Genomic DNA, 71,170 nt, shown 5'->3' on the forward strand with positions numbered 1-71,170 from the left:
GGCTCACAGTCTAGAAGGGGGAGACAGACAACAAAACAAAACATATTGACAAAATAAAATAAATAGATATGTACAAGTAAAATAGAGTAATAAATCCGTACAAACATATATACATATATACAGGTGGTGTGGGGAAGGGAAGGAGGTAAGGCTGGGGGGATGAGGAAGCGGAGAGGAATCAATCAATCATATTTATTGAGCGCTTACTGTGTACAGAGCACTGTACTAAGCGCTTGGGAAGTACAAGTTGGCAACACATAGAGATGGTCCCTACCCAACAGTGGGCTCACAGTCTAGAAGGGGGAGACAGGGAACAAAACAAAATATATTAACAAAATAAAATAGAATAGATATGTACAAGTAAAATAGAGTAATAAATCCGTACAAACATATATACATATATACAGGTGGTGTGGGGAAGGGAAGGAGGTAAGGCGGGGGGAATGGAGAGGGGGACAAGGGGGAGGCTCAGTCTGGGAAGGCCTCCTGGAGCAGGTGAGCTCTCAGTAGGTAGCTTAACAAATACCATCATTATTATCATTATTTTTTAACAAAGAAGTCAAGTCCCAGGTGCTTGTTCCCGCTCAGGGAGGCCAACCGGGCCCAAGGTACGGGGGCACCGGAGAGCGGGGCTCCATTCAAGGGGCCGGGCCCTCCTGGGCCGTGACTGCTGCCGGCCACAAAGCCCACCTCTGGGCCGGGGGGAAAACAGCCGGCGAAAGAGTGGAGGGAATCGGAACCCAGCTCCTTGTCTGGGGCCAAAGCCAGACTCTCCAACCCGGGAAGGAGAGGGGGTGAAGGAGGCGGGGGGGTCGCGGGCCTCAGCCCCGCGCTAAGCACCACACCGCACCGCTCCTGTTGTCCTTCAGAACGTTTATTTCTCGGAAGGAAAATAGTTTCAGACAGTCAGACGCTAGTAGGTGAAATTAACTCCTTTCCACTTTACGAGCATAGGTCGTTCTTCTTTATTACCTCTCTCATACCATCTGATATAAACAAGTCTAGAAAGCAAATAGAGTCACTTTCTACAATAAATAGAGCGCTGTGTGTGTGTGTGTGTGTGTGTGCTTCACGGCAGGCGCGACGGTGGAGCCGCCGGAGCCCACCTCCTTCTCCCACCTCTCCCCTCCGCCTTCTCCGTGGGTCATTTGGGGAAAACCATCGGACAGACCCAGGCGGAGTGTCCCTCCCTCCCGCCCCCGTCCCCCTTTGAACCCAGCTCTTTAAACACAGGTTAGGCAGAGGCCACGCGGTCCCCGGCTAAAGCTGCCCCCCGAGCAGCGGGGCAGCTCTGTCCGCTAAACGGCGTCGTGTGCGTACAAAACACCCAGACCCACAATGGAGGACGTCAAGACGGGACAAGAGACCTGAATAATTTAAAACGGTATTTTACAACTATGTACAGCACGTCTGTCCTTCCCTAGCCCCGTGCCCAACCTTTTTTTTTTACTTTTCTATTTTTAAATACAAAATCCCCAAACGTCCTTATGCTACAGGTTTGTTTTCTCCTTAAACTCTGGCTCACGTCCTGCTCGGTGGTTTGTTTTTTGTTTCGTTTTTGCTGGGTTTTTTTTAAAAGTCAACGAAGTAAAAATGGCAGTAGTTTTCCCAGGGCGCGGGGGGGGGGGAAAAGAAAATTCTCCCCTTCATCGTCCCCGTGAAAGGTTTAAAGCAATTAAAAAGAAAGGGAGAGTTAAAAAGCGTCGTGGTGATCGTCAGGCGCTCTGCGGCTTTGGTGCAAAGGGGCCCTGCGGCTGGAGGGACGGAATCGAGGGATGGACGGACGGCTGCCGGCGGGGATGGGATACGGGGTCACTCCAGGGGCAAAGAGGGAGCGATCCTGGGATGGTTTTCCCACCTCTGGCACCAGTAGGTCCGAGCTGGTTAGGCTGGGCATGGTGGGGGTGAGGAGGAGGAGGAGCCCCGGGCTCGCTCCCCCCGAAGTCAGCAGGGTGGGACGTGGGAGAAGAACGGGAGCCAAACCCTCTGGACCCTCTGCCAGTGGCAACTGGGATGGGGTCGTCCGCTGGCCACCCACACCCAGGGGGCCCGTCCGAATCCCCATCCAGGCATCGGGTCCAAAGCAACGACACGAGGCTGCAAGACCCTGACTGTTAGCGGGTACGAAGGAGGAGGAGGAGGAAGAGGAGGAAGGGGCGGTGTACCCACCAAGGCTACAGCAGAGGCCTCCACCCCTTCTGCACCACCCCAGGTTTACAGCAAATGGGGGGCGGGGGGGGGCAGCGATGGTGGTTTCTATAAATTTGGCACAAGAGCGAGAGAGATGGAGCACGGAAGGGGCAGAGAGGGGAGAGGGCAGCTGCCCACGTGCCCCAGCTGGGCAAGGAGGAGGCAGGGAGGGCTGCCTATGGGCCCCTAGGAGCCCTGGCAGGTGGCCGGCGGTCAGGCGTTGGGGTGGGGAGGGGCCCCCTACCCCGACCGAGGTCCAGCCCCCCCGCCCCCGGACCCTCCGCTCTCCCCGGCTCCTCCCCGACCCACTCTGGGAGAGACGCCGGGCGGCTTTTGGCACCTTGGGGGCTGGCGGCGGGTTGTGGGGGGGTCCGCTCCTGGCGGGGCGTCCCGCTGGCTCTACGGTCGGGCAGGGGAAGGGGCTACAGGTAGTTGGAGGTGACGAAAGGGTGGTCCCCGCGGACCCGGCTCAGGTGGATCATGGCGCGGTCGTAGGCCACCTGCACGGACTTGCGGATGCTGGTCTTGCGGCCCTCCATCATCTTCAGCTTGTCCGCCGTGTCGTCCACGCCCAGCGGGAGCACCTTGTCTCGGGGCAGCCACTGCCTGCAAGCCGAGGGAGGAAGGAAGGAGCGGCCCCCCGACCACGGGCTGGGGTGGCCGCCGCGGCTTCCGGCTCCCCGGGACGCGGGCTGGGCCCAGCGCTTTTCGGCCCCCTCTAGACCGCGAGCTCGCCGTCTACCTGCTGTTGTACTGTACTCTCCCAGGCGCTTAGTACGATGCTCTGCACCCAGTAAGCGCTCAGTAAATACGAGTGATTGAGCCCACTCCTCCCACTGGCATCCAGGGAGGCCTCAAGGGTGGGGAACGCCATCAGCGAGACGGAAGGCCGGAAAATGCCGGGATGCCAGGCCCTTGCCGCCCAACGGCAAGCTGATGGTTTCTCCCCACCCGGAGAAACCGGAGCCTCGCAAACCCCGAATTGGGTCTTTCTGACCCCCCAGCAAGCTGCAGCCTGCCTATCGCGCCAGCCGCTCCCGCCCCGCTCCCACTCTAAAGGGACCGGCTCCGTGGAGAAAGGCCGGGCCCCGACCCGCCCACTCACCACGTCCTCTTGTTGTCGAAGAACAGGACGAGGAAGAGCTTCTCTCCCGCCTCGGCCTGCCTCTGCTCGCCCAGCTTCAGCACGTCCAGGGGGGGCACGGGGATGGGGACGCCGTTGTGCAGGAGGCCTTCACGGGGCATCTTGGGGTCAATGATCTGAGGGGGAACGAGGCCGTCTCAGACGTGCACGGATGTGTGTGGGCACATGTGCCCCGATGTGGGGGGGAAGAGCGGAGGGGTCACGCTGACCCCAACGAGAAGCCAACGGGTGGCCCTTTCCCTGGGTTTGAACACGGCCACCCCAATCAATCAATCAATCGTATTTATTGAGCGCTTCCTGTGTGCAGAGCACTGGACTAGGCGCTTGGGAAGTACAAGTTGGCAACATATACAGTGGGCTCAGTCTAAAAGGGGGAGACAGAGAACAAAACCAAACATACTAACAAAATAAAATAAATAGAATGGATATGTACAAGTAAAATAGGGTAATAAATATGTACAGACATATATACATATGTACAGGTGCTGTGGGGAAGGGAAGGAGGTAAGATGAGGGGGATGGAGAGGGGGACGAGGGGGAGAGGAAGGAAGGGGCTCAGTCTGGGAAGGCCTCCTGGAGGAGGTGAGCTCTCAGTAGGGCCTTGAACCCCGCCGAGGACCCCATTAGTCCACCAGGACTTGAGACCATTTTGGGGAAATATTCAGCCTATTGGGCCAGAAGAGCCCTGACCAGCCCCTTCTTCACAGCTTCTCGCTCTAGTTTCTGAGCACTAGCAAAGCCTCTGCCTCCCCCAGGAAAGGCACAGAACCAAAGACCCAGGGTGTGTCCCCTCCAGGGAACCTCCGTCATTTCTCTCCCTGCATCCCCGCCTCCCCCCCCGGCCCTGATTAGAAGATCCTCCACAGGCAGGAATCACCCGGTACAGACAGACTCAAACCAGGGCCGGGCCGGGCGAGGCCGTGCTCCCCACTCCCCGGGGAAGGAGCGGACACTCACCAGGGCAGGGTAGGAGGGGTAGCCGCGGCACTTGGCCCACACCAGCTCCAGAGGTTCTAGTTCGGCGAGGTCCTCAAAAGGCATCAGGAGGCTTCTACCTGAGGGGGGACACGGAGTCGGCAGATTTGACACGAGGCCGAGGGGCAGCCTGGGGCCTCGGGGGACCCCAGGGGTCCCGGAAGAGGCGGGAGGTCGGCCACCTGGTCCTCTCACCCTGACACCATCATCATCATCAATCGTATTTATTGAGCGCTTACTGTGTGCAGAGCACTGGACTAAGCGCTTGGGAAGTCCAAGTTGGCAACGTATAGAGACAGTCCCTACCCAACAGTGGGCTCACAGTCTAAAAGGGGGAGACAGAGAACAAAACCAAACATACTAACAAAATAAAATAAATAGAATAGATATGTACAAGTAAAATAGAGTAACAAATATGTGCTCTGCACACAGTAAGCGCTCAATAAATATGATTGATGATATATACATATATACAGGTGCTGTGGGGAAGGGAAGGAGGTAAGATGGGGGGGATGGAGAGGGGGATGAGGGGGAGAGGAAGGAAGGGGCTCAGTCTGGGAAGGCCTCCTGGAGGAGGTGAGCTCTCAGTAGGGCCTTGAAGGGAGGAAGAGAGCTAGCTTGGTGGATGGGCAGAGGGATTGGGGGCATTCTAGGCCCGGGGGAGGACGTGGGCCGGGGGTCAATGGCGGGACGGGCGAGAGCGAGGTACGGTGAGGAGATTAGCGGCGGAGGAGCGGAGGGTGCGGGCTGGGCTGGAGAAGGAGAGAAGGGAGGTGAGGTAGGAGGGGGCGAGGGGATGGATGGACAGCCTTGAAGCCCAGGGTCAGGAGTTTCTGCCTGATGCGCACATTGGTAGCCACTGGAGATTTTTTGACACGATGGGTAGCTAGGGCAGAGCTGGACTGGTGTGGTCCCAGCGGTGACCGGGCACAGCGGGGTGGGGAAGGGCAGGGCAGCGGGGCTTTCTCAGGGCCGTGAGGAGGGGAGGCCCAGCTGAGTCAAGAATAATAATGATAATGATGGCATTTATTAAGCGCTTACTATGTGCAAAGCACTGTTCTAAACACTGGGGAGGTTACCAGGTGATCAGGTTGTCCCACGGGGGGCTCACCATCTTCATCCTCATTTTACAGATGAGGGCACTAAGGCCCAGAGAAGTGACTTGCCCAAAGTCACACAGCTGACAGTTGGCGAAGCTGGGGTTTGAACCCATGACCTCTGACTCCCAAGCCCTTGCTCCTTCCACCGAGCCACGCTGCTTCTCCAGTCAGGTGGCTCCAAGCAAATCCTGACCCCTCCTCTTCCTGTTCCCTCCACCTAACCAACTGATCCATCAATCGATAATGATAATAATGGTATTTGTTAAGTGCTTACTATGTGCCAGGCACTGTACTAAGTGCTGGGGTGTATACAAGCAAATCGGGTTGGACAAAGTCCCTGTACTGTGGGACTCACAGTCTCGATCCCCATTTTATAGATGAGGTAACTGAGGCACAGAGAAGTGAAGTGACTTGCCCAAGGTCATATCACAGACAAGTGGTGGAGCTGGGACTGGAACCCATGACCTTTGGAACCCAGGCCTGTGCTACCCACTATGCCACTATATGCCAAGCACAGTACTGAGCACTGGGGTAGATAAAAATAATCTAGAGAAGCAGCGTGGCTCAGTGGAAAGAGCATGGGCTTTGGAGGCCGAAGTCATGGGTTCAAATCCCACTCCGACAACTGTCAGCTGTGTGACTTTGGGCAAGTCACTTAACTTCTCTGGGCATCAGTTACCTCATCTGGAAAAATGGGGATTAAGACTGTGAGCCCCCCGTGGGACAACCTGATCACCTTGTAAAGCTCCCCAGCGGTACTTTGCACATAGTAAGCGCTTAATAAATGCCATTATTATTATTATTATTACAGTGCTTCTCTTCCAAAGAGGACTCCAAGGTCAGTATTTAGGACCCTCGGGGCGCATCAGTCTGCAGGGGCTAGCAGGGAGGGACAGTGTCATTGCCTGGGAGCCCATCAGAGCCCAGCGGTAGCCACCGTCCCCCACCTCCAGGCCAAGCGTTCCCTGGGACTTCCCAAGCGCTTAGTACAGTGCTCTGCACACAGTAAGCGCTCAATAAATACGATTGATTGATTGATCACTCTATTTATTTTACTTGTACATATCTATTCTATTTTATTTTGTTAGTATGTTTGGTTTTGTTCTCTGTCTCCCCCTTCTAGACTGTGAGCCCACTGTTGGGTAGGGACTGTCTCTAGGTGTTGCCAACTTGGACTTCCCAAGCGCTTAGTACAGTGCTCTGCACACAGTAAGCACTCGATAAATACGACTGATTGACTGATTGATTGGGAATCAGAGCAGCCAGGTCCGAATGGGCCAGGGTCTCACTTCCAGGAACTGGGGAGGGGGGGAAAGTCTTCTAGACTGTGAGCCCAATGTTGGGTAGGGACCGTCTCTATATGTTGCCAACCTGGACTTCCCAAGCGCTTAGTGCAGTGCTCTGCACACAGTAAGCGCTCAATAAATACGATTGATTGACTGATTAATTGACATTCCTCTCTCAGGGCAGGTTTGGTGCCTGGTTCTCCCAATCCACCAGCCCCAGCACTGCTCCTAGATCCGGGTTACAGGGATATGGATGGGGAGCGACCACTTCTCCTCCCCCTTCTCCCTCCCTTCTGAAGGAGGGAGCTATTCACTTATCAACCAATCAATCAATCAATCAATCGTATTTATTGAGCGCTTACTGTGTGCGGAGCACTGTACTAAGCGCTTGGGAAGTACAAGTTGGCAACATATAAAGACAGTCCCTACCCAACAGTGGGCTCACAGTCTAAAAGAGCCAATCGATCAAGATACACCACTACTGAGCACTTTTTTAAAAATGGTATTAGCTAAGCACCGGGTCCAAACCGCTTAGCTTGTATCTACCCCAGCGCGTAGTATGTGAGCCCCTTCTAGACTGTGAGCCCGCTGTTGGGTAGCGACCGTCTCTATATCATCATCAATCGTATTTATTGAGCGCTTACTATGTGCAGAGCACTGTACTAAGCGCTTGGGAAGTACAAATTGGCAACATATAGAGACAGTCCCTACCCAACAGTGGGCTCACTATATGTTGCAAACTCAGCGTGGCTCAGCGGAAAGAGCCCGGGCTGGGGAGTTAGAGGTCATGGGTTCAAACCCCGGCTCCGCCAATTATCAGCTGTGTGACTCTGGGCAAGTCACTTCACTTCTCTGGGCCTCAGTTCCCTCATCTGTAAAATGGGGATTAAAACTGTGAGCCCCCCAACCTCATCACCTTGTAACCTCCCCACCGCTTAGAACAGTGCTTTGCACTTAGTAAGCGCTTAATAAATACCATCATTATTACTTCCCAAGCGCTTAGTACAGTGCTCTGCACACAGTAAGCGCTCAATAAATACGATTGAATGGATGAATGAATATGGTGACACACACAGGAAGCTCTTAAATACCATCATTATTATTAAGGCACTTCACTTCTCTGAGCCTCAGTTTCCTCATCGGGAAAATAGGGATTCAATACCTGTCCTCTCTCCCCCTTAGACCGTGAGGCCTATTTGGGACTGCGACTGTGTCCCACCTGATTATCTTTATCTGCCCCAGCGCTCAGTACCGTGCTTGTGTGGGCACTTGACGGATACCACAGTTATTGTGAGTAATATCAGGAATATATTTGAGTAATATCAAAGGGGAAGGAAGTAATATCAAAGGGGAAGGAAGGGATAGAGGAATCCCCGGGGCAGGTGGATTGGACCGAGGCCGGACGAGGTCAACACTCACTCACTGTGTCCGGCGGGATTTTTGGCCCATGGAGGACTTTCCCCCTGCCTCTAAGCTTCTGGAGGGCAGAGATAACCTCTTCGGTCTGTCCCTCGGCAGGGGCTCAATAAATGACGCTGATGAAGAACGTGAGGGTCTCTGCCCAAACCGCTACTATGTTGATCCAAGCACTTATCACGTCCCGCCTTGCTGACCTCCCTTCCTCCTGTCTCTCCCTACTCCAGTCCAATCAATCAATCATATTTATTGAGCGCTTACTCTGTGCAGAGCACTGTACTAAGCGCTTGGGAAGTACAAATTGGCAACATATAGAGACAGTCCCTACCCAACATTGGGCTCACAGTCTAAAAGGGGGAGACAGAGAACAAAACCAAACGTACTAACAAAATAAAATAAATAGAATAGATATGTACAAGTAAAATAGAGTAATAAATATGTACATACATATATACAGGTGCTGTGGGGAAGGGAAGGAGGTAAGATGGGGGGATGGAGAGGGGGATGAGGGGGAGAGGAAGGAAGAGGCTCAGTCTGGGAAGGCCTCCTGGAGGAGGTGAGCTCTCAGCAGGGCCTTGAAGGGAGGAAGAGAGCGTGCTTGGCGGATGGGCAGAGGGAGGGCATGCCAGGCCCGGGGGATGACGTGGGTCCAAGCTTCTCTCTGCTGCCCAGATCATTCTTCTACAGAACTATTCCATATTTCCCCATCTCCAAGAACCTCCAGTAGATGCTCATCAACTTCTTCGTCAAACGGAAACTCCTTTTTACTGTCGGCTTTAAAGCGCTCAATCAGCTCGCCCCCCTTCTATCTTACCATGCTGATTTCCCACTACCAGCCCGCACACTTCGCTCCTCTGCTGCCAGTTTACTCACTGTACGTGGGTCTCACATCTCTCGTCCCCTTGCCCACGACCTCCCCCTGACCTCCCCCTTCTTATCGGACCGACCCCCTCGATGTCCCCGTTTCAAAGCCCTACTAAAATCACATCTCCTCCAAGAGGCCTTCCCTGATTAAGTCCTTATTTCCCCTATTTCTTTCCCTTCTGCTTCACCCGTGCGCTCAGATCTGCACCCTGTAAGCACTTAATTTCCACCCCACCCTCAGCCCCACGGCCCTTAACGTACCTGTCTCAAATTTATTCTGTTGTCTCTCTCTCCCCGTAGACTGTAAGCTCCTTGTTGGCAAGGAATCACTATCATCAGCAATGGTATTTACTGAGCACTTACTATGTGCAGAGCACTGCACTAAGCGCTTGGAAGAATAATAGTACAACAGAGTTGGCAAACATGTTCCCTGCCCACAACGAGCTTAGAGTCTAGAGGGGAAGACAGACATTAATAAAAATAATTGATATAAATATGTTCCCTGCCCACAACGTGCTTAGAGTCTAGAGGGGAAGACAGACATTAATAAAGATAATTTATATAAACATGTTCCCTGCCCACACCGAGCTTAGAGTCTAGAGGGGAAGACAGACATTAATAAAAATAATTTATATAAATATGTTCCCTGCCCACAACGAGCTTAGAGTCTAGAGGGGAAGACAGACATTAATAAAAATAATTTATATAAATATGTTCCCTGCCCACATCGAGCTTAGAGTCTAGAGGGGAAGACAGACATTAATAAAAATAATTTATATAAATATGTTCCCTGCCCACAACGAGCTTAGAGTCTACAGGGGAAGACAGACATTAATAAAAATAATTTATATAAATATGTTCCCTGCCCACAACGAGCTTAGAGTCTAGAGGGGAAGACAGACATTAATAAAAATAATTTATATAAATAACTGATGCGTCTCCAGGAAGACCAGGGTTCTAATCCCAGCTCTGCCACTTGTCTGCTGTGTGACCTTGGGCAAGTCCCTTCACTTCTCTGGGCCTCAGTTACCTCATCTGTAAAATGGGGACTGAGACTGTGAGCCCCACATGGGACAGGGACTGTGTCCAACCCAATTTGCTTGTATCCAACCCAGCACTTAGTACAGTGCCTGGCACACAGCAAGTTTTTAACAAATACCATAATTATTATTATTACCAGCTATGCAGTATTGTCCTCTCCCGAGCGCTTAGTATAGTGCTCTGCACACACTGATTGATGGGAAAGTCTAACTGGGCCACTTACCTCCTTGTTGAAGGGAGCGGTAAGCTCCCTGAGAGCAGGCATTGTATCTTCTACCACCCTTGCCCTGTCCCAGGTGCTTAGTGAAGCTCTCTCACAGTAGGTGTGTAATTGATTGATTAAATAGATTTCCTACTCCCCAGGCCCAACGGGGAAGCTGACCGGATTCAGCGCAAACTGGGGGCGGGGTTCGGGCAGCTGCCACCCGCAGAGGGAAGGGCCGGAGAGAAACCCCCTCCCCTGCGGCAGCCCCTGGACCCTAAGTCATCATCATCATCATCAATCGTATTTATTGAGTGCTTACTATGTGCAGAGCGCTGTACTAAGCACTTGGGAAGTACCAATTGGCAACATATAGAGACAGTCCCTACCCAACAGTGGGCTCACAGTCTAAAAGAGTGGGCTCACAGTCTAAAACCCCGCTGCCCAGCGGCCCCAGACCCGTGATGGACCCCTCTGTGCCAGGCGGTCCGTCTGTCTCACCTGAGCTTCCGAAGTCGGAGTCTCCATTCACCCCCTCCAGGAATGGGACTCGAGAGAGGGCCGGCTTCCCCCGGCTGCGCTTCGGGGGCACCGGGTTACTGGGGACAGAGCGAGAAGGGGAGACGGGGGTCAGGCGGCACTCCCAGAACAACTCAGAGAACTCCACTCCGTCGCTGGAACTGGCAGAGGAGCCAACCGTGTCCAGGGCCCCCGGGAAGCCCGCCCTCAGGACGGCCTTAGCCATCCTCGTATCCTCGGCCTGGAAGGGACCTGGAAGGGTGAACTTGTCCCTCCCACTGCCTCTGCGTGGAAGGCCTGGCCTCGCCCAGGCTACACAGCTAAGACTCTCTCATTTAGAGAATGGCCCTAAAGGTCAGCAGCTCCCTGTGTCTCCCATGGAAGCTCGGTCCACTCCCCCACAGTCCCGGCTTCAGCCCTATCTATGCCTTAAACCACGCTGGAAACCGGCGGGAAAGCGGGTCTGGTGGGAAGGAAGGGGGGGCTGTATGCCCGGGAAACGGGAAGGGCGGGGGCTGCGGAGGCGGGAAGGAAGGCGGCCCCCAGGCCCAAGACTGGAGGGCAGGGAGAAGCAGCGTGGCTCAGTGGAAAGAGCACGGGCTTGGGAGTCAGAGGTCATGGGTTCGAATCCCGGCTCCGCCACTTATCGGCTGTGTGACTTTTTTAACTTCTCTGTGCCTCAGTTACCTCATCTGTAAAATGGGGATTAAGACTGTGAGCCCCCCGCGGGACAACCTGATCACCTTGTATCCCCCCGCAGCGCTTAGAACAGTGCTTTGCACATAGTAAGCACTTAATAAATGCCATCATTATTATTATTATCCCCAACAAGCAGCTCGGAGGGAGCTGCTTAGATCTGCTCAACCAGACCACTACAGACCCAGAGGGTCCCCGCTCGAGCCACCCTTCCCCTCTCAGCGCCCCGCTAGACCTCAGCAGACCCTGCCACAGCTCACTGCTGACATTAGGCCCCTCCCGGATGCCCGGGAACCAGCTTGTAATGGGAATGGGGTACTTTTACGCTTCTAGGGGCCGGTTACTCTGAAGGACAAATCTCACCATGCCGCCTACCACTGTACTTTCAGCTGTGTGGGTGGGGGATCCCCATGCCCACCACAGCCCATCAGGGGAAGAGCACGAACCCCAGAGGGCTGTCCCGCAATCCTGCCCCTTCCAGGTCCGCCAGGTTCCCGGGATATGTGTCAGGAGGAGCCCCGCGACCCAAACCCACGGTCGGCCAGTGGGGCTGGGGGAACCGGCCTTGCTGAGCCAAACAAAATCTTGGAGGCAGTCGCCTCACTATGCCCCAGGTCCTTGGGGGAACATCCGGGACACTCGGCTCTGCCAGGGATGGAATATGCCCGGCCCTACTCTCGGCTCTGGGCTCAAGGTCTACCTGACAACCGGAGACAAGCCCCTTGCCTCTTTGGGCCTCAGATCCTTCCTCTGTAAAACAGAGGATATTCCCTCTTCCTGGGGTTGGGAGGGACAGAAGGAAATGGCAGGGCAGTGGATGCAAGGGAGGAGGGAGGGGAGAAGAGGAGGAGAAGAAGAGGGGGAGAGGAGGAGGAGGAGAAAGAGGAGGAGGAGAAGGAAGAGGAGGAGGAGACCCAGACCCATCACTGACTCTGGTTTTCAGCACTTGAACCACAGCTGCCCCTCTGCTCTCAGCCCCCTCCCCGCTCCTCATGCTCTGGAGGCCTTCTCTTTCAACTCTGCCCTGCCCCAAGCCCACTGGCCCAACGGTGGCTGGAGACCCGAGATACCCGAAAAGCCCAACTCACACTCCGGCCCAGGGAGAAAGGAAAGGAAGGTGGAGAAGCGTGGCTGGAGCTGAGGGGAGTGGGGAGTAGGCAAAGGTGACCGTGGGTTGTCTTCTCCGGGAGGGAAGGGGATCTCACCCGCAGGTTTCAAGCGCCGGGCCGCTGCTGAGGCCGGAACTGCACTCCGAGTCGGACCCACTTTCTGTGTGCTTTCCAAAGCCGTTGGTCACTCCTGCCGAAGACAGAGACACACACACGTACGGACATGGACTGAGTCCAGAGGTGGAGACCGTCCTTCCTAATGAAGCTATGGCAGCCGCGCAGGGAAACCTCATACACGGGCCTCGCCCACCTCCTGGGTAATAATAATAATAATAATGGCATTTATTAAGCCCTTACTATGTGCAAAGCACTGTTCTAAGCGCTGGGGAGGTCGTAATGGTAATAATGATGGTATTTGTTAAGCGCTTACTATGTGCCAGGCACTGTACTAAGCGCTGGGGTGGAGACAGGCAAATTGGGTTGGATACAATCCCTGTTCCACATGGGGCTCACAGTTTCGATCCCCATTTTAAAGACGAGGCCCAAAGAAATGAAGTGACTTGTCCAAGGGCACACAGCAGACAAGTGGCGGAGCCGGGATTAAAACCCACGACCTTCTGATTCCCGGGCCCGTGCTCTAGCCACTGAGCCATGCAGCCTCTTAAGTGACGAGACATCCGCAGGGCAGCCCAGGGAATGGGAAAATCCCATCACTTCCTGGGCAGGGACCATCGGGATCTCACAAGGCCTGGACAGCTACTGTGGAGGAGAAGGGGAGGAGTGAAGCTAGAAGTGGAGTGAGGGTGGAGCAGATGGGGAGGGGCAAGAAGCGGAGTCATGAATGAGACCCAGCGGTGGCCTCGTGAAAAGAGCGCTAGCCTAAGAATTAGAAGACCTGAGTTCTAATTCCCCATCTGCCACTTGCCTGCTGGGTGACCTCGAGCAAATCACTTCTATGGGCTTGGTTTCCTCATCTTTAATACCTGGAGATTCTGCCCCCGCATTCAGGGGGACTCTGTCTGATGTGATTATCTTGTAGCTACTCTAGTGCTTAACTGATAATAATAACAATAATGGTATTTGTTAAGTACTTACTATGTGTCAAGCATTCTACTAAGCGCTGGGGGGGATGCAAGCCAATCGGGTTGGACAAAGTCCCTGTCCCACATGGGGCTCACAGTCTCAATCCCCATTTTACAGATGAGGGAACTGAGGCACAGAGAAGTGAAGTGACTTGCCCGAGGTTACTCAGCAGACACGGCAGAGCTGGGATTAGAATCCATGACCTTCTGATTCCCAGGCCCATGCTCTATCCAGAGTGCCACAGCTGTCATTAGACTGTGAGCCCATTGAGGGCAGGGAATTGTCTCTGTTGCTGAACTGTACTTTCCAAGCGCTTAGTACAGGCTCTGCACACAGTAAGCTACACGCGCTGACTCGAATTCCTCAACAACAACACTCTCCTCGACCCCCTTCCAGTCTGGCTTCCGTCCCCTACATTCCATGGAAACTGCCCTCTCAAAGGTCACCACTGACCTCTTGCTTGCAAAATCCAACGGCTCCTACTCTATACTAATCCTCCTCGACCTCTCAGCTGCCTTTGACACTGTGGACCACCCCCTTCTCCTCAACACGCTATCTGACCTTGGCTTCACAGACTCCGTCCTCTCCCGGTTCTCCTCATCTCTCCGGTCGTTCATTCTCAGTCTCTTTTGCGGGCTCCTCCTCTCCCTCCCATCCCCTTACTGTGGGGGTTCCCCAAGGGTCAGTTCTCGGTCCCCTTCTGTTCTCGATCTACACGCACTCCCTTGGTGACCTCATTCGCTCCCACGGCTTCAACTATCATCTTTACGCTGATGACACCCAGATCTCCATCTCTGCCCCTGCTCTCTCCCCCTCTCTCCAGGCTCGCATCTCCTCCTGCCTACAGGACATCTCCATCTGGATGTCTGCCCGCCACCTAAAACTCAACATGTCCAAGACTGAACTCCTTGTCTTCCCTCCCAAACCCTGCCCTCTCCCTGACTTTCCCATCTCTGTTGACGGCACTACCATCCTTCCCGTCTCACAAGCCCGCAACCTTGGTGTCATCCTCGACTCCGCTCTCTCGTTCACCCCTCACATCCAAGCCGTCACCAAAACCTGCCGGTCTCAGCTCCGCAACATTGCCAAGATCCGCCCTTTCCTCTCCATCCACACCGCTATCCTTCTCGTTCAAGCTCTCATCCTATCCCGTCTGGACTACTGCATCAGCCTTCTCTCTGATCTCCCATCCTCGTGTCTCTCCCCACTTCAATCCATACTTCATGCTGCTGCCCAGACTGTCTCTGTCCAGAAACGCTCTGGGCATGTTACTCCCCTCCTCAAAAATCTCCAGTGGCTACCAATCAATCTGCGCATCAGGCAGAAACTCCTCACCCCAGGCTGCAAGGCTGTCCATCCCCTCGCCCCCTCCTACCTCACCTCCCTTCTCTCCTTCTCCAGCCCAGCCCGCACCCTCCGCTCCTCTGCCGCTGATCTCCTCACCGTGCCTCATTCTCGCCTGTCCCGCCGTCGACCCCCGGCCCACGTCATCCCCCGGGCCCGGAATGCCCTCCCTCTGCCCATCCACCAAGCTAGCTCTCTTCCTCCCTTCAAGGCCCTACTGAGAGCTCACCTCCTCCAGGAGGCCTTCCCAGACTGAGCCCCTTCCTTCCTCTCCCCCTCATCCCCCCCTCCACCCCCCATCTTACCTCCTTCCCTTCCCCACAGCACCTGTATATATGTATATATGTTTGTACGTATTTGTTACTCTATTTATTTTACTTGTACATATCTATTTTATTTATTTTATTTTGTTAGTATGTTTGGTTTTGTTCTCCGTCTCCTCCTTTTAGACTGTGAGCCCACTGTTGGGTAGGGACTGTCTCTATATGTTGCCAACTTGTGCTTCCCAAGCGCTTAGTACAGTGCTCTGCACACAGTAAGCGCTCAATAAATACGATTGATGATGATGATGAGGTAAGCGCTCAATAAATGCGATTGAATGAATTGAATGAATGACCTGATCACCTTGTAACCTCCCCAGTGCTTAGAACAGTGCTTTGCACATAGTAAGTGCTTAACAAATACCATAATAAATACAACTGAATGAATGAAAAGGGAGGGGAGAAGAAAGGAGGGGAGGAAAGGGCAGGGGAGGGGAAGGTAGAGGGAGGGATGTCCCAATCTCGGCCCTGACTGCTCCGCCTCGTCTGGGACAGACAGTGGAGTGGGCGGCCCACCTCACTGCCAGGTCTCTATCAATCAATCAATCAATCGTATTAATTGAGCACTTACTGTGTGCAGAGCACTGTACTGAGTGCTTGGGAAGTACAAGTTGGCAACATATAGAGACAGTCCCTACCCAACAGTGGGCTCACAGTCTAGAAGGGGGAGACAGAGAACAAGGCCTCTACTTCTGGGGCCATAGTGGCTTATGGGCCCCAAGCCACACGTTGAGGACTCAAAGAGCCCACAGCGGCTGAGATGCCTGGGCTAGTCCGGACGAGGGAATGGGAAATTGGGGGAACCTAGAAAGCCTAAGGAGACTCATCCCTGCCGTGGTGGGGGAGATGAGAGGCGGCGCTGGTCCTGAGCTATGCCAGCCAAACGCCTCCCCTCTCGGGGCAGATGGCATTTCATCATCATCATCATCATCATCATCAATCGTATTTATTGAGCGCTTACCGTGTGCACAGCACTGTACTAAGCACTTGGGAAGTACAGATTGGCAACATATAGAGACAGCCCCTACCCAACAGTGGGCTCACAGTCTAAAAGGGGGAGACAGAGAACAAAACCAAACATACTAACAAAATAAAATAAATAGAATAGATATGTACAAGTAAAATAAATAGAGTAATAAATATGTACAAACATATATACATAGATACAGGTGCTATGGGAAAGGGAAGGAGGTAAGATGGGGGGGATGGAGAGGGGGAGAGGAAGGAAGGGGCTCAGTCTATTTTGGGCGTTTCTCCCCAAAATAGGCAAACATAGAGCGGCACTGCCCTCGCCTCCCACCCCGCCACGCCGTCTTCCCCGGCTCTCCAGACCTGTCTCCCCCAGCCCCCGGGCAGCTCTGAGGGGGTTCGGAGAAGCCGCCGGGCAGCCCCCCGCCCGCCAGGGCCTCCCGGGCGGTCACCTGTGTGGCGGGCTCGGCGGGGGGACTTCTCCCCATCACTCTCGCTGCCGCTCCTGCTCCGGGGCCGTTTCCGGGACCGACGCTCAGCCTCCACGCCGGGGGCGGGGGAGACGGGCAGGCCGGGCGGGCTGTGATCCTCTCCGTTCTCCAGGCCTCCATCGGGGCTCCTCGGCAGCTTGACCCCGTTCTTGGCCTTCTTGAAGAGGACTGAAGTGCGGCGGCCCACCCCGCTGAGCGGGGGACCGGCGGGGGCGTCGGGGGCCGGCACGGACAGTCCGTTCAGTCCCCGGTCCCCGAGCAGGCGCTGAAAGGGCTGGCTCCCACGCGGCGGAGGACGGGGAGGAGGAAGGGGCGGTGGCGGCTTGGTGGCAAGCTCACCGTCTGTCTTCCCGCGCTTCGCCGGCCGGCTCGGGCCTTTACCCTCGCTGACGGGTTTCAGGGTTGGGGGGTCCTGGAGGGAGTCCAGCTCAGACAGGGTGGGCACAGGTCCCGTGGGCTCCAGGGTCGGGGGGTGCGGGAGCTTGGCGTCATCTGCTAGGGAGGGAAAAGAACAACTTAGGGAGAGCCAGGGGGCCACACTAACCAAGGCGGGGTGCTATCGTTTGGGGGGGGGCGGGGCGCGGGGAGGGGATAAGCCAGAAAGCCAATGTTTGGGAAGGGGCTAGGAGAGACCAGGAGCTGGGGAATAACCATCACCACCTTTCCGAGCAGAGACTTTAACCAACTGGCCCAGTCACAGGCTCTGTCACAACCAGACTGGCCACATTGCCTGTCAGAGGTCCCCAGAGACCCCCAAATGATCATTTTAATCCAGGGACTTCTGCAGGGGCATTCTGCTTGCCCCAAGCTCTTGCCCACGTCCTCCCCTGCTCATGCCCACCGTGAGGCTGGATGAAGTGGATTGTATCCTACCTGGTTATCTTGTATCTACCCCAGCGCTTAGGATAGGGCCGGGCACAGAGTAAGTGCTTTGCAAATACCATAAAAAAACAAGCTATCTGATTTGCGCTCTCCCAGGTTGACTTTCTCAGAGACAAAATGGAGCACTGAATCTAAATGGTGGGGTTCCTCCATTTGAAATGGCAGGGGTTTGTGGGGTCATCGCTGCTCTGTGAGGTCTTGAGAGAGGAAGGAGGTAAACGGGAGGCCTGCAAGAGCTTGAACTGGCAGCAGCTAGGGAAGCAGTGTGGTCTAGTGGATAGAGCTTGGGCCTGAGAGTCAGAAGTTCTAATCCTGGCTGCCCCACTTGTCGCCCACTGTTGGGTAGGGACTGTCTCTATATGTTGCCAATTTGTACTTCCCAAGCGCTTAGTACAGTGCTCTGCACACAGTAAGCGCTCAATAAATACGATTGATGATGATGATGATCATGATGATATCTCTCCATTTTCCAGATGGAGCAATGGAGGCCCGGAGAGCACACGGGACTAGCCCAGGGTCACCAGCAACAGACCCGAGGCTAAAAGCCTGGGGACCTCCCACCTAGAGCCCCCTCCTCCGGCCCAGCATCTCTCCACCAGGTCCCAGTTGGCGGGCGACAGGCCCTGCCATCTGGAGTCTGGCCCTGGATCAATCAATCAATCAATCATATGTATTGAGCGCTTACTGTGTGCAGAGCACTGTACTAAGCGCTTGGGAAGTACAAGTTGGCAACATCTAGAGACGGTCCCTACCCAACAGTGGGCTCACAGTCTAAAAGGGGGAGACGGAGAACAAAACCAAACATAATAACAAAATAAAATAAATAGAATAGATAGGTACAAGTAAAATAAATAGAGTAATAAATATGTACAGACATATATACATATATACAGGTGCTGTGGGGAAGGGAAGGAGGTAAGATGGGGGGGATGGAGAGGGGGACAAGGGGGAGAGGAAGGAAGGGGCTCAGTCTGGGAAGGCCTCCTGGAGGAGGTGAGCTCTCAGTAGGGCCTATCAGACACACCTGGTTTTGGGGAGGAAAGGTCGTCTCCACTAGTTGCGAGGAGGTCAATCAATCGATGGTATTTATTGAGCATGTGCAGAGCACTCTACTGAGTGTTTGGGAGAGTAATAATAATGATGGCATTTATTAAGCACTTACTATGTGCAAAGCACTGTTCTAAGCGCTGGGGAGGTTACAAGGTGATCAGGTTGTCCCACATGGGGCTCACAGTCTTAATCCCCATTTTACAGATGAGGTAACTGAGGCACAGAGAAGTTAAGTGACTTGCCCGAAGTCACACAGCTGACAAGGGGCGGAGCTGTACTCAGCACTGGGGTGGATACAAGCAAATTGGGTTGGATACAGTCCCTACCCTGCATGAGGCCCACGGTTTCAATCCCCATTTTACAGTTGAGCTAGCTGAGGCACAGAGAAATGAAATAGTAATAACAATAATGGCGTTTATTAAGCGCTTACAACATGGCAAGCACTGTTCTAAGCACTGGGGTAGATACAAGGTAATAATCAGGTTGGACAAGGTCCCTGTCCCACATAGGGCTCACAGTCTTAATCCCCCATTTTACAGATGAGGGAACTGAGGCCCAGAGAAGCCGAGTGACTTGCCCAAGGCCACACAGCCGACACGGGGAGGAGCCAGGATTAGAACCCATGACCTTCCGACTCCCAGGCCCGTGATCTATAAACTAAGCCAGGCTGCAGGCCTCGGTAGACCCGTTCCCTGCCTACAAGGAGCTTACAGTCTAGGAGCCGGTGAAGCAGCAAGAGAAAATCCATGATGTAGTGGGTAGAACTACACCCCTCCCCATCCCCATCCCCCCCGCCTTACCTCCTTCCCCTCCCCACAGCACCTGTATATATGTTTGTACGGATTTATTACTCTATTTATTGATTTATTTCACTTGTACATATTTATTCCATTTATTTTACTTTGTTACTATGTTTTGTTTTGTTGTGTGTCTCCCCCTTCTAGACTGTGAGCCCACTGTTGGCTCACAGTCACTGTATATATGTATATATGTTTGTACATATTTGTTACTCTATTTATTTTACTTGTACATATCTGTTCTATTTATTTTAGTTTGTTAGTATGTTTGGTTTTGTTCTCTGTCTCCCCCTTTTAGACTGTGAGCCCACTGTTGTGTAGGGACTGTCTCTGTATGTTGCCAACTTGGACTTCCCAAGAGCTTAGTACAGTGCTCTGCACACAGTAAGCGCTCAATAAATACGATTGATGATGATGTTGGGTAGGGACCGTCTCTATATGCTGCCGACTTGTCCTTCCCAAGCGCTCAGTCCAGTGCTCTGCACACAGTAAGCGCTCAATAAATACGATTGAATGAATGAATGAATGAGGAGAACACTAGCTTAGGAGTCAGAAGGTCAAGGGTTCTAATCCCACCACTCATCTGCTTTGTGATCGTGGGCAGGTCACTTCTCTGTGCCTCAGTTACCCCATCTGTAAAGAATGGGGATTAAGAGTGCGAGGCCAATTCAGCGTGGCTCACTGGAAAGAGCCCGGGCTTTGGAGTCAGAGTTCATGGGTTCAAATCCCGGCTCTGCCAATTGTCAGCTGTGTGACTTCGGGCAAGTCACTTCATCATCATCATCATCAATCGTATTTACTGAGCGCTTACTATGTGCAGAGAGCACTGTACTAAGCGCTTGGGAAGTACAAATCGGCAACACATAGAGACAGTCCCTACCCAACAGTGGGCTCACAGTCTAAAAGGGGGAGACGGAGAACAAAACCAAACATACTAACAAAATAAACTAAATAGAATAGATATGTACAAATAAAATAAATAAATAAATAGAGTAAAAAACATATATACATATATACAGGTGCTGTGGGGAAGGGACGAGGGGGAGAGGAAGGAAGGGGCTCCGTCTGGGAAGGCCTCCTGGAGGAGGTGAGCTCTCAGCAGGGCCACTTCACTTCTCTGGGCCTCAGTTCCCTCATCTGTAAAATGGGGATGAAGACTGGGAGCCCCCCGTGAGACAACCTGATCACCCTGTAAACTCCCCAGTGCTTAGAACAGTGCTTTGTACATAGTAAGCACTTAATAAATGCCATTATTATTATTATTTACTGAGCTTACTGTGTGCAGAACATTGTACTAAGCGCTTGGAAAGTATAATTTGGCAACAGAGAGAGACAATCCCTACCCAACAACAGGCTTACAGTTTATGAGGCCAATGTGGAACAGGGACTGTGTCCAACCTGATTGGTTTGTATCTCCCCTGGCACTTAGAACAGTGCTAGGCACCTAGTAAGCACTTAACAGAAAAGCAGCATGACTCAATGGAAAAACCACAGGCTTGGGAGTCAGAGGTCACGGGTTCAAATCCCAGCTCTGCCAATTCATTCATTCAATCCTATTTACTGAGAGCTTACTGTGCGCAGAGCACTGCACTAAGCGCTTGGGAAGGTCATGGGTTCGAATCCCGGCTCCACCACATGTCTGTTGTGTGACCTTGGGCAAGTCACTTAACTTCTCTGAGCCTCAGTTAACCTCATCTGTAAAACGGGGATTAAGACAGTGAGCCCCCCGTGGGACAAACTGATCACCTTGTATTCCCGCCCACCCCCAGCGCTTAGAACAGTGCTTTGCACATAGTAAGCGCTTAACAAATGCCATCATCATTATTATTATTATTACAAGTCGGTGACATATAGGGACGGTCCCTACCCAACAACGGGCTCACAGTCTAGAAGCTGTGTGACCCTGGGCAAGTCACTTCACTTCTCTGCGCCTGAGTTACCTCATCTGTAAAATGGGGGTGAAGACTGTGAGCCCCACGTGGGACAACCTGATCAATCAATCAATCGTATTTATTGAGCGCTTACTATGTGCAGGGCACGGTACTAAGCGCTTGGGAAGTACAAACTGGCAACATATAGAGACAGTCCCTACCCAACAGTGGGCTCACAGTCTAAAAGGGGGAGACAGAGAACAAAACCAAACACACTGACAAAATAAAATAAATAGAATAGATATGTACAAGTAAAATAGAGTAATAAATATGTACAAACATATATACATATATATACAGGTGCTGTGGGGAAGGGAAGGAGGTAAGATGGGGGGGATGGAGATCGCCCTGTATCCTCCCCAGCGCTTAGAACAGGGCTTTGCACATAGTAAGCGCTTAACAAATGCCATCATTATTATTGTTATTATTAACAAATACCGTAATTGTAAGAGGGAGGAAGCCACGGGAGGGGCGGAAGCAGCATTCTGCCCGGCCCACTGCCTTGCCCCGGGGCCGCAGACCGCCCTCCCTCACTCGCCCACCCACTGACCGGCTCACCTCTGTCCCCGTCGTCCTCCTGCTCCGGCCGCAGGCCCTTGTCCGGGCCGTCTTCGCGCAGGGCCGGGGACAGTTCCCCGTTGGACAGCGCCTTGCTCTGCTGCTGCTGGGCCAGCTTCTGCCGCAGGGCGTTGATCTCGCGCCGCAGCAGGCGGACGCGGCGGGTCCGGGCCCCGCTGGACCTCATCGTGCTCACCATGTCCAGCTTCTCCAGCAGCTCCTTCAGCTGCACCTCCAGCGACAGGTGAGCCCGGTTCTCCGCGACCAGGATGTTGTCCACTGCCAAGGAGAGCGGGGTGGGGGAGGAGAGCGGGCTCTGACGGAGGGCTCCGGGCACCGAGAGCCGAGGAGGACCAAGGTCGTCTCTAGACCGTAAGCTCATCGCGGGCAGGGACCGTGTCTGTTTACTGTTACATTGTACTCTCTCTGCACACAGTCGGCACTCAATAAATACGGCTGAATGAATGAGAGAAAGTCGCTCACCAGCCCAGACCCCGGGAGTTCCCCGGCCCGGGGCAGGGAATCTGCATCCGGAGAGCAGACCATCACCGTGGCACCCAGCTCCCATTCAAGAGGGGAGTGGTTGGGCCCGGTCGTGGCTTTCTAAAGCTGGGGGAGCCGGTTTGTGGGAGCAGTCTCCCCGGGGGCACAGAAGTAGCGCAGGGGAGTTCCCATCCCTTACCCCCACGGCCCCGGGGGCTAGCACCACCTCGAGCAGGTAGCCAGTGCCCTCGGGCTAGCGATAATGGGTGCAGCCCCGGCAACGGGCCGTCGCCCTGAACCCTCTCCCTGTTCAGAGGAACCCCCTGCCCAGGCCCTAGCTACTCCGCCAGCCCCATCCGGCACCGGACCGTTCCCACAGTTGGGCCTCCATTCATCCTTGCCCTTCGGCCGTCCCCCGCCCCCGCCCCCTTCCCCGACCCAACCGCTCACCGTCCTCCCAGGAGAAGCGGTAAAAGTCCTCCGTTTGGGGCGACTCGGGTAGGTGGGTTCCCACCTCGGGGTCGTAGCCGATGGTCTCGGCCTGCCGCCGGGTGTGGCGCAGGACGGCCCCTCCCAGGTCCCTCAGGCGGACAGCTGCTCGGTGGAAAATTGTGTCTTTAGCATTATACTTCATGCAGTTGGTAACTAGAAGGTTAAAGTCCTCCTCAAACTCCTCCAGGGTGCGGTACAGGTGGGACTCCAGCTTCCGCCTCATGGTGGAAAAATCCATTGGCTTGGATATGAATTCCAGGTAATCTGGAACCTAAACATATAAAACCTGTACAATTACAAAAACCATTTACTAGCTAACCAGAGCACACCCTTCACCGGCACTCTCAGCCTCCTTAGGCCCCTCAGCCCCTCTCGCCGGGGGCCGCCCTGCCCGTGGCTGCCGGGCCCGGGCCGGGGTCGCGCCCCAGGCCGCCCCAGCCCGCCGCGGTGGTGTCCTCCAGGCCCTGATCGTGCCCGGCTGGTGGCCGCGCCCAGAGCAGAAACTTGCCTCGCTCAGGTTGACCGGTTCGGCAAAGATCTGGGCCGGATCCTTCTCCTGCAGCAGGTCAAGGGTCGTGCGCAGCAAGACGTTGAAGGGGGTCAGCTCCAGCTCCATCGCTGCTTGCTGGACCTTGACCTGGGGGCGGCGGGAAGGGGAGGGAAATGACACACGGGCCGTCCACCCGGAGTCGCACCCCCAACTCTGATGACCTCCCGACCACCCCACGGATGTGACTGTCCCGTTCCCGGTAGAACGGCAGGCACCTTCGCGGCTGAAGAGGAAGCTCAGGATTAAAGCCGGGGGGGATGGTTTACTTCACACCACTCCCATCTCTTTACTCGGGAAGCTACAGGCCCTCAAACCGAGGGGCTAGAAAACCACTTTCCCTTCTCCTCTCTCCTCCCACCCCCACCCCACTCTGTTTCCCGGACAAAGGGAGGGGTGAAGACGGCCTAACCCCGTGGCCAGAGAGGGGTCTCGGCGATGGGCTTGGGGAGGAAGAGGGTCCGGCAGGGTGCAGCGGCCAGCCTGGACTTCACGGGGGAAGATCAGAGCTTCTCCCGGTAGTTCCAGAAACTGACCTGGGTGGTCCCCCCCTGAGTTCAACAGTCCAGGGCTCCCAGCACCATGTGTCTCTGCAGACTGTCGGAGCCACCCACCTGAGAGGAGAGGGAGTCTTCTCAGCTGGGCCCCAGCTGAGTCTCCGCAGCACAGCGGGGCGGGACGAGAGCCGGGGGACCCCCAGGGGCCTCCGCGGCCGTCTCCAGATCCCACCGGGCCCTTCCCAGCCCCGGTTCCTGCAGCCCCTCGGCTGCTCTCCTCAGGGGCCTGGAACTTGGTGCCCTTCCCTTTTGTTTAATGGTATCTGTTAAGCACTTACGATATTCCAGGCACTGCACTAAGCCCTGGGGAAGTTACAAGCTAATCAGGTTGGACGCAGTCCACGCCCCAAGTGGGGCTCACAGTCTTAATCCCCATTGGCATTTGCTAAGTGCTTACTATGTGCAGAGCACTGTTCTAAGCGCTGGGGGGAATACAAGGTGATCAGGTTGTCCCACGGTGGGGGGGTGGGGGGGGGCTGACAGTCTTAATCCCCATTTTCCAGATGAGGTAACTGAGGCTCAGAGAAGTGAAGTGACTTGTCCAAGGTCACACAGCAGACATGTGGGGGAGCTGGGATTCGAACCCATGACGTCTTACTCCAAAGCCCGGGCTCTTTCCACTGAGCCACGCCGCTTCTCTGTCATTTTACAAATGAGGTAACAAGTGGAGAGAAGTGAATTGACTTGTCCAAGGTCACACAACAGACAAGTGCCTTGGAAGGGGTGGGAGTCGCCAGCTGCTCTAAGGGCCGGCCAGCAGCACAAAGCCCCCCTACCCAGCCAGGCTGGGGCCACCCCGCTCAGAGGGAAGTGGAAAACCAGCAACGGTCTGGCCGATTTGCTCCGTAGCCCATCGGACTTGTCTAAGCCGCAGGACTGGTTTTTCTACGGCCTGGCTGGTCCAGTGGCCGGATGACTGTCAAACCTCCATTTCACTTGGCGCGGGCAGACCTGGCCCCGGGTTACGGAGCCGCCGTCACCCACCCCGCCCCTTGGGAAGTGGGTCCCCCGGGCCCTCCTACCTGTTCCCGTTTGAGCTTCTCCCTCTTGCGGATCAGCTCGATGAGCAGGCGGGCCCTCTCCAGATCGTGCCGGAGCTTCTGCCAGTACTTGAGTTCCTCCTTCACCGCGCTGGTCTTTTCATCCTGCTCTTTCTGCGGGGGTGGTCGAGGAAATGGGAGGGGGAGGGGGGTCACCTGACCAGGGCCTGCACGTCTCGCTGGCCTTAGTCCCCAGGGCCAGGACGCGCCACCGTGGACGCCCCTGCTGCCGCCAAGATCCAAATTCACCCCTCGGTGAAACTCTGGATTCGGTCCCACTCTCGATTTGGAGATTTGGTTGGGGACCGGAGAGGTCTCAATTAGTCCTTAAGCTCCCCACCTCCCAGCGGCCCAAAAAGCCCCTTGGAGAGGATAGGACTATGGACCACTGCGAGAGAGAGTTGCTCCCCAGAGCCCCTTCAGACCCCTAGGGCACTGCTCATAATGGGGACACTGGACACGAGTGGGGCTAATCCCCGGGAGGAGGGCCCCGGTTCTGGGTGCAGGGATTCCCCCCAACAGCCACCCACAGACACAGCATCCCCAGTGGCCTCAGTCACCTGCTCGGCGTTCCTCTGGGACTGCAGGTGGGAGTGGAGGCGCCGGAGGAGGGGGACGCCATTCCTCGCCTGTCGCTTCAGCAGCCAGTAGCTGTGCAGGCGCTGCATGAACTGATTCTTTCTCTGCAGGGAGAGGCTGCTGCAGATCTTGTTCAGCCTTGACGGGGCGGGGGGGGGAGGAACAGAGTTTCACAAGGCTGCCCCACCCCCTGGACTCCTGCTGGTGCCCCTCATCCCTGCTCCCCACCCCGGCAGGGCCGGCGAAGGACGGCGGCTCACAGATCCACCTGGCCCGGTCCCCAGTGACCCGCTAGCCTTGACTGACAGGCCTAGGGGAGCTCGGGCCACCTGGCTCCCTCCCCACCCCTCACCCACCCTGTGATGTTCAGCCAAGGGCAACAGGAATTGGCCTAAGTTCCAGAGTGAGCACTTCCTGGCCCTAGGCAGGGACTGGTCCCAGATTTCCGACTTTTACACAGAAATCTGACTGGAGGGAGAGCCGAGGCTCAGAACGAGACCATTTGACCCTATTCACAAAAATAATAATTGTCGTGTTTGTTAAGCGCCTACCGTGTGCCAGGCGCTGTACTAAGCGCTGGGGTAGAGACAAGCTAATCAGGTTGGACACGGTCCCTGTCCCGCAAGGGGCTCACAGTCTCACAGTCTTAAATCCCATTTTACAGATAAGGTCACTGAGGCCCGGAGAAGCAAAGAGCAGACAAGTGGCGGAGCTGGGATTAAGCACTCTTTGGAGCCCCTTAGCCTCTCACTGCCAATACGGGTGGGGTCCGGGAACCTCTAGCCCAAGAGCAGGAAAGTTTTGGCCGGAGGCGGGGGCGATGACCCAACTATCTGGGGGGGCAAGTGAATCGTCAGAGCTGGTCTGTGGAAACCCCGGGGAAAATCTGGGGCTCGTGCCTCCGCGATAAGGAGAGCAAGCAAGTCCTAAGGTCAGAGTTTGACCTGGTGAAGCTCGAAGAAGCAGCGGGAAGAGGGTGGAGCCCAGCTGGAGAGAGGAAGTGCGAGGCTCTGGACAGCCCCCTGCCCTCTCTGAGACAGAATCAATCAATCGTATTTATTGAGCGCTTACTGTGTGCAGAGCACTGGACTAAGCGCTTGGGAAGTACAAGTTGGCAACATATAGAGACGGTCCCTACCCAACAGGGGGCTCAGTCTAAAAGAGAGACCGCTATAAAGACCGCTCCACCCCATCGCCTCTCTCTCTGCCCGTTCCCACACTCCCCCCTCCCCCCCCACCCCCGGGTCGCTGGCCCACCTGGACGAGGGGATCTGGGTGACCGTCACCAGCGGCACGGACGAGCGCGCGTCGGCGGCCGGCTCCCCCGGCTCCTTCTTGATCTTCCGCTTCAGCCTCATCCTGCCCTTCTTCGGGGTGCCGCCCGCCCCGCCCCGCTCCTCTTTCTTCTCCACGTCCTCTTCCGCCTCCTCCCCGGCTTCCTTGGCCCGGTCCTCCTCCTCCTCCTCCTCCTCCTCCTCCTCCTCCCCGTCCTCCGCCTCCTCCTCCGCCTCCCCGGCCCGCCGGCCCCTCCTGACGGTGCCGGGCGGAGAGTGGGCCTCGCAGTAGGCGGTTTTGCGGACGGTAAAGGTGGTCCCGTTGAGGCTGGTCTCCCGCATGGGCTCGATCTTCATGAAGAGGCCGGCCCGCTGCGCGCACGTCACGTGGAAGGCGGTGTAGCAGTTCACCTTGTGGCACTGAATGGCCGCCCCCAGGCCCTTCTGCTTGCAGATGTAACAGGTGAGCTTCCAGCGGGCGGGCGGGATGTTGTCGATGCCCTCGACGGGCTCCAGGAACACGGTGTTGGCGAAGCAGACCTCCGGGATCCAGATGGCGCAGACCACGTGGGCCCAGCGCCCGTCGCTGGTCTGCTTGAAGGCCCCGCCCTCGTTGGGGCAGAGGACGCAGTCCACGGGGCGGGAGGGCGACTGCAGGCAGCAGCGGCACAGCCACTGGCCCTCGGGGATGTAGGGGACCCCGTAGCACTCCTGGTGCACGGCCAGGTTGCAGATGTCACAGAAGAGGATGACGTTGCTGTTGTGGCACTCGTCGTCCAGGCAGACGCAGCAGAAGGCGTCCTCGTCGATGAGCGCCTGCTGGGCCCCGCTGTTGCGGCTCTCCAGGTAGGACTCCTTCTCCAGCCGGTCCACCAGCAGCTCGAAGGTGTCCGCCGAGACCGTGCCGTGCCCGTCGCCCCGCCGCTTTTCGTTCACCATGTCCAGCCAGGCCAGGTCCTCCTCGTCCATGTCGTACTCCACGTCCGCGTCCAGGTCCTCCGGCGGCTTCTCCATGTAGCGGTAGTAGGCGGCGGGTAGCGGGGGGGCCTCCGCCCGGCTGCCCGACTCCACCACCCGGAAGCTGGGCTGCGGCAGGAGGACGGAGGGGCCGGGGGCGGGCTTGGCCCCCGGCTCCTTCCTCTTCCCTTTGGCCGGGGTTCTCTTGGACTTGCCGGGGAAGAGGGGCTGCTCGCTGTTCTCCTTGTTGCTGTTGCACTCCGTGATATCCTGGGCCGTCAGCTCGTCCTCCGTGATGATCTTCAGGGGGTCGTAGATGCTGATGCGGTGCAGCCGCCCGTCGATGTCCACCTCCACGATCCGCTGGGCCTGGGCGTAGGTCAGGGTCTCGCGGGTGGGCGAGCACTTGAGGCTGTAGGGGGACGGGGAGCGCCGCCCCTCGGGGTTGGGCCGGGATCTCCGCCGGGGCTTCCTCATGGTGCCCGGCCGGCCGAGAGGCCCAAGACCCTGGAGCGGGGAGCCCGGGGCTGAGTTGGACCGCGCCGGGGAAGGATGAGCGGCAAAAGGCCCCAAGCCCCGGGCTGGGCCCTGGGGCGGACGGAGATCAACCGGCAGGACGGATTCTCCCTTCCACGGGAAGCGCGCGGCCTAAAGAAACAGGGAGAGAAGGTATCTTATTCCCATTCCCCAGAGGCTGGGACAGTTTAGGTAAATTGCCCAGGATCGCCCGGCAGGTAAGACCAGAATCCCAGTCTCCTGCCTCTCAGTCCCGCGCTCCTTCCACTAGGCCACACTGCCTTTCTCGAGATCAAGCGCTCCGGGCAGCAAGGAGGCCAGGGCGGGGCCAGAAAAACCCCGATCGACGGAGGAACCGCTCTGGGCACCGGGGTGGCGAGTGTCCACGTGGGCCAGTGCGGGCTGGGCCCCTCTGACTGGTCCCGAGCCAAGAAACCACTCGGAGCCAAGCGGGACAGCCAGCGTGGTGGAAGGGAGGGAACTTCTGCTTCGCAAACCCCTCCTCTCCACCACGCTCTCACCTTTCTTACCGGATGATTCCCTCTCCCCCCTTCCCCGCCAAGAAAAATAACTGTTCTGAGCTGCTGATCCCCTTAATCCAGCCCCAACGGGTGGTGGCAGGGAGCCCGTCTCAAGACCAGTCAATCAGCCCGAGGGGTGGTATCAGGGGAGAACCACTGGGGATGGCCAGGACGCCCGAAGAAGATAAGGCAGAGCCTTCGGCGGCCCTGCTCCTCACCCTTAACGGACCCGCCACGCCTCCAAGCCGGAGGGGAGAGGGTGTTTGTGTGTGTGTGTGTGTGTGTATCATCATCATCAATCGTATTTATTCAGCGCTTACTATGTGCAGAGCACTGTACTAAGCGCTTGGGAAGTACAAATTGGCAACATATAGAGACAGTCCCTACCCACCAGTGGGCTCACAGTCTAAAAGGGGGAGACAGAGAACAAAACCAAACGTACTCACAAAATAAAATAAATAGAATACATATGTACAAGTAAAATAAATAAACAGAGTAATAAACATGTACAAACATATATACAGGTGCTGTGGGGAAGGGAAGGGGGGGGATGGAGAGGGGGACAAGGGGGAGAGGGTGTTTGTGTGTGTGTGCATCATCATCATCAATCGTATTTATTGAGCGCTTACTATGTGCAGAGCACTGTACTAAGCGCTTGGGAAGTACAAATTGGCAACATATAGAGACAGTCCCTACCCAACAGTGGGCTCACAGTCTAAAAGGGGGAGACAGGGAACAAAACCAAACGTACTCACAAAATAAAATGAATAGAATAGATATGTACAAGTAAAATAAATAGAGTAATAAATATGTACAAACATATATACAGGTGCTGTGGGGAAGGGAAGGGGGGGATGGAGAGGGGGACGAGGGGGAGAGGAAGGAAGGGGCTCGTATGTGTGTATGTTTGTCAGGTGCCTCGGGAACTTTTTCCACAGTCCTGGGATCAGGGTCCCGACTTGAACCATCGACTTCTCAGAGAAATCTGGAAGGTCCCGGACAGGTGAGGCCCAGAGGAGGCTGATCTCTAAGCGTTAAACCGCTAATAGGTTCTGGGAGCTTGACAAAGGAAGCCCAGCCACAGCAGCTGGGATTGGGATGGAATCACGATGCCTTGCTTCGCACTGCCAAACCCAGAGCAAATTCCCAATGCATTACAGGAACTTTAGCTGTCTCTGCTACCCAAGAAACAGACACACGCCCCTTTCCCCTGCTCTCCTGCTGAACCCGGGACTGTATGTCTCTCTCTCTCTCTCCCCCTTGGCTCCCCGGGAGAGGAGGACTAGCAACATCTGAGACCAGAGACCCTGATCTCCTCCAGACACCTCCTCCAGGAGGCCTTCCCAGACTGAGCCCCTTCCTTCCTCGTCCCCCTCTCCGTCTCCCCCATCTTACCTCCTTCCCTTCCCCACAGCACCTGTATATATGTATATGTTTGTACATATTTATTACTCTATTTATTTTACTTGTACATATCTATCCTATTTATTTTATTTTGTTAGTATGTTTGGTCTTGTTCTCTGTCTCCCCCTTTTAGACTGTGAGCCCACTGTTGGGTAGGGACTGTCTCTAGATGTTGCCAATTTGTACTTCCCAAGTGCTTAGTACAGTGCTCTGCACATAGTAAGCGCTCAATAAATACGATTGATGATGATGATGATGATGATGATCTCTCACCCATCTCGGCTCGTCGGCTCCTCCCCAAAGATCCGCGCTTAGAACAGTGCTTTGCACATAGTAAGCGCTTAACAAATACTGTTATTATTGTTATTTATCTGCAGATGCAGGAGCTGGGGTCAAACTAGGGGACCATGGCCAGGCCATCCCAGAGCTGCACTCAAGCAGCGGCCCTGGGGGGCGGGAATGGAAGCCGTTTGGGCAGCCCACCCCCAACTGCCCTGCGATGCCAACTACGGAGCAGCAGCGTGGGCTAATGGAAAAAAAGCAGGGTCTGGAGTCACGAGAGCTGGGTTCTAATTCTGCCTCTGCCCCTCGCCTGCTGTTATCCTTGGGTAAGTCACTTAACTCAATAAATACAATTGATTGATTAACTTCCCTGGGTCTCAGTTTCCTCATCTATTAAGCGGGGAACTAAATACCTATTCCCCTGTCCCCATAGACGATGCATCTCATCTGCCTTTGTAGCTATCCCAGTGCTTGGCACATAGTAATGCTTAACAAATGTCATTATTATTATTATTCAATCTATCGACCAATGGTATTTATTGAGCATTTACGTGCACAATGCACAGTACTAAGCGCTTACTAAGCGCTAAGAATACACTTTCCCTGCCCAGAGGCAGCGTAGCCTAGTGGATAGAGCACGGTCCTAGGAGTGAGAAGGGCCTGGGTTCTAATCCTAGCTCCACCACCTGCTTGCTGTGTGACCTTGGGCAAGTCACTAGAGAAGCAGCGTGGCTCAGTGGAAAGAGCCCGGGCTTGGGAACCAGAGAATGTGGGTTCTAATCCCAGCTCCGCACTTGTCTGCTGTGTGACCCTGGCCGAGCCACTTCTCTGGGCCTCGGTTACCTCATCTGCAAAATGGGGATTCAGACTGTGAGACCCATGTGGGACAATCTGGTGACCTTGTATCTCCCCCACTGTGCTTGGCACGTAATAAGCGCTTAACAAATACCACTATTATTATTACTTCTCTGTGCCTCAGTTCTCTCATCTGTAAAATGGGGATTAAGACCGTGAGCCCTATGTGGGACAGGGACCGTGTCCATCCCGATTACCTTGTATCTAACCCAACGCTTAGAACAGTTCCTGCCACAGAGTAGGCACTTAATAAATACCATTATTATAAACGACACCTGACCCCACTTTCCATCCCCCTGCTCCTTCCCCAGCGCTAAGAGCATTTCCTGCCACATAGTAAGTGCTTAATAAACACATTATAAGCGACACCTGACTCCCCTTTCCAGCGTGGCTCAGTGGAAAGGGCCTGGGATTAGGAGTCAGAGGTCACGGGTTCTAATCCCAGCTCCTCCACTTGTCGGCTGTGTGACTTTGGGCAAGTCACTTCACTTCTATGTGCCTCAGTGACCTCATCTGTAAATGGGGGATGAAGACTGTGAGCCCCACGTGGGACAACCTGATTACCTTGTATCCCCCACACCAGTGCTTAGAACCGCACTTGGCACATAGGAAGCGCTTAACAAATACCATCATCATCATCAGCGCTAAGAACAGTGCTGGACACATTCATTCATTCACTCAATAGTATTTACTGAGCACTTACCGTGTGCGGAGCACTGTACTAAGCGCTTGGGAAGTCCAAGTTGGCAGCATATAGAGACGGTCCCTACCCAACAGTGGGCTCACAGTCTAGAAGGGGGACGTAGTAAGCGCTTATCACATACCATCGTTATGAGTTCTAATCCCGGCTCCGCCACTTATGGGCTGTGTAACTTTGGGCAAGTCACTTAACTTCTCTGTGCCTCAGTTACCTCATCTGGAAAATGGGGATGAAAACTGTGAGCCCCATGTGGGACAACCTGATTGCCCTGTATCTACCCCAGTGCTTAGAACAGTGCTTGGCACACAGTAAGCGTTTAACAAATACCATTACTATTATTATTACTATTATTATTATTTCCATCCCGCTGGTCCTTGGCAGGCTGAACTCCAAAGGGTCTTGCCCGGCCTGCTTAGAGAAGCAGCGTGGCTTAGTGGCCAGAGCCCGGGCTTTGGGAGTCTGAGGTCGTGGATTCTAATCCCAGCTCCGCCACTTATCAGCTGTGTGACTCTGGGCAAGTCCCTTCACTTCTCTGTGCCTCAGTTGCCTCATCTGTAAAATGGCGATTAGGACTGTGAGCCCCACGTGGGACACCCTGATTACTTTGTATCTCCCCCAGCGCTTAGAACAGTGCTTGGCACATACTAAGTGCTTAACAAATACCATCATTATTATTATTATAACCACGTGGGACAATCTGATGACCTTGTATCTCCCCCAGTGCTTAGAACAGTGCTTGGCACATAGGAAGCGCTTAACAAATACCATTATTATTATTATTATTATTATTATTATTATGTGGGACAACCTGATGACCTTGTATCTCCCCCAGTGCTGAGAACAGTGCTTGGCACATAGGAAGCGCTTAACAAATACCATCATTATTATTATTATTATGTGGGACAACCTGATGACCTTGTATCTCCCCCAGTGCTGAGAACAGTGCTTGGCACATAGGAAGCGCTTAACAAATACCATCATCATTATTATTATTATTACGTGGGACAATCTGATTAACTTGTATCTCCCCCAGCTCTTAGAACAGTGCTTGGCACATCATCATCATCATTATACTATTACAATTATATCATTATTACATTATTATTACATTATATATTGTTATTATAATACCATCATTATTATTACGTGGGACAACCTGATGACCTTGTATCTCCCCCAGCACTTAGAATAGTGCTTGGCACATGATCATTATTATTATATTATAATTATATTATTATTATATATTATTAGAGAAGCAGCATGGCTCAGTGGAAAGAGCCCGGGCTTTGGAGTCAGAGGTCATGGGTTCAAATCCCGGCTCCGCCCATTGTCAGCTGGGTGACTTTGGGCAAGTCACTTCACTTCTCTGGGCCTCAGTTCCCTCGTTTGTAAAATGGGGATTAAGACTGTGAGCCCCCCGTGGGACAACCTGATCACCCTGTAACCTCCCCAGCGCTTAGAACAGTGCTTTGCACATAGTAAGCACTTAATAAAGTCACCATTATTATTATTACACAATCATTGTTATACGTGGGACGACCTGATGACTTTGTATGTCCTCCAGCGCTTAGAACAGTGCTTGGCACATAGTAAGCACTTAATAAATGCCATTATTATTACTATACCATCATCATTATTATTATTCCATGGGACAACCTGATGACCTTGTATCTCCCCAGCACTTAGAACAGTGCTTTGCACATAGGAAGCACTTAATAAATGCCAATATTATTATTATACCATCATTATTATTATTACGTGGGACAAACTGATAACCTTGTATCTCCCCAGCGCTTAGAACAGTGCTTTGCACATAGGAATTGCTTAATAAATGCCATTATTATTATTATTATACCATCATTATTATTATTACGTGGGACAACCTGATGACCTTATATCTCCCCTAGTGCTTAGAACAGTGCTTGGCACATCATCATCATTATTATATTATAATATTATTATTAATATTATTACATTATATATTATAATACCATCATTATTCTTACGTTGCACAACCAGATGATCTTTTATCTCCCCCAGCGCTGAGAACAGTGCTTGGCACATAGGAAGCGCTTAACAAATGCCATCATTATTATTATTAGTTGTTAAGCGCTTCCTATGTGCCGAGCACTGTTCTCAGCGCTGTCGGGGGTGGTGGGAGGGGGGGATATAAGGTCATCAGGTTGTACCATGTAATAATGATAATGGTGGAATAATAATAATAATAATAATGATAATAATGATGATGGCAGAAATACAAGGTAACGTAATAATGATAATGGTGGAATACTAATAATAACAATAATAATAATGATGATGGCATTTGTCAAGCGCTTCCTATGTGCCAAGCACTGTTCTAAGAACTGGGGGGATACGTCATCAGGTTGTCCCATATAATAATAATAATGGTGGAATACTAATAACAATAATAATAATAATAATAATGATGGCATTTGCCAAGCGCTTCCTATGTGCCAAGCACTGTTCCAAGCACTGGGGGAGATACAAGGTCCATCAGGTTGTCCCATGTAATAATAACAATGGTGGAACAATAAGAATAATAATAATAATAATAATAATGATGGCATTTGTTAAGCGCTTCCTATGTGCCAAGCACTGTTCTCAGCACTGGGGGAGGATACAAGGTCATCAGGTTGCCCCACGCAACAATAATAATGGTGGAATAATAATAATAACAATAATAATAATGATGATGGCATTTGTTAAGCGCTTTCTATGTGGCAAGCACTGTTCTAAGCGCTGGGGGGATATAAGGTCATCAGGTTGTCCCACGTAATAAAAATAATGGTGGAAAAATAATAATAATAATGATGATGGCATTTGTTAAGCGCTTCCTATGTGCCAAGCACTGTTCTAAGCACTGGGGGGGGGGATACAAGGTCATCAGGTTGTCCCACGTAATAATAATAATGGTGGAATACTAATAATAACAATAATAATAATAATGATGATGGCATTTGTCAAGCGCTTCCTATGTGCCAAGCACTGTTCTAAGCACTGGGGAGGGGGATACAACATCATCAGGTTGTCCCACGTAATAATGATAATGGTGGAATACTAATAATAACAATAATAATAATAATGATGTTGGCATTTGTTAAGCGCTTCCTATGTGCCAAGCACTGTTCTCAGCGCTGGGGGAGATACAAGGTCATCAGGTTGTCCCACGTAATAATAATAATGGTGGATTAATAATAATAATGATGATGGCATTTGTTAAGCGCTTCCTATGTGCCAAGCACTGGGGGCGGGGGGGACACAAGGTCATCAGGTTGTCCCATGTAATAATAATAATGGTGGAATAATAATAATAACAATAATGATAATAATGATGATGGCATTTGTCAAGCGCTTCCTATGTGCCAAGCACTGTTCTAAGCACTGGGGGAGATACAAGGTCATCAGGTTGGCCCACGTAATAATAGTAATGATGGAATACTAATAATAACAATAATGATAATAATGATGATGGCATAATAATGATGATGGCATTTCTTAAGCGCTTCCTATGTGCCAAGTACTGTTCTAAGCGCTGGGGGAGATACAACGTCATCAGGTTGTCCCACGCAATAATAATAATGGTGGAATACTAATAATAACAATAATAATAATAAGAAGAAGAAGAATAATGATGATGGCATTTGTCAAGCGCTTCCTATGTGCCAGGCACTGTTCTAAGCGCTGGGGGAGATACAAGGTCATCAGGTTGTCCCACGTAATCATAATAATGGTGGAATAATAATAATAATGATGATGGCATTTGTCAAGCGCTTCCAAAGTGCCAAGCACTGTTCTCAGCACTGGGGGAGATACAAGGTCATCAGGTTGTCCCACGTAATAATAATAATAATGGTGGAATACTAATAATAACAATAATAATAATTCATTCATTCAATCGTATTTATTGAGCGCTTACTGTGTGCAGAGCACTGTACTAAGCGCTTGGGAAGTCCAAGTTGGCAACATCTAGAGACGGTCCCTACCCAACAGTGGCTCACAGTCTAGAAATGATAATAATAATAATGTTGCCAACTTGTACTTAGAGTAATTATAAATAGAGGATTAAAGGGTTTGGGAAGTCCAAGTTGGCAACATCTAGAGACGGTCCCTACCCAACAGCGGGCTCACAGTCTAGAAGGGGGAGACAGGCAACAAAACAAAACATATTAACAAAGTAAAATAAATAGAATAAATATGTACAAATAAAAAATAGAGTAATAAATACATACAAACATATATACATCTATACAGGTGCTGTGGGGAAGGGAAGGAGGTAAGATGGGGGGTGGAGAGGGGGATGGGGGGAGAGGAAGGAAGGGGCTCAGTCTGGGAAGGCCTCCTGGAGGAGGTGAGCTCTCAGTAGGGCCTTGAAGGGAGGAAGAGAGCTAGCGCGGTGGATGTGCCAGGCACTGTTCTAAGCACTGGGGTGGGGGATACAAGGTCATCAGGTTGTCCCATGTAATAATAATAATGGTGGAATACTAATAATAACAATAATAATAATAATGATGAGGCATTTGTTCATTCATTCATTCAATCGTATTTATTGAGCACGTACTGTGTGCACAGCACTGTACTAAGTGCTTGGGAAGTCCAAGTTGGCAACATACAGAGAAGGTCCCTACCCAACGGTGGGCTCACAGTCTACAAGGGGGAGACAGAGAACAAAACAAAACATATTAACAAAATAAAATAATTAGAATAAACATGTACAAATACAGTAATAAATACATACAAACATATATACATCTATACAGGTGCTGGGGGGAGGGGAAGGAGGTAAGGCGGGGGGAGGTGGGGGAAGAGGGGGAGAGGAAGGAGGGGGCTCAGTCTGGGAAGGAATAATGATGATGGCATTTGTTCATTCATTCATTCAATCGTATTTATTGAGCGCTTACTGTGTGCGGAGCACTGTGCCAAGCGCTTGCTGTTAAGCGCTTCCTATGTGCCAAGCACCGTTGTCAGCGCTGGGGGAGATACAACGTCATCAGGTTGTCCCACGTAATAATAATGATGGTGGAATACTAATAATAACAATAATAATAATAATAATGGCATTTGTTCATTCATTCATTCTTATTGTGTGCAGAGCACTGTACTAAGCGCTTGTTGTTAAGCGCTTCCTATGTGCCAAACTCTGTTCTCAGCGCTGGGGGGGAAAGCGGGGGGATACAAGGTCGTCAGGTTGTCCCACATAACAACAATAATGGTGGAATACTAATAACAATAATAATAACGATGATGATGGCATTCGTTCATTCATTCATTCTGTGTGCAGAGCACTGTACTAAGCGCTTGTTGTTAAGCGCTTCCTATGTGCCAAGCACTGTTCTCAGCGCCGGGGGGAGGGCGGGGGGGATACAAGGTCATCAGGTTGTCCCACATAACAATAATAATGGTAGAATATTAATAGTAGCAATAATAATAATGATGATGATGGCATTTGTTCATTCATTCATTCTGTGTGCAGAGCACTGTACTAAGCACTTGTTGTTAAGCGCTTCCTATGTGCCAAGCACTGTTCTCAGCGCTGGAGGAGATACAACGTCATCAGGTTGTCCCATGTAATAATAATAAAAGTGGAATACTAATAATAACAATAATAATGATGATGATGATGGCATTTGGTCATTCATTCATCCTTACCGTGTGCAGAGTACTGTACTAAGCGCTTCCTATGTGCCAAGCATTGTTCTCAGCGCTGGGGGAGAAAACAAGGTCATCAGGTTGTCCCACGTGGGGCTCACGGTCTTCATCCATTTTATTATTATTATCATTATAATAATGGGTTACAAGCAGCGTGGCTCAGTGGAAAGAGCCCGGGCTTTGGAGTCAGAGGTCATGGGTTCAAATCCCGGCTCCGCCACTTGTCAGCTGTGTGACTTTGGGCAAGTCGCTTAACTTCTCTGGGCCTCAGTGACCTCATCTGGAAAATGGGGATTAAGACTGTGAGGCCCCCGTGGGACAACCTGATCACCTTGTAAACTCCCCAGCACTTAGAACAGTGCTTTGCACATAGTAAGCGCTTAATAAATGCTATTATTATTATTATTATTATTATTATCATCATCATCCCCCACCCCTCTCCCCCTTGCTGTCCTCACCGGCCCCGCCCACTTCCCCTACTCGCCAGGGCGGTTCATTCATTCAATCGTATTTACTGAGCGCTTACTGTGTGCAGAGCACTGTACTAAGCGCTTGGGAAGGAAAAGTTGGCAACATTATTATTATTATTATCATTATATCATCGCCCCTCCCCCCCTTGCTCTCCTCACCGGCCCCGCCCACTTCCCCTCCTCGCCGGGGCGGTTCATTCATTCAGTCCTATTTATTGAGCGCTTACTGTGTGCAGAGCACTGTACTAAGCGCTTGGGAAGGACAAGTTGGCAACATTATTAGAGAAGCAGCGTGGCTCAGTGGAAAGAGCCCGGGCTTTGGAGCCAGAGGTCATGGGTTCAAATCCCGGCTCCGCCACTTGTCAGCTGTGTGGCTTTGGGCAAGTCACTTCACTTCTCTGGGCCTCAGTTCCCTCATCTGCAAAATGGGGATGAAGACTGTGAGCCCCCCCATGGGGCAACCCGATCACCTTGTAACCTCCCCAGCGCTTAGAACAGTGCTTTGCACAGAGTAAGCGCTTAACAAATGCCATTATTATTATTACCATTTCTCGACTGTGAGCCCACTGTTGGGTAGGGACCGTCTCTACATGTTGCCAACTTGTCCTTCCCAAGCGCTTAGTACGGTGCTCTGCACACAGTAAACGCTCAATAAATACGATTGATTGATTGATCGCCCCTCCCCCCCCTTGCTGTCCTCACCGGCCCCGCCCAGTTCCCCTCCTCGCAGGGGCTGTTCATTCATTCAGTCCTATCTACTGAGCGCTTACTGTGTGCACAGCACTGTACTAAGCGCTTGGGAAGAGGACATTATTATTATTACCATTTCTCGACTGTGAGCCCACTGTTGGGTAGGGACCGTCCCTATATGCTGCCAACTTGTTCTTCCCAAGCGCTTAGTCCAGTGCTCTGCACACAGTAAGCGCTCAATAAATACGATTGATTGATCGCCCCTCCCCCCCTTGCTCCCCTCACCAGCCCCGCCCACTCCCCCTCCTCGCCGGGGCGGTTCGTTCATTCAGTCCTATTTACTGAGCGCTTACTGTGTGCAGAGCACTGTACTGAGCGCTTGGGAAGGACAAGTTGGCAACATTATCATTATTATTATATCATTATTATCATCACCCCTCCCCCCACCTTGCTCTCCTCACCAGCCCACTCCCCCTCCTCGCCGGGGCGCTTCGTTCATTCAGTCCTATTTACTGAGCGCTTACTGTGTGCAGAGCACTGGACTAAGCGCTTGGGAAGGACAAGTTGGCAACATTATCATCATTATTATTATTATCATTATCATCATCATCGCCCCTCCCCCCGCCTTGCTCTCCTCACCAGCCCCGCCCACTCCCCCTCCTCGCCGGGGCGCTTCATTCATTCAGCCCTATTTACTGAGCGCTTACTGTGTGCAGAGCACTGGACTAAGCGCTTGGGAAGGACAAGTTGGCAACATTATCATTATTATTATTATAATCATCGCCCCTCCCCCCGCCTTGCTCTCCTCACCCGCCCACTCCCCCTCCTCTTCGGGGCGCTTCATTCATTCAGTCCTATTTACTGAGCGCTTGGGAAGGACAAGTTGGCAACATTATCATTATTATTATATTATGATTATCATCGCCCCTCCCCCCACCTTGCTCTCCTCACCAGCCCACTCCCCCTCCTCGCCGGGGCGCTTCATTCATTCAGCCCTATTTACTGAGCGCTTACTGTGGGCAGAGCACTGGACTAAGCGCTTGGGAAGGACAAGTTGGCAACATTATCATTATTAATTATTATTATTATTATTATTATTATTATATTATTATCATCGCCCCCCCCGCCTGGCTCTCCTCACCAGCCCACTCCCCCTCCTCGCCGGGGCGGTTCGTTCATTCAGTCCTATTTACTGAGCGCTTACTGTGTGCAGAGCACTGTACTAAGCGCTTGGGAAGGACAAATTGGCAACAATATTATGATTATTATTATTATCATCGCCCCTCCCCCCGCCTTGCTGTCCTCACCGGCCCCGCCCACTCCCCCTTCCTCGCCGGGGCGCTTCGTTCATTCAGTCCTATTTACTGAGCGCCTACTGTGGGCAGAGCACTGTACTGACCGCTTGGGAAGGCCAAATTGGCAACATTATCATTATTATTATATTACTATTATCATCGCCCCTCCCCCCGCCTTGCCCTCCTCGCCGGGGCGGTTCGTTCATTCAGTCCAATTTACTGAGCGCCTACTGTGGGCAGAGCACTGTACTGAGCGCTTGGGAAGGACAAATTGGCAACATTATCATTATTATTATTATTATCATCGCCCCTCCCCCCACCTTGCTCTCCTCACCAGCCCACTCCCCCTCCTCGCCGGGGCGCTTCATTCATTCAGTCCTATTTATTGAGCGCCTACTGTGTGCAGAGCACTGGACTAAGCGCTTGGGAAGGACAAATTGGCAACAATAGCATGATTATTATTATTATCATCGCCCCTCCCCCCGCCTTGCTCTCCTCGCCGGGGCGGTTCGTTCATTCAGTCCTATTTACTGAGCGCCTATTGTGTGCAGAGCACTGTACTGAGCGCTTGGGAAGGCCAAGTTGGCAACATTATTATTATTATTAGTTATTATTATCATCATCGCCCCTCCCCCCGCCTTGCTCTCCTCACCGGCCCCGCCCACTCCCCCTTCCTCTCCGGGGCGCTTCGTTCATTCAGTCCTATTTACTGAGCGCCTACTGTGGGCAGAGCACTGCACTGAGCGCTTGGGAAGGACAAATTGGCAACATTATCATTATTATTATTATCATCGCCCCTCCCCCCACCTTGCTCTCCTCACCAGCCCACTCCCCCCCCTCGCCGGGGCGGTTCGTTCATTCAGTCCTATTTACTGAGCGCCTACTGTGTGCAGAGCACTGTACTGAGCGCTTGGGAAGGACAAATTGGCAACATTATTATTATTACTATTATCATCATCATCGATCCCTCCCCCCGCCTTGCTCTCCTCACCAGCCCACTCCCCCTCCTCTCCGGGGCGGTTCGTTCATTCAGTCCTATTTACTGAGCGCCTACTGTGGGCAGAGCACTGGACTGACCGCTTGGGAAGGCCAAATTGGCAACATTATCATTATTATTATTATTATATTATGATTATCATCGCCCCTCCCCCCGCCTTGCTCTCCTCACCCGCCCACTCCCCCTCCTCTCCGGGGCGCTTCGTTCATTCAGTCCTATTTACTGAGCGCTTACTGTGGGCAGAGCACTGGACTGACCGCTTGGGAAGGCCAAATTGGCAACATTATCATTATTATTATTATTATATTATGATTATCATCGCCCCTCCCCCCGCCTTGCTCTCCTCACCCGCCCACTCCCCCTCCTCTCCGGGGCGCTTCGTTCATTCAGTCCTATTTACTGAGCGCTTACTGTGGGCAGAGCACTGGACTGACCGCTTGGGAAGGCCAAATTGGCAACATTATCATTATTATTATTATTATTATATTAGGATTATCATCGCCCCTCCCCCCGCCTTGCTCTCCTCACCCGCCCACTCCCCCTCCTCTTCGGGGCGCTTCGTTCATTCAGCCCTACTTTCTGAGCGCTTACTGTGGGCAGAGCACTGGACTAAGCGCTTGGGAAGGACAAATTGGCAACATTATTATTATTATCATCATCATCGATCCCTCCCCCCGCCTTGCTCTCCTCACCAGCCCACTTCCCCTCCTCGCAGGGGCGGTTCATTCATTCAGTCCTATCTACTGAGCGCTTACTGTGTGCACAGCACTGTACTGAGCGCTTGGGAAGGATAAAGTGGCAACAATAGTATGATTATTATTATTATCATCGCCCCTCCCCCCCTTGCTCTCCTCACCGGCCCCGCCCACTCCCCCCCTCCTCTCCGGGGCGCTTCGTTCATTCAGTCCTATTTACTGAGCGCTTACTGTGGGCAGAGCACTGGACTGACCGCTTGGGAAGGCCAAATTGGCAACATTATCATTATTATTATTATTATATTATGATTATCATCGCCCCTCCCCCCGCCTTGCTCTCCTCACCCGCCCACTCCCCCTCCTCTCCGGGGCGCTTCGTTCATTCAGTCCTATTTACTGAGCGCTTACTGTGGGCAGAGCACTGGACTGACCGCTTGGGAAGGCCAAATTGGCAACATTATCATTATTATTATTATTATTATATTAGGATTATCATCGCCCCTCCCTCCGCCTTGCTCTCCTCACCCGCCCACTCCCCCTCCTCTTCGGGGCGCTTCGTTCATTCAGCCCTACTTACTGAGCGCTTACTGTGGGCAGAGCACTGTACTGAGCGCTTGGGAAGGACAAATTGGCAACATTATTATTATTATCATCATCATCGATCCCTCCCCCCGCCTTGCTCTCCTCACCAGCCCACTTCCCCTCCTCGCAGGGGCGGTTCATTCATTCAGTCCTATCTACTGAGCGCTTACTGTGTGCACAGCACTGTACTGAGCGCTTGGGAAGGATAAAATGGCAACAATATTATGATTATTATTATTATCATCGCCCCTCCCCCCCCTTGCTGTCCTCACCGGCCCCGCCCACTCCCCCCCTCCTCTCCGGGGCGCTTCATTCATTCAGTCCTATTTACTGAGCGCCTACTGTGGGCAGAGCACTGTACTGAGCGCTTGGGAAGGACAAATTGGCAACATTATCATTATTATTATTATTATTATTATCATCGCCCCTCCCCCCACCTTGCTCTCCTCACCAGCCCACTCCCCCTCCTCGCCGGGGCGGTTCATTCATTCAGTCCTATTTACTGAGCGCCTACTGTGTGCAGAGCACTGTACTGAGCGCTTGGGAAGGACAAATTGGCAACATTATTATTATTACTATTATCATCATCATCGATCCCTCCCCCCGCCTTGCTCTCCTCACCAGCCCACTCCCCCTCCTCTCCGGGGCGGTTCGTTCATTCAGTCCTATTTACTGAGCGCTTACTGTGGGCAGAGCACTGTACTGAGCGCTTGGGAAGGCCAAATTGGCAACATTATCATTATTATTATTATTATTATTATTATATTATGATTATCATCGCCCCTCCCTCCGCCTTGCTCTCCTCACCCGCCCACTCCCCCTCCTCTTCGGGGCGCTTCGTTCATTCAGCCCTACTTACTGAGCGCTTACTGTGGGCAGAGCACTGTACTGAGCGCTTGGGAAGGACAAATTGGCAACATTATTATTATTATCATCATCATCGATCCCTCCCCCCGCCTTGCTCTCCTCACCAGCCCACTTCCCCTCCTCGCAGGGGCGGTTCATTCATTCAGTCCTATCTACTGAGCGCTTACTGTGTGCACAGCACTGTACTGAGCGCTTGGGAAGGATAAAATGGCAACAATATCATGATTATTATTATTATCATCGCCCCTCCCCCCCTTGCTGTCCTCACCGGCCCCGCCCACTCCCCCCCTCCTCTCCGGGGCGCTTCATTCATTCAGTCCTATTTACTGAGCGCCTACTGTGGGCAGAGCACTGTACTGAGCGCTTGGGAAGGACAAATTGGCAACATTATCATTATTATTATTATTATCATCGCCCCTCCCCCCACCTTGCTCTCCTCACCAGCCCACTCCCCCTCCTCGCCGGGGCGGTTCGTTCATTCAGTCCTATTTACTGAGCGCTTACTGTGGGCAGAGCACTGTACTGAGCGCTTGGGAAGGCCAAATTGGCAACATTATCATTATTATTATTATTATTATTATTATCACCGCCCCTCCCCCCACCTTGCTCTCCTCACCAGCCCACTCCCCCTCCTCTTCGGGGCGCTTCGTTCATTCAGCCCTATTTACTGAGCGCCTACTGTGGGCAGAGCACTGTACTGAGCGCTTGGGAAGGACAAGTTGGCACCATTATTATTATTATTACTATTAGTTATTATTATCATCACCGCCCCTCCCCCCGCCTCGCTCTCCTCACCGGCCCCGCCCACTCCCCCCCCTCGTCGCCGGGGCGGTTGCCCCCCCCCCGGGGCCGGCGGGCGACCTGCTCGGCCCTTTCGGGAGCCCATTTCTCCGGCAGAAACCTTAATTTAAGGATCCTTAGTCCCGGGGAGGGGAACAAAAAGGCGAGCCCCGTCCGGCGGCCCCGGGCCGAGCGAGGCCCGCGGCCGGTCCGTGAGGGGGGACGGAGGGGGGAGGGGCGCGCGCGCGCGCGCCTTCCCTCTCGCCGCCCATTGGCCGGCGGGCCTGTCCGTCACGCGGCGCGCGCGCCCGGCCCCGGCGGCCAATGGGGAGGGGGCCGGTGGGCGGGGCCGCCGCCCCGGCGGCCAATAGGGAGGGGCGCGGTGGGCGGGGCGCCGCCCGTCGGGTTCCAGAGCCGAGGGGGGAGACAAGATGGCGGCGGGAGGGGGCCCCCTCTCCTCAGGGTTTCCCGCCCCACCCTTCTCCGCCCGCTCGCTCCCGACGGGCCGCTCTCCGCTCGGCGACCCCTTCGAACCCGGCCGCCCCGCGTTACCTCAGCCGCGTCCTCTCGGCCGGGGAGCGCCGCCTCTGCTGCGCCGGGGAAGGGGGGCTAAAATGGAGCCGCCGCCAAAGAGAGGAGACGGAGGGAGGGCGGGAGGGAGGGAGGGATCAGCCCCCAGGCAAAGGCCCGCCCCTCCGGGACCCCCGCCTTCGGCGGCCGGGGCCACCACAGGAGCGCGCCAGCCCCAGCTCCAGCCGCCGCCGCCGCCGCCGCCGCCACGGGGGCCCCTCCCCTCCTCAGCCGCACGGTGGCGGTGTCGACGCCACCCGGCGCGCGCGCGCGCGCGCGTGCCCGTCTCCGGCGCGCCCCCGATGAGGGGAGCTCGACGCCTCCCGCCCCCCGCAGTCGTTGTGGGGTTGGGGGGCCGCCGCTTAGTGACGGTGGTATTTGGGAAGCGCCTCCCATGGGCTTCCTGATGGTATTTGGGAAGCGCCTCCTGCGTGCTTAATAACGGGGGCATTTGGGAGGCGCTTCCTGTGTGCTTCATAGTGGTATTTGGGAAGCGCTTCCTTGTGTGCTTAATAATGAGGGTGTTTGGGAAGCGCTTCCTTGTGTGCCTAATAATGAGGGTGTTTGGGAAGCGCTTCCTACGTGCTTAATAATGAGGGTATTTGGGAAGCGCTTCCTACGTGCTTAATAATGAGGGTATTTGGGAAGCGCTTCCTACGTACTTAATGAGGGTATTTGGGAAGCGCTTCCTATGTGCTTAATAATGAGGGTATTTGGGAAGCGCTTCCTACGTGCTTAATAATGAGGGTATTTGGGAAGCACTTCCTACGTGCTTAATAATGAGGGTATTTGGGAAGCGCTTCCTACGTGCTTAATAATGAGGGTATTTGGGAAGCGCTCCCTACGTGCTTAATAGTGAGGGTATTTGGGAAGCGCTTCCTACGTGCTTAATAACGAGGGTATTTGGGAAGCGCTTCCTACGTGCTTAATAATGGGGGTATTTGGGAAGCGCTTCCTTGTGTGCTTAATAATGAGGGTATTTGGGAAGCGCTTCCTACGTGCTTAATAATAAGGGGATTTGGGAAGCGCTTCCTACGTGCTTAATAATGAGGGTATTTGGGAAGCGATCCCTACGTGCTTAATAACGAGGGTGTTTGGGAAGCGCTTCCTGTGTGCTTCATAATGGTATTTGGGAAGCGCTTCCTACGTGCTTAATAATGAGGGTATTTGGGAAGCGCTTCCTTGTGTGCTTAATAATGAGGGTATTTGGGAAGCGCTTCCTACGTGCTTAATAATGGGGGTATTTGGGAAGCGCTTCCTTGTGTGCTTAATAATGAGGGTATTTGGGAAGCGCTTCCTACGTGCTTAATAATGGGGGTATTTGGGAAGCGCTTCCTGCGTGTTTAATAATGAGGGTATTTGGGAAGCGCTTCCTACGTGTTTAATGAGGGTATTTGGGAAGCGCTTCCTACGTGCTTAATGAGGGTATTTGGGAAGCGCTTCCTACGTGCTTAATAATGGGGGTATTTGGGAAGCGCTTCCTGCGTGTTTAATAATGAGGGTATTTGGGAAGCGCTCCCTACGTGCTTAATAATGATGGTATTTGGGAAGCGCTTCCTAGGTGCTTAATAATAAGGGTATTTGGGAAGTGCTTCCTACGTGCTTAATAATGAGGGTTTTTGGGAAGCGCTTCCTACGTGTTTAATGAGGGTATTTGGGAAGCGCTTCCTACGTGCTTAATGAGGGTATTTGGGAAGCGCTTCCTACGTGCTTAATGATGGCATTTGGGAAGCGCTTCCTACGTGCTTAATGATGGTGTTTGGGAAGCGCTTCCTACGTCCTTAATAACGAGGGGATTTGGGAAGCGCTTCCTACGTGCTTAATAACGAGGGGATTTGGGAAGCGCTTCCTACGTGCTTAATAACGAGGGGATTTGGGAAGCGCTTCGTATGTGCTTAATAACGAGGGTATTTGGGAAGCGCTTCCTGTGTGCTTAATAACGAGGGCATTTGGGAAGCGCTGCCTGTGTGCTTAATGAGGGCATTTGGGAAGCGCTGCCTGTGTGCTTAATAATGAGAGTATTTTGGAAGTGCTTCCTACGTGTTTAATGAGGGTATTTGGGAAGCGCTTCCTACGTGTTTAATGAGGGTATTTGGGAAGCGTTCCCTACGTACTTAATAATGAGGGTATTTGGGAAGCGTTTCCTACGTGCTTAATAATGAGGGTATTTGGGAAGCGCTTCCTGTGTGCTTAACGAGGGTATTTGGGAAGCACTTCGTATGTGCTTAATAAGGAGGGTATTTGGGAAGCGCTTCCTTTGTGCTTAATAATGAGGGCACTTGGGAAGTGTTTAATGAGGGTATTTGGGAAGCGCTTCCCACGTGCTTAATGAGGGTATTTGGGAAGCGCTTCCTACGTGTTTAATGAGGGTATTTGGGAAGCGCTTCCTACGTGCTTAATGAGGGTATTTGGGAAGCGCTTCCTACGTGCTTAATAATAAGGGTATTTGGGAAGCGCTTCCTGTGTGTTTAATAACGATGGTATTTGGGAAGCGCTGCCTACCTGCTTAATAATGGGGGTATTTGGGAAAAGCTTCCTATGTGCCAGGCACTGGGTGGGGGGGAATACAAGGTGATCAGTTTGTCCCACGTAGGGCTCACGGTCTTCATCCCCATTTTACCGATGAGGTCAGGGGACAGCTGAGGTATTGGGGGTAAGCCCTTAGTATAGTGCTCTGAGTAAGCGCTCAATAAATTTGATTGGGGGGGACTACCGCTTAATAATGATGGTATTTGTTAAGCACTATGTGCCAAGCACTGTTCTAAGCACTGGGTGTGGGGGGGAATAAAAGGTAATCAGGCTGTCCCACGCGGGGCTCACAGACCTAATCCCTATTTTACAGATGAGGCAACTGAGAAGTGAAGTGACTTGCCCAAAGTCACACAGCTGACAAGTGGTGGAGTCGGGATTAGAACCCATGACCTCTGACTCCCAAGACCGGGCTCTTTCCACTGAGCCACGCCTCTTCCCAAGGTTGGCTCCTGGAATCCAGCCGGATGCCTGGGTTCCCCGACCCCAGACAAGCAGAATCCAGAAAAGGCTTTCCCTCTCCTGAGACGGGATGAAGGGCGTCGTTTAAGTAGGCAGGGCTGTGCTTAAAAGATGTCCGAGAGGGTGGTTCAGTTTGGGTTAACCAATCTGACTTGATGTGTATTAAAAGGTTTTTAAAAGGTCTTAAGTGGATTGTACTCGCTTAAGCAATTAGTACAGTGCTCTGCACACAGTAAGCGCCCAATAAGTACAATTGAATGACCTTCAAGCCTCCCGTACCCGTGTATTCTGTGTATTCCAGTCATTTTCACCCGTTCTTCACAGATCTATTGAAAAGCCTGAGTGAACATTTGCATAGTAATTTGGAGACCAGAAAGATAAACGTGACAATAGGTTCGTTTCCTTTGACCTGTTGTTTCTCTGAAAATTCAGAATTCCGGAGCTCTAGATCCAGGCCTGCTACTCAGCACAGTTGCGTTTTGAGGGTTTTGTGCTTTTTTCTGCCTGACAAAAGTTCCCACCCAAGTTACCAGCATTTTTTTTTGTAACCCCTTAAGATGAACGGGGTTTCGTTTTCATCGATAAAGTGCTGTACATCAAAAGTCATACTACTGCATACACTTTCCAGGTTTTCCTAATCAAACCCTTTCATATCAAGATCCTTTTTCTCTTTGATGTTGACTTCTGTTTTTTTAGTGGTAATGCAATTTTATCAACACTTTAACATCTGCTATTGCTTTCTCATTGTATTGTAACCACATACAAAACAGGTTTCTCCGATGATGTAATCTTAAAATGCAAGAATGGAACAATTATGTCATTAAAAACAAATTCTGAACGTGTTTCAAAAGTCCCAGAGGCACTATCTTGAATCCCTAGCTGTAATAAAAGGTATAGTTCAACAACCCAGTTGACAGTCTATGAAGGCTTGAAGCTAAAAAGCAATTGAGTCCCAATCCCGAGGAATAAAATATTTTTTGCATCTTTAGATAGAAAGCAGTTGGCAGTTGGGCTCAGATATACTTTTACCATTTTAAAAATGAAGGTGTGAGAATTAAGGAGCCTGGAAATTGGTACTATACGAACAGTTCTAAGGGCTGAGTTATCAAATTCTTAAAATTGGTTATTTTAAAATTTAAGTTTTCAAAAGACATCAAGGACCTCTTAAGACCATAAGCGGCTCCTAGTGTGCACGCACCATACCATTGAATTAATGGGTTATTCAAGTGTGGTGAGAGGAAAATAGACTTTAAAATGACTGGAAAATTGTTTTTAAAATGAGCCATTCTGTAGCTAGAACTTAGCCGAAGAGACAGCCTGGAGCTTCAGGGAAGGTGTGTAAAATGAAATCATTTTGATTTTCCTCAAAAAATTGCCTAGAAGAGTTAAAACGTTCTTAGCCTTATTAGCGATTTGGTTTTTATTACAGTGCTATCTTAACTGGCCAGAGCTAAGTATTTTACATGCTTGTAAATCGAGTTTTACAGTAGCAATCTACTTCAATTGCACTGGTGATATTGAAGTTTATTTTAATAGTTGTTTTGAGTGATCTCTTTTAGATATTAGGTTATCTACTTCTGCACTCACCTGGGTAGGTTAAACCACCTAGCTTGAAAGTGTCTGACAGTTTAGACTGTGGGTAAATCAACTTTGTCATGCCAACATCTAACGGAGGTTTCAATTTAATCACTTGGCCCTGTGTCTTTCCTACCAGGAATCCTTTAATGATGTTTGTTTGTATTAACTGCTGGTCAGACTTGTTTTTAAAGTAGGAAAGTGTATCAGGTACTTTGGATGGCTTATGGTGTAAGTTCATTGTGGGCAGGGTAGGTGTCTATCTACCCTGTTATATTGTACTCTCCCAAGTACAGTGCTCTGCACATAGTAAGCACCCAATAAATACGATCGATCGCCAATAATATTGAACTCTTTCTTGATTTCATATTTATTTTCTCTTTCATCATCACAAAATCCCAGGGTTGGAGAGAGGAGAAAAAGGATTATGCTTTATTTATTTATTTTACTTTTATTTTTTTATTTATTTTACTTGTACATAGCTATTCTATTTATTTTATTTTGTTAGTATGTTTGGTTTTGTTCTCTGTCTCCCCCTTGTAGACTGTGAGCCCACTGTTGGGTAGGGACTGTCTCTATATGTTGCCAACTTGTACTTCCCAAGCGCTTAGTAAGCGCTCAATAAATACGATTGATGATGATGATGATGCTTATTCTTCCATTTTGCAAACGGGGACCCCGAGCTACAAAATGTTCATGTCTTGCTGATGAGGTCGCATTTCGAGTGGTGTCGAGCCTGGATTCGAGTTCAGGTCTCGAGTTCCTCAGTTTTGGTTTCTTTTTACTTCTTAGAAATGTGTCATGTCCTATCTTTGAACATGGCATCTGCCTACATTTCAGATATTCAATCCTCAACGAACTTGTTGGGCTTTTTAACCCTAATGGAGAAAATTCTAATTTTTTGGCTGATTGGTATCGCTATTATTTGTGACTTTTATTGAACACTTAGTATTAGGGGCTAGGTTGTAGGGCATATATAAGACACTCTGACCAGACCAGGTACTTGTCCCATGTGGAATTCACGGTTTAAGTGGTAGGGAGAAGCAGGTATCATCCCCATTTTACAGGTATGGAAACTGAGGCCCAGAGAGGTTAAGTGGTTTGCCCAAGGACAAGCACCAGGCCAAGTAGCAGAGCTGGGATTACTCTGTTGTACTCTTCCAAGTACTTAGTACAATGCTCTGCACACAGTAAGTGCTCAGTAGATAGCATCAATTGATACCAAGTTACTGTACTGATGGCTCAGTTCTTCCATTCTCTTATCAATCAATCGTATTTATTGAGCGCTTACTGTGTGCAGAGCCCTTTGCGCTGCTACTTCCCAGCATTTCTGACTGGGAGAAAGGTTCTTGAGTAGAACTGGGGCTCCACTTGGTAAAACCGTGGCCTGCAGGTCTGGAGCTGGTTATTGGCCAAACATCATCATCAATCGTATTTATTGAGTGCTTACTATGTGCAGAGCACTGTACTAAGTGCTTGGGAAGTACAAATTGGCAACATATAGAGACAGTCCCTACCCAACAGTGGGCTCACAGCTGTACAAACAAACTGAAAAGCCTTTTAGCTTTTTGAACTGAAAGCGATTTGCTTCCCAACACTCAAGCTGTGGGAACAACAGGCTCAATCAATCATATTTGAGCGCTTACTATGTGCAGAGCACTATATTAAGTGCTTGGGAGAGTACAATGTAACAATATAACAGGCACATTCTGTGTCCACAACAAGCTTACAGACTAGCTGCGCGGACAGACAATATATGTTCAGAGTGCTGCGGGGGGACTGAGAGGAGGAGTGAAAGAAAAGGAAAAAAGGGCTTAGGGAAGGCCTCTTGGAGGTGATGTGCCTTCAATTCATTCAGTTGTATTTATTGAGCACTCACTGTTTGCAGAGTGCTATACTAAGCACTTGGAAAGTACAATTCGGCAACAGATAGAGAAAATCCCTACCCAACAACGGGCTCACAGTCTAGAAGGGGGAAACACAACAAAACAAGTAGGCAGGCACCAATAGCATCAAAACAGATACACAGAATTATAGATATATACACATCATTAATAAAATTAATAGAATAATAAATATGGCCAAATATAACCAAATACTGTGGGGTGGGGAAGGGGATAGAGCAGGGGGAGGTAGTCGGGGTGATGGGGAGGGGAGGAGGAGCAGAGGAAATGGGAGGCTCAGTCTGAGAAGGCCTCCTGGAGGAAGAGAGCTCTCAGTAGGGCTTTTAAGGGAGGAAGAGAGCTAGTTTTGCTAGGAGATCATAATAATGATGGTATTTAAGTGCTTACTATGTGTCAAGCACTGGGGTGGATACAGGGTAATCAGGATGTCCCACGTGGGGCTCACAGTCTCAATCCCTGTTTTTCAGGTGAGATAACTGAGGCACAGAGAAGTTAAGCGACTTGCCCAAGGTCACACGGCAGTAAGACTTTAAAGGCGGGTAGAGTAGTTCATCATCATCATCATCATCAATCGTATTTATTGAGCGCTTACTGTGTGCAGAGCACTGTACTAAGCGCTTGGGAAGTACAAGTTGGCAACATATAGAGACAGTCCCTACCCAACAGTGGGCTCACAGTCTAAAAGGGGGGAGACAGAACAAAACCAAACATACTAACAAAATAAAATAAATAGAATAGATATGTAAAAGTAAAATAAATAGAGTAATAAATATGTACAAGCATATATACATATATACAGGTGCTGTGGGGAAGGGAAGGAGGTAAGATGGGGGGATGGAGAAGGGGACGAGGGGGAGAGGAAGGAAGGGGCTCAGTCTGGGAAGGCCTCCTGGAGGAGGTGAGCTCTCAGTAGGGCCTTGAAGGGAGGAAGAGAGCTAGTTGTCTGTCAGATATGAAGAGGGGTAGGGCGTTCCAGGCCAAAGGCAGGGTGTGGGCGAGAGGTCGGCGGCAAGATAGACGAGATGGAGGTACAGGGAGTAAGTTGGCAGTCATCCACACTGGGGGGCATCAGAAGGTGGAAAGTCTGGTGTCTGGATATCTGGAATCCCAAAGGTAGTAGGAGAACTGGGAATTGCTTTCCAACCATTTGCTGTATATTTTTAATTGTTACTTGTTGAATCAAGCATAGGGTGTTTAGCGCTTAGAACAGTGCTTTGCACACAGTAAGCGCTTAAATACCATCATTATATTATTATTTAGGGTCCAATTTATACGAGAGTTTCAAAGCCACCCTGTTGCCTTCAGCCTCTACAAAACAAATCATCAGAGCAACTGGAACTGGAGCATATCTGACTAATCTAAAACCTTACCCAAACCCCTAGGAAACCTTTTATTGTGGAAAACAGCGCTCAGGGGTTCGGCCACAAATTTGGTCTGTTACCAGCTTTCCTTTTGGTCTGGTTTTCTGTATGGCTTGGGTAGGGCTCGGAGAAGCAGCGTGGATCAGTGGAAAGAGCCCGGGCTTTGGAGTCAGAGGTCTTGGGTTCGATTCCCGGCTCCGCCACATGTCTGCTGTGTGACCTTGGGCAAGTCACTTAACTTCTCTGAGCCTCAGTTACCTCATCTGTAAAATGGGGATTGACTGTGAGCCCCACGTGGGACAACCTGATCATGTTGTATCCCCCCCAGCGCTTAGAACAGTGCTTTGCACATAGTAAGCGCTTAGCAAATGCCATTATTATTATTATTATTATCTGGGGTTCTGAAAACAAGGGCTCTAAATCGACTAGATGGAAATTCCTCCAACCTGTAAATTCCTTGTGGGCAGGGAATGTATTGAATGTATTTCCCAACTCCGTTGTATTGTCCTCCTCTCCAAGAGCTTAGTACAGTGCTGTCCACACAATAAGAGCTCAATTAATACCACTGATTGACTCTGAGTAAAAATATTGAGGGGGGGGGTTGTGTCCCTGACGTGTATATCAACTCTGTTGCATTGTACTTTCCCAAGTGCTCTGCACATAGTAGACATTGGAGAAGCAGCATGGTGTTATAGATAAAACACGGGCCCAGGAGTCAGAAGGTCATGGGTTCTAATCCCGGCTCTTCCCCTTGTTTGCTGTGTGACCTTGGGCAAGTCGATTTACTTCATGGTGCATCAGTTAACTCATCTGGAAAATGGGCATTGAGACTGTGACCCCCATGTGGGACAGGGACTGCGTTCAACCAGATTTGGTTGTATCCCCTTCTAGACTGTGAGCCCACTGTTGGGTAGGAACTGTATGTATATGTTGCCAACTTGTACTTCCCAAGCGTTTAGTACAGTGCTCTGCACACAGTAAGTGCTCAATAAATACGATTGATTGATCTACCCCAGTGCCTAGTATAGTGCTTGGCACATAGTAAGCTCATCAAATACCACAACTGTTATTATTATCCTTGATTTATACAACAGTAAGGCCCTAATGAGAAGCAGCATGGCTCAGTGGAAAAAGCCTGGGCTTTGGAGTCAGAGGTCCTGGGTTCAAATCCCAGCTCCACCACTTATCAGCTGTGTGACTTTGGGCAAGTCACTTAACTTCTCTGGGCCTCAGTCACCTCATCTGTAAAATGGGGATGAAGACTGTGAGCCCCCCGTGGGACAACCTGATCCCCTTGTTAACCTCCCCAGCGCTTAGAACAGTGCTTTGCACATAGTAAGCGCTTAATAAATGCTACCATTATTATAATTGCCAGGATCTTGCATGGTTCAGAAGTGTTAGGCAGAGGGGCAGAGACCAGGGTAAGGCAAAAAGTCCAGAAATAGTTCACAGGCAAGGGAAGCCACAATGCCCCCCTAGTTACCCTAGTTTTTACCTAGGTAAAAATTTACAATGAACGTCCTTGGGGGATCTAGGAAGGGAGAGAGAAAACTGGAGCTGCAAACAATAGAAGAGGGAAAAAATATGAAATCCCTAGAATAACAATAAGATGGTCTAATTCAAGACATTAGTGTCCTGCTTTCTAGTCGTCTTGCGATATGGAACCTTGAAAAGGAAATGTAAATGCGAACAGAGCATTGAAACATCAAGCGTTGGCTTCACCACAGTAGGGGGAAACTGCTGCAAAGGAGCCAGATGAGGATGGAAGCTCAAAAACCACTGGCGCAATTAGAAGCATGGTGAGCTGAGTGCGAAATGATGCACCAAATCAAGATGATGAAAGAAAAAAAAGCCAATTGAAAGCTCCTCCCCCTCCCCCTCCCCTCCACCTTACCTCCTTCCCCTCCCCACAGCACCTGTATACATGTTTGTATGTATTTATTACTCTATTTTATTTTGTTAATGCTTTGTTTTGTTCTGTCTCCCCCTTCTAGACTGTGAGCCCACTGTTGGGTAGGGACTGTCTCTATATGTTTCCAATTTGTACTTCCCAAGCACTTAGTACAGTGCTCTGCACACAGTTAGCGCTCAATAAATGCGATTGAATAAATGAATAGCTCTGAAAATTCTAAAAGAGCCTTATATACCAAGCAGCAAAAACCAATGCTCAAACAGTAGTTTTGGTTTCTGTTCAGGCCTGGAAAGATTCTTGTTCTATATCACTTCAGTCAACCAATCAATCATATTTATTGAGCGCTTACTGTGTGCTGTGCACTGTGCTCAGAGTATACTGTAACAGTTGGCTTCAATCAATCAATCAGTCGTATTTATTGAGCGCTTACTGTGTGCAGAGCACTGTACTAAGCGCTTGGGAAGTACAAGCTGGCAACATATAGAGACGGTCCCTACCCAACAGTGGGCTCACAGTCTAGAAGAAAGAAAGAATGAGGAGGCATGAGAGCTCAGAAAGAGGAAAGAGAATGAAGTGTCTGCCAAAGATGGCATGGGGCAGAAGCAGCAGCCATGGAAGAGGGAGTTTTAACTTCACTGTACCTCAATCTCGTCTCTCTGTGGACCTCTCGCCCACGTCCTGACTCTGATCTGGAACGCTCTCCTTCATATCCATCAAACAATTATTCTCCCCACTTTCAAAGCCTTACTTATGACACTTTTCATCTAGAGGCCTTCCCTGGCCAAGCCCTCCTTTCCTCTTAATAATAATAATGGCATTTATTAAGCGCTTACTATGTGCAAGGCACTGTTCTAAGCGCTGGGGAGGTTACAAGGAGATCAGGTTGTCCCACGGGGGGCTCACAGTCTTCATCCCCGTTTGACAGATGAGGTAACTGAGGCCCAGAGAAGTGACGCGACTTGCCCAAAGTCACACAGCTGACAGTTGGTGGAGCCGGGATTTGAACCCATGACTTCTGACTCCAAAGCCCGTGCTCTTTCCACTGAGCCACGCTGCTTCTCTTCTCCCCGTCCCTTCTGCACTGCCCTGCTTGTTCTTTTTATTCATCCCTCCTCCCACCCACCGCACTTAGGTACATATCTGAAATTTACTTATACTAAAGTCTGTCCCCCCCTCTAAACTGTGAGTTTTCTGTGGGCAGAGAATGTGTTTATTGTTATAGTGTACTCTCCTAAGTGCTCAGTACAGTGCTCTGCACACAGTAAGCGCTCAATAAATACGATTGGCAGACTGAGTGCACCAATAAGGGAAAAGTAAGTTAACTCCAAAATCTTCTGTTTCTGACCTTCTGTTAGAGTGTAAGTTCCTTGTGGACAGGGGCTTTGTCGTGTCTTTGGTGCTTCCCAAGCACTTACTACAGTGCATTGTTCCCATATGCGCTATTGCTATTACTTCTATTCCCCAGCAACTGCTTTTTGCAAAAGCAAGCAGGGAGCTTTAGCCTTGAGGAAATAGTGGTGAACAAAATTGTTCAGAATCCCGGGAGGAAACCTTGTATGAGTCAAGAGCAGTGACAAGGCCTAACCATGGGTCTCCACCCTGTGGGAATAAAGAAAAGTTCCTCTCAGGAGGAAAATGGAATTCCAAATGCTTCAGTCCCATCACAGCCCAGTAAGACTTGAAGAATAGCTCTCATCCTCCGGCTTCCACCCCAGAGCCTGAGAGATTCTCAGAAAGTCTGAGAAGCGGCGTGGCTTAGCGGAAAGAGCGCGGGCTTGGGAGTCAGAGGTCATGGGTTCTGATCCCCGCTCCACTGCTTGTCAGCTGTGTGACTTTGGGTAAGTCACTTAACTTCTCTGTGCCTGTTACCTCACCTGTAAAATGGGGATTAAGACTGGGAGCCCCACCTGGGACAACCTGATTACCTTGTATCTACCCCAGTGCTTAGAACAGTCCTTGGCACATAGTAAGCACTTAACAAATACTGTAATTGTTATTATTATTATCATTATTAGAATGAAAAGCTGGTCAATTAAGTCCTGTGGGAGTGACAGACAAAACCCAAAAGGCCATTTTCTGGTTGGGCCAACTTTAGGATTGCTTGAAATAACTCCATACATTGGTGGAGAGACAAGAAGCTGAACTCAGGTCTGCCAACAGACACTGTCTGTGTGCAGGGCTTGGGAGAATTCAATAGAGCTATAAGCCAAGCTTCCTGCCCTCATAGAGTTTAAATGCTTTGGGGGAAGCCAGATAAAGTATTTAAAGGTAGGAAAAAAGAGAATGTAAAGATAGATATGTATATACTTCTTAAATAGTAGTGTGTGTAAGTTGATAAGTACAGAAGAGGCACAGGTGGTCGTGAATGCCCAAGGTTGCAGTTGTCACAAAAATAGTGAGGTGAAGCTTGCCAGGAACTGGATTTTTTTTGTTGGGCAAACTTGCTTCCAACCAGGGTTCTTTCATTTGAGGTGGCACCGCAATTAGACATTAAACAAGCAGAGAACGAGGCAATCTGATGTCTAACTGTAGCCAAATTCTTCGAAACTGCTGCTTAAGCAATATGCATTAGAAATAATGTTTGAGACATCTGTGCCCCTGGGACATTGGTAAGCATAACAGCAGCATTTTTTATTACTTTTATTTAAAAAACACATTTCTGAAATGGCAGCAGGGAGCTTCCTCCTTGCAGACATCTCATTTTGGTATATATTGAATTCAGGAAAAATTGTGAGCACTTAACTGGTCCCCACTTAGCCATATACACCACACTCGACAGGCAGTGCTTGGAAAAAAATGAAACGACCGCTGTAGGGCTGGAATGAAATGCTCTGATAGATTTCCCAAAGCAGCCCATTGTCTCAAAGATAAAGAAAACAGTGGAATTACCTGTAAATGAAAAGGCATCTTTAAGATTGCCCCTGGTTCCTAGGAAATTTTTCATACGGACTGGAAAGAATCAGACCAGATGGATGGAATTTGAAGATGAGATTTTCTTCTCAATTCAGCCCCAGCATGCCTACTGCTGCAAAGTTCGGGGGTGGGAGCAGAGAGGAGACTTCCAACCAAGATCAAGGGCGTCTGCTAATCTTCAGGAAATGGAGCTTCCAACTCCTTGCTGATGACTCCCAAATTCATTCATTCATTCAATTTCTATATCCCTAGCCCTATTTTCTTTCAGCCCCACTGCACTTATATACGTACCCATAATTTATTTTAATGTTTGTCTCTCCCCTCTAGCCTGCAAGCTTCATCATCATCAATCGTATTTATTGAGCGCTTACTATGTGCAGAGCACTGTACTAAGCGCTTGGGAAGTACAAATTGGGAACATATAGAGACAGTCCCTACCCAACAGTGGGCTCACAGTCTAAAAGCTTCTTGTGAGTAGGTCACGTATCTACCAACTGATGTATTCTCCCAAGCATTTATAAGGTACAGTGCTCTTCACACAGCAAGTGCTCAATAAATATCATTGATTAATTGGTTACATCTCCAGTTTCCCTGCCCCTTTGTCTCCAGCCAATCTGCCATCAAGCTAGTCCAAACACTAAGTTTTTAATGGTATTTGTTAAACACTTACTTCCTGATGACTCCCAAATCTATCTTCCTAGCTCTACTTTCTTTCCTCTCAGCCCCACCACACTTATGTACATACCCATAATTTATTTTAATGTTTGTCTCTCTCCTCTAGCTTGCAAGTTTCTTGTGGGCAGGTAACGTATCTACCAACTGATGTATTCTCCCAAGCATTTAGTACAGTGCTGTTCACACAGCAAGTGCTCAATAAATATCATTGATTAATTGCTGGCATCTCCAGTTTCCCTGCCCCTTTGTCTCCATCCAAACTGCCATCAAGCTAGTCCAAACACTAAGTTTTTAATGGTATTTGTTAAACACTTACTATGTGAAAGGGACTGTACTAAGCAGTAGGATAGATACAGTTAAACAGGTTGGACACAGTCCCTGTCCCACTTGAGACTCACAATCTGAATGCCCATTTTGCCGATGAGACACAGAGAAGTTGTGACATCTAAGGTCACGCAGCAGGTGTGTGGAGGAGCCAGGATTAGAACCCAGTTCCTCCGACTCTCAGGCCCGTGCTCTTTCCACTCAACTGCGCATCTTCTCTTGTCATATTCCAACTCAATCACCACATCCCCCTTCTCGCGGACTTCTCTGGACCTCCATTCTTCCCCTGTTCGACTCCATGCTTAACTCTGCTGCACAGATCATTTTTCTGAAACATCACTTTGTGCACCTCTCCTCAGTCCACTTGTGGGCAGGGGTATGTCTGTTTATTGTTGTATTGTACTCTTCCAAGCGCTTAGTACAGTGCTCAATAAATACAATTGAATGAATTCCTCCCAAACCTCCAAAGGTGGCCCATTCTTCTCCGTGTCAAGCAGAAACTCCTGATCATTAGCTTCCAAGGCAGTCATTCATTCACTCATTCAATTCAATCGTATTTATTGAGTGCTTACTGTGTGCAAAGCACTGTACTAAGCAGCTCTCTCCCCCCACTTACCCTAGCTCTTTTACCATTACACCCCACCACTCCAGCTCACCTATTCACTGTGCCCTGTCTTGCCTTTCTTTAATAATAATAATGGCATTTATTAAGCGCTTACTATGTGCAAAACACTGTTCTAAGCGCTGGGGAGGTTACAAGGAGATCAGGTTGTCCCACGGGGGGCTCACAGTCAATCCCCATTTTCCAGATGAGGGAACTGAGGCACAGAGAAGTTAAGTGACTTGCCCAAAGTCACACAGCTGACAAGTGGTGGAGCCGGAATTCGAACCCATGACCCCTGACTCCAAAGCCCGGACTCTTTCCACTGAGCCACGCTGCTTCTCTGCTGTTTTCTTTCAGAGAGAACCTGTCGCCCACACCCTCCCTCCTGCCCAGAGCTCCATTCCCCTTCAAACCCGCAGGCCATTGTTCTCTCCATCTTCAAAGCCCCCCTGACATCACACCTCCTGATTTAGTCCTTCCCTAATTTAGCTTCAACTCTCCACCCTATTTCCCCTTCTACTGCAATCAATCAATCAATCGTATTTATTGAGCGCTTACTATGTGCAGAGCACTGTACTAAGCGCTTGGGAAGTACAAATTGGCAGCACATAGAGAATTGGCAATCAATCAATCAATCGTATTTATTGAGCGCTTACTATGTGCAGAGCACTGTACTAAGCGCTTGGGAAGTACAAATTGGCATCACATAGAGACAGTCCCTACCCAACAGTGGGCTCACAGTCTAAAAGGGGGAGACAGAGAACAGAACCAAACATACCAACAAAATAAAATAAGTAGGATAGAAATGCACAAGTAAAATAAATAAATAAATAAATAAATAGAGTAATAAATATGTACAACCATATATACATATATACAGGTGCTGTGGGGAAGGGAAGGAGGTAAGACGGGGGGATGGAGAGGGGGACGAGGGGGAGAGGAAAGAAGGGGCTCAGTCTGGGAAGGCCTCCTGGAGGAGGTGAGCTCTCAGCAGGGCCTTGAAGGGAGGAAGAGAGCTAGCTTGGCGGATGGGCAGAGGGAGGGCATTCCAGGCCCGGGGGATGACGTGGGCCGGGGGTCGATGGCGGGACAGGCGAGAGCGAGGTACAGTGAGGAGATTAGCGGTGGAGGAGCGGAGGGTGCGGGCTGGGCAGTAGAAGGAGAGAAGGGAGGTGAGGTAGGAGGGGGCGAGGTGATGGAGAGCCTTGAAGCCCAGGGTGAGGAGTTTCTGCCTGATGCGCAGATTGATCGGTAGCCATTGGAGGTTTTTGAGGAGGGGAGTAATATGTCCAGAGCGTTTCTGGACAAAGATAATCCAGGCAGCAGCATGAAGTATGGATTGAAGTGGAGAGAGACACGAGGATGGGAGATCAGAGAGAAGGCTAGTGCAGTAGTCCAGACGGGATAGGATGAGAGCTTGAATGAGCAGGGTAGCAGTTTGGATGGAGAGGAAAGGGCGGATCTTGGCAATGTTGCGGAGCTGAGACCGGCAGGTTTTGGTGACGGCTTGGATGTGAGGGGTGAATGAGAGAGCAGAGTCGAGGATGACACCAAGGTTGCGGGCTTGTGAGACGGGAAGGATGGTAGTGCCGTCAACAGAGATGGGAAAGTCAGGGAGAGGACAAGGTTTGGGAGGGAAGACAAGGAGCTCAGTCTTCGACATGTTGAGCTTTAGGTGGCGGGCGGACATCCAGATGGAGATGTCCTGAAGGCAGGAGGAGATGCGAGCCTGGAGGGAGGGGGAGAGAGCGGGGGCAGAGATGGAGATCTGGCAACACATAGAGACAGTCCCTACCCAACAGTGGGCTCACAGTCTTAAAGGGGGAGACAGAGAACAGAACCAAACATACCAACAAAATAAAATAAATAGGATAGAAATGTACAAGTAAAATAAATAAATAAATAAATAGAGTAATAAATATGTACAACCATATATACATATATACAGGTGTACTAAATATATATACTGCACTGTATATATATATATATATATATATATATATATATATACTGCACTGTACTAAATGCTTGGGAGATTACATCAGAGTTTGTAGGTATGTTCCCTGCCCACAGGGAGTTTGCAGTCTAGGGGAGGAAGACAGACATTAAAATAAATTATGAGTAAGTACATAGCTTCAGCACTAACACATTGCCTAAATACCTGCATGCTTGCCACCTTCTTCCCCTGACCCTGGTAGCACTTGTGTAATAATAATAATAGTAATAATAATAATAATGGTATTTTTGGCACTGTACTAAGTGCTGGAATAGGTACAAGATAATTAGATGAGATATACAGCCTGTCTCACATGGTGCTCACAGTCTAGGAAGTAGAACAGGTTTTCAGTCCCCAATTTACATATGAGGAAAGTGAGTCACAGAGGAATTAAATGACTTGCACAAGGGCATTTAGCAGAGAAGTGGTAGAACTGGGATTAGAACCCAGGTTCCCTGACTCCCAAGCCTGGGCTCTTTCAACAAGGTCACGCTGCTTCTCATGTACATATTTTTACAGTCTTTTGCTTCCCCTTAGAGAAGCAGTGTGGCTCAGTGGAAAGAGCCCAGGCTTGGGTCATGGGCTCTAATCCCGGCTCTGCCACTTGTCTGCTCTGTGACCTTGGGCTCGTCACTTAACTTCTCTGTGCCTCAGTTACCTCATCTGTAAAATGGGGATTAAGACTGTGAACCCCACTTGGGACAACCTGATTACCTTGTAACCTCCCCAGTGCTAAGAACAGTGCTTTGCACATAGTAAGTGCTTAACAAATACCATAATTATTCTATTTATTTATATTGATGCCTGTGTATTGTTTTGATGTCTGTCTTCCCACCCCCCCCCCCCCCCCACCTTCTAGACTGTAAGCCCGGTATAGGCAGGGATTGTCTATCTTTATTGTGGAATTGTACTTAATAATAATAATAATAATAATTGGCATTTGTTAAACGCTTACTATGTGCAAAGCACTGTACTTCCAAGTTCTTAGTTCACTAAGCACTCAGTATATACGATTGAGTGAATGAATGAATGAATTTATTTTAGTATCTGTCTCCTCCGCTAAACTGTAATCTCCCTGAAGACAGGGATTGTGTTTACCAACTTTCCCAAAAATTTAGTACTGTGCCCTGCACACAGTAAACCCTCCTCTAGACTGTAAGCTTGTTGTGGAAAGGGAGCATGTCTAACAACTCTGTTGCATTGTACTCTCCCAAGTGTTTATTGTAATGCTCTGTGCATTGTAAGTGTTCAATAAATACCCTTGATTATCTGAACCACAGGTGGGCAGGTCAGAAAATTAACGAACACAGATGGACAGGAGCTCAATTTTGTAGGAGCTCCAGCTATTAACCACCTCAGTTACATTTTCAGAGGGGAAATTCAAGGAAAAACATTTGAGGACCGAGTAAGGAAGTATTTGTTTTGGGAGTCTGCCCCAGCAGCTCAAACAGCTGGGGAGGCAAAATTGTCTGGTGGAAAGAGAATGAGCTTGGGAGTCCGAGGACCTGGGTTCTAATCCTGACCCCACCACTTGTGTGCTGTGTGATCTTGGGCAAGTCACTTCTGTGTACCTCAGTTTCCTCATCTGTAAAATGGTGATTAAGCCTGTTTATTCATTTATTCATTGTCGTATTGAGTGAGCAAAGCATTATACTGTTTGGGAGAGTACGAGACAACAGCAAACAGACAGATTCCCTGCCCCCAATGAGCTCACAGTCCAGAGGGGGAGACAGACATTAATAAAGTAAATGAATAAATAAATTACAGATTATATATCTATGTGCTGTGGGGTTGAGAGAGAGGATGAATGAAGGGAGCAAGTCAGGGTGATGCAGAAGGGAGTGGGAGAAAAGGAGAGGAGGGCTTAGTCTGAACTGTCTGATAATTTTGACCTTCATGTGGAACAGGGACTGTGTCCAACCCAATTACTTGTGTCTACCCCAGTGCTTAGTATAGTGCCTGGCACATAGTAAGTGCTTAACAAATACCATTAAAAAAAAAAAAAAACACACATTCTCAATAGTAGACTCTTTGCCCGGGAACACTTCCTAAAAGGTCACCTCCTCCCAGGATACATGAGTAAAACTTTGTCCAGTAAGCTCCTTATAATAATAATAATGATGGTATTTGTTAAGCACTTACTATGTGCAAAGCACTTTTCTAAGTGCTGGGGAGGTTACAAGGTGATCAGGTTGTCCCACGGGGCTCACAGTTTTAATCCCCATTTTACAGATGCGGGAAATGAGGCACAGAGAAATTAAGTGACTTGCCCAAAGTCACACAGCTGACATTTGGCAGAGATGGGATTTGAACCCATGACCTCTGGCTCCAAAGCCCGTGCTCTTTCCACTGAGCCACGCTGCTTCTTATGGGCAGGGTTTGTGTTTTATCAACTCTATCTTACTCTCCCATTCCCTCAGTCAGTCAATGGTATTTATTGAGCGCTTATTGTGTTTAGAGTGCTGCACTAAGCCCCTGGGAGAGTACAATACAGCAGAATTAATAGACACATCCCTGCCCACAAAGAGCAAGTGCTCTGCCCACAGTAAATGTTCAATAAATACCCTTGATTGATTGATTGGTGGAGACTTGGGTCACACCTTTTCTTCTTAATCTCTTGGTGTGATCACCTATCTCTACATACCCTTTTCTCTTTGTCCCTCCCAAGTTAACCTTCCAAATGAACCCTGCTTTCACCTCTTCCGAGTCCATCCCCTTAATCATGCTACTCCCCCATTTTGGAACCCCCTCCCTCAGCCCCCAAATCCATCAGACCACAGCCCTCCTCAATATGAAAAAACCTCCTGAAAGCTCACCTCCTCCAACATGTCTTTACCAAATTATTCCCAGAATCCCATCATAGAAAACCTTCTGTCACCTCTAGCACTTATGAACTTCTACCCATCCTCAGCATTGCCTCTATGCATTTTTTAAATTGTACATTCAATCGATTACTGGTTTTGATTGACCACTTTCTGGGTGAAGAGCTCTGTAATAATTCCATTTGTTAAGTGTTTAATATGTGTCAAGCATTGTACTAAGAGTTTGGGAGAGTACAATACGAAAGAGTTGGTAGACATTTTCCCTGACTACGAGGAGTTTACAGTCTAGAGGGGGAGACAGACATTAAATGATGGATATGGACATAAGAGCTATGAGTTTGGGGGCAGGTTGAATATCAAGTGCTAAATGGGTATAGATCCAAGTGAATAGGCAGAAGGGAAAGGGAATAGCGGAAAAGAAGCCTTAATGGAGGAAGGCCTCTTGGAGATGTGATTTTAATAAGGCTTTGAAAGTGGAAAGTGTGGGGTTCTGATTGAGAGGGAGGGACTTCCAGGTCAGAGGGAGGATGTGTGGAAGAGTCGGTGGTGGGAGAGAAGAGATTGAGGCACTTTTGAGTAAGTTGGCATTGGAGGAGCAAAGTGTGTGGACTGGGATGGAGAAAATCAGAGGTAAGTTAGGTGGGGGTGAGCTGATCGCCTAAAAGCGGACGGAAAGAAGTTTCTGTTTGATGCGGAGGATGGGCAAGCCCTGTCTCCCCCTTCTAGACTGTTGAGCCCGCTGTTGGGTAGGGACCGCCTCTGTATGTTGCCAACTTATACTTCCCAAGTGCTTAGTACAGTGCTCTGCACACAGTGAGCGCTCAATAAATACGATTGAATGAATGAATGAATGGAGGTCCTTGAGGAGTGGGGAAACATGGACCGAATGATTTTTGAGAAAAACGATCCAGGCAGCAGAGTGAATGGACTGGGGTGGGGAGAGAGAGGAGGCAGCAAAGAGGCTGAAGCAGTAATCAAGTGCTTAGTACAATGTTCGGCACACAATAATATGATTGATTGAATGAATGAATGAATGAAAAGATGGGCTAGGCTAACTGCTTGGATTAATGTGGTAGCAGTTTGGATGGAGAGGAATGGGTGGATTTTAGCGATGTTGTGAAGGTTGAACCGATAGTATTTGGTGATAGATTGGATATGTGGGTTATCTCACTTGTTTTGTGCATCCCAAGAGTATTGTACCCAGTTGGGCGCTCAATAAATGCTATTACTGCTACTCCAACTTTCTCCCCCCCAGCAGTAAAATGAACAATCCCACCCCTTCCCTGTATCAAAGGCATGTTACCACAGTGAATCAGAGAACAGTATTCTGAGCTCACAGGAAGCAGGAGTTAGTGTTTCCTGGTGAATGTTCCGGATGGATTCAAGATGGTGACACTCATATTTTAAGAAGCGAGAAGCAGCGTGGCTTTGGAGTCAGAGGTCGGGGGTTCTAATCCCAGCACCTTCACTCGTCAGCTGTGTGACTTTGGGCCAGTCACTTACCTTCTCTGTGCCTCAGTGACCTCATTTCTAAAATGGAGATTAAGACTGTGAGCCCCTCATGGGACAACCTGATTACCCTGCATCTACTCCAGTGCACGGAACAGTGTTTGGCACATAGTAAGTGCTTAACAAAAACCATTATTGTTATTATATGGGTTAATCAAGGTCTTCCTGTTTCTGTTGTGAGTGCATATTGGACTTGAGCAATCTAATCCTCACTTGGAAATAGAGCGTTTGGTTTTCACTCAACAAAAGCCACTCCTACCTACTGGAGCGGAAGAATTTTGCCCTTATTTCTCCTCTTCTGTGAAGACCTTCTCTTGTTCATTAGCTTTCCCATCTTCCCTATCTGGCAGCTTCGTCTTTTTCCCTGTTTTAGAGAAGCACCTTGAAATGGCCAGTTCTGGGTCAAAACAGGGTCCCAGGGGCTTGGAATTCCTCATCCCCCTGGTCCTTTTGCAGCTGTCTATACCCTTTCCTCCTGAGAGGCAACCCCCTCCTTCACCGACTCTGCAAGCTGCCAGGTCAGAACCGGAGAAAAAAGAAACGCACATGCCATTTCCTATCCTTTCCTCTTTAGGAACTGCCCGACTGTTAGAGAAGAACCTCGCTTCCATCGTCACACCTGCAATATGGGATTGTGCAGAATCAAGGAACGTGGAGGGAAAAAAAAGAGGGTGTGCCTCAAACTGTGGATTTGGAGTGGAAAAGTGGCTTGCTGGTATGATCCCTGGCTTCTGTCTTGAAGACTTTCTGAGAGAGGATCAAAAGAAACCAAAAATCGTGGTTTGTATTTTTTTTAAAGGTATTTGTTAAGCATTTACTATGAGCCAGGCACTATACTAAGAGCTGGGGTAGATACAACCTAGCCAATCAATTAATTGTATTTATTGATCCCTTACTACATACACAGCACTGTGCTACGCGCTTGGTAGAGTACAGTACAACAGAGTTAGCAGCCACATTTCCTGCCCACAAGCTTATGGTCTAGAGTGGGAGACCTAATCCCTGTCTCATATGGAGCCCACAGTCTTAATACCCATTTTAGATGAGGGAACTGAGGCCCAGAGAAGTGAAGTGACTTGTCCAAGGTCACACAACAGACAAATGGCAGAGCTGGGTTTAGAACCCAAGCCAGTGCTCTATCCACTAGGCCATGCTTTCCCAGCTAAGAGTTGCTTGCAACAGCTCTCCAGGGAAACCAAATACCATGCCCAGGCATTTCTACCCCCCAACTGATGATGGTGATGATTATTGTGGGATTTGCTAAGTGCTTACAGTGTGATAGGCACTGTAATAAGCGCCGGGGTACATATGAGATAATTGGGTTGCTGTTGTGGAGCCTTAATAATAATTTTAGTATTAAGCGCTTACTACGTGCAAAGCACTGTTCTAAGCCTTATATCCCTTGTTGGGCTACAACTCAGGATAGCCAATACAGCATAATAATAATGATGGCATTTATTAAGCATTTACTATGTGTAAAGCATCATGTCCGCCAAGGGGAATGTGTTTTCCAATCCAGACAGTATGTCACCAGGAAAAGTCCCAGAGGGATGCACCATCGCCTTATATGTTGCCAACTTGTACTTCCCAAGCGCTTAGTACAGTGCTCTGCACACAGTAAGCGCTCAATAAATACGATTGAATGAATGAATCTCCTAAGAGAGGAGAACTGTTTGGCTGGCTGGTCGCAAGATTTCAAAACAGGAACTAATTACTGAATTACTCCTTCTTACCCAGCAAACACTCTGCTACTTGAAACTTGCCCAAGGCAGCATTTAATCCATCAGTGGTATTTATTGAGCACTTTCTGGGGGCAGAGCACTGTACTTAGCACTAGGGAGAGTACATCAGAGTTGGTAAACATGTCCCCTTCCCACAAGGAGCTAATGGTCTAGAGGGGGAGACAGATATTAAGATAAATTATGGATAATAATAATAATGATGGTATTTGTTAAGCGCTTACTATGTGCCAAGCACTGTTCTAAGTGCTGGGGGCAGGGGGATACAAGGTAATCACGTTGTCCCACGGGGGGCTCACAGTCTTAATCCCCATTTTACAGATGAGGGAACTGAGGCCCAGAGAAGTTAAGTGACTTGCCCAAAGTCACACAGCTGACAAGTGGCAGAGCCGGGGTTAGAACCCATGACCTCTGACTCCCGAGCCCGGGCTCTTTCCACTGAGCCATGCTGCTTCTCACGCGTAAAAGTAACATGGGGGTGGGAGTAGGGTGCGTTTCGGTACAGTGCTCTGCACACAGTAAGCGCTCAATAAATACGATTGAGTGAAGTGCACAGGTGACAAAGAAGGGAGAGGGAGAAGGAGAAATGAGGACTTAGTTGGGGAAGGCCTCTTAGAGGAGTAGTTTGAAGGCAGAGAGCGTGAATTTCCATCGCTTATGAAGGGGAAAGGAGCTTCAGGACGGGGAGAAAGTGGGCAAGAGGTCGGTGGTGAGATAGATAAGATTGAGGTACAATAAGTGGGTTGGCATTAGAAGAGTGAAATGTACAGGCTGACTTGGTGTAGGAAATCAGGTAAGTAGGTAGGAGTGGGTGAGCTGATTGAATGCCTTAAAGCTGATGGAAAGAAGTTTGATGCGGAGGTGGTTGGGTAAGGGGGTTCTTAAGGTAGGGAGATGTGAATCGAGTGGGTTTTCACAAAATGATCTGGGGAGCAGTGAGAAGTATGGACTAGAGCGGGGAGAGACAGGAGGCAGGGAGGTCAGTGAGGAGGCTTACAGTAAGCGTTTGTTATCATTCATTCATTCAATCATATTTATTGAGCGCTTACTATGTGCAGAGCACTGTACTAAGCACTTGGGAAGTCCAAGTTGGCAACATATAGAGACGGTCCCTACCCAACAGTGGGATCACAGTCTAGAAAGTTATCAGCGTGGTATCAGTTCGAACGGAGAGAAAAGGGTGGATTTTAAAGATGTTGTGACAGTTGAACTGACAGAATTTCAAGACTTGGTCTGTTCAACTCTATCGTATTGTACTCTCCCAACCACTTAGTACCCTGCCCTGCACACAGTAAGTGCTCAATAAATACCATTCATAGTTTGATTGATTTGCAGATGTGTCCCACAATACAGAGGGGTTCTGTTCTTTGAAATTGTGACTATATCAAATGTACTAAGAGGTATGTTTCCCCATAATAATAATGATAGCATTTATTAAGCGCTTACTATGTGCAAAGCACTGTTCTAAGCGCTGGGGAGGTTACAAGGTGATCAGGTTGTCCCACGGGGGGCTCACAGTTTTAATCCCCATTTTACAGATGAGGGAACTGAGGCCCAGAGAAGTGAAGTGACTTGCCCCAAGTCACACAGGTGACAGTTGGTGGAGCTGGGATTTGAACCCGTGACCTCTGACTCCAAAGCCCGCGCTCTTTCCACTGAGCCACGCTGCTTCTCCGTCCCATAGACGGAGAAAGTCCCATAGACTTTCAAGGAATAAATTAGGACTGCGTGTCACAGACCCCTGGAAATTCTAAGCTCGTTGTGTGCAAGTTATGGGTATACAAATTCTGTTATACCATACTCTCCCAAGCACTTAGTACAGTGCTTTGCAGCACTCAGTAAATATGATTAATAATTGTTACACTATCTCAAAGCAGATCATGTTAAATAAGGAGCTGTAGTATGATCACGAGTCTTTGCAAGAGGCTGCAGAAGTAGAAGTTTGTTACGCTGACCAGGTGACTGTGGTAGTGGTTTTTCAGCTTGGGAGGAATTTGTTCACCTTAGGTTGAACCACTGTCTTCTTCTGGTCTACCTAAAGGACGTTAGCTGGCTAATTATCTCCTTCTGAATCCCTCTGCACCCCGCTGAACTCCTCTGTTTTGTTTTTGTGAGTGTGTGTGTGATACTGGTTAAGGGCTTACTATGTGCCAGACAATGTACTAAGCCCTGGGGTAGATGACAAGCTAATCAAGATGGACCCAATCCATATCCCACATGGAACTCACAGGTTTCATCCCCATTTTACAGATGAAGTAACTGAGATAGAGATGTTAAATCTTATGCCCAAAGTCACACAGCAGACAAGTGGCAGAGTCAGGATTAGAACCCAGGTCCTTCTGATTCCCAGGCCAGTGCAGGATGCACTAGTCCATTTGCTTTTCTATCCCTCCATTCAGCAATAGAAAAGTTTTAATATATCCTTGTTGTGAGCAGGGAACACATCTTCAAACTGTTGTAGTGTACTCTCCCACATAGTAGAGTGCTCTGCACTTAGTAAGTGCTCAATAAATAGCACTGATTGACAATACAATGCTACTGAATGCCCACTTTGGATCTGAATTGTTTCTTCAATGTCCCCTCAACTTCAGGGAATTCAGAGCTGGGGCAATGACCCAATCCAGACACTCAGACAAGGCCTGACAGAGTGACAGACAGAGAAGCAGAAAGGCCTAGTAGATAGAGCGTGGACCTGGGAGTAAAAAGGACCTGGGTTCTAATCTCAGCTCTGCCACTTGTCTGCTGTGTGACGTTGGGCAAGTCACTTCACTTACTGTGCTTCAGTTAGCTGTAAAATGGGGATTAAGACTGTGAGCCCCATGGGGGACAGGGAGGGTGTCCAACCTCATATCTATCCCAGGACTTGGCTGGCACACAGTAAGCACTTAAATACCATATAAAAAGCAACAGCAACAAAAAAACAGCCACCCGGCTGCCTTCCCAACAGCCCCTACCTAACCATTCGGGACAAGAGACCCAAGATCCTGCCCTCCCTTCCACCCCACCATCTCTGAGGGTGCCTGATGTCATTCTACGGTCAAGGAAGAGAGTAAACACCATGAGTGGGGGATTCCCGGGCCTTTAATGAGAAGCCATTTCACTGCCCAACAGAGATAACGGCATCGAGTCTTGCAGAGAGCCTCCTCGCTCCAGACCTGTCCCCTCTTCGAGAAAGGAGCCCAGTTCCCCTCCACTGGAGCCTTGCTCTTTATGCTCTGGGGCCGCTTTGGCAGACACCGATCCCAATCAGTGTCTAGATCCCGTCTGCGACCTGTGGCCTCCTCACGGTCCCCTCAGCAGTCAGTCAAGTCCCACAGCTGGCTGGGCTGGTCGCTACAGTTTCATGCCGCTCCGCCTCTTGGAGTCGTTCCGGGCAATGGGGCTGAAGCTTGTGATCTCCTTGTAGACGTGACCTATCCGAGGGAGGGAGAAGTTTTAAAGGAACGTCAAGGCACCGAGACTAAAAGGCTGTGATTCTACGGCACCCTTGGTGTACGGGGCCCGGGGCACTCCTGGGATGAACGCAGTTAAGATGAGAAAGGGGCCACGGCCGATGAGGTAAAATAAGGGTTCCCAAGGGCAATATCGTAAAGGATGGAGGGGCAGGTCAGAGGGGAGAATGTAGGTGTAAAGGCAAAGTGTGTAATTATGTAAAGAAATGCCCATTCTGGGTGAGACCAGAATGTCTCCCCCTTTTAGACTGTGAGCCCACTGTTGGGTAGGGACTGTATATGTTGCCAACTTGTACTTCCCAGCACTTAGTACAGTGCTCTGCATACAGTAAGTGCTCAATAAATACGATTGATTGATTGACTGATCTCCCCATAATGGCTGCGGGAGAGCTCTGGAGAAAGCCCGATAGCTACTCTGATCATAAGGAGGTGAGAAGAGAAGACCCTCAAGACAAGGAGCAGTGCGGGAGGTGGTCAGAGAAGGGAACTGGATCCAAAAGGGACCAATGAGCTCCCTCCAGAAAGGGACCAGACATAGGGCAGGGTCTGCCAGCCTGTAGGACCAGAGCGCTTACTCTTCCACTCATCCACTGTGAGCTTTTCGTG

The 71,170-nt window shown here is 50.2% G+C and overlaps 2 protein-coding genes across 3 annotated transcripts in view; both read right to left on the reverse strand.

The window, feature by feature from the left end:
• Positions 1 to 1,207: 1,207 nt before the first annotated feature.
• BRPF3 (bromodomain and PHD finger containing 3) lies at positions 1,208 to 44,837 on the reverse strand. Of its 2 annotated transcripts, none has more exons than XM_038749454.1 (13): positions 44,770 to 44,837; positions 26,923 to 28,544; positions 25,647 to 25,803; positions 25,069 to 25,200; positions 23,451 to 23,579; positions 22,901 to 23,213; positions 21,968 to 22,246; positions 16,711 to 17,241; positions 12,639 to 12,732; positions 10,720 to 10,817; positions 4,292 to 4,389; positions 3,296 to 3,450; positions 1,208 to 2,796 (listed from the first exon to the last, which is right to left on the reverse strand). In XM_038749454.1, the coding sequence occupies exons 2-13, from the start codon at positions 28,371 to 28,373 to the stop codon at positions 2,613 to 2,615; spliced, it is 3,621 nt and encodes a 1,206-aa protein (XP_038605382.1). In that variant the 5' UTR covers positions 28,374 to 28,544; positions 44,770 to 44,837; the 3' UTR covers positions 1,208 to 2,612. The 2 variants fall into 2 exon arrangements, with proteins under 2 accessions (XP_038605382.1, XP_038605381.1); XM_038749453.1 differs by having other exon boundaries at positions 16,711 to 17,244.
• Positions 44,838 to 70,175: 25,338 nt separating this feature from the next.
• Positions 70,176 to 71,170, reverse strand: part of MAPK13 (mitogen-activated protein kinase 13) — a 16,161-nt gene continuing 15,166 nt past the window's right edge. The window contains exons 11-12 of the mRNA XM_038749632.1: positions 71,140 to 71,170; positions 70,176 to 70,525 (exon numbers count right to left, since the gene is read on the reverse strand). The exon at positions 71,140 to 71,170 is cut by the window's right edge and continues 146 nt beyond it. Of these exons, the coding sequence (XP_038605560.1) occupies positions 70,446 to 70,525; positions 71,140 to 71,170 (111 nt within the window). The 3' untranslated portion in view covers positions 70,176 to 70,445. The remainder of the gene's footprint in view (positions 70,526 to 71,139) is intronic.

This window comes from Tachyglossus aculeatus, chromosome 7 (genome assembly GCF_015852505.1).
Source record: "Tachyglossus aculeatus isolate mTacAcu1 chromosome 7, mTacAcu1.pri, whole genome shotgun sequence".
Lineage (NCBI taxonomy): Eukaryota > Metazoa > Chordata > Mammalia > Monotremata > Tachyglossidae > Tachyglossus > Tachyglossus aculeatus.

What these genes read in the sequence shown, in the direction of transcription:
- BRPF3 (XM_038749453.1), bottom strand. Translation starts at nt 28,373, where the DNA reads ATGAGGAAGCCCCGGCGGAGATCCCGGCCCAACCCCGAGGGGCGGCGC. An exon ending in CCCAGAGGAACGCCGAGCAG is followed by an intron (nt 25,201 to 25,646) that starts GTGACTGAGGCC and finishes CCACCCCCGCAG; the next exon opens with AAAGAGCAGGATGAAAAGAC. An exon ending in AGAAGCTCAAACGGGAACAG is followed by an intron (nt 23,580 to 25,068) that starts GTAGGAGGGCCC and finishes CGCCGCCCCCAG; the next exon opens with GTCAAGGTCCAGCAAGCAGC.